The sequence below is a fragment of the Abramis brama genome (genome assembly GCF_963993115.1).
Source record: "Abramis brama genome assembly, chromosome: 20".
NCBI lineage: Eukaryota > Metazoa > Chordata > Actinopteri > Cypriniformes > Leuciscidae > Abramis > Abramis brama.
The window spans coordinates 835,571-907,659 of NC_139982.1; the positions used below are offsets into that span (position 1 = coordinate 835,571).

A 72,089-nucleotide genomic window follows, 5' to 3' on the forward strand; every position below is an offset into this window, starting at 1 on the left:
GTCATCATATACTCTTCCTCGTGTTGTTCCAGACCTGTATTAATTTCTTTCTCCTGCTGAACACAAAGGAAGATATTTAGAAGAATGTCAGTAACCAGACAGTTAATGGGTCCCATTGACTCCCATAGTATATTTTGTTCTACTATGGAAGTCAATAGGGTCCAAAATCTTGTCTGGTTACTGATGTTCTTCTAAATATCTTCCTTTGTGTTCAGCAGGAGAAAGAAATTAATACAGGTCTGGAACAACACGAGGAAGAGTATATGATGACAGAATTTTCATTTTAAAGTGGACTATCCCTTTAATAGCAGATTTAGAGGCCATATTGTTTTGTCATTATATATTATGTATAAAACCAGTTCAGTGCATTTGCTTTACAGTATAACCTCCCTCTGAAGCTGCTGTCACTGCAGTAATCTGCTTTATGGAGAGAGCAGCCGGAGATCTGTGTTCGTGAACTACACCTGTGTCTCAATCAGGGTTAACTTTCATATTAAAAAGCATTGTCCCTGCGCTTCTCCCGTCAGGAGTGTGTGTGTCCTGCTGAACGAGTCGTGTCTGGTTCTCTCCTCTGACCTCTGACCTGTGTGTTTCAGGGCTACTTCAAAGTGCTGGGCAAAGGCAAGCTGCCGAAGCAGCCGGTGATCGTGAAGGCCAAGTTCTTCAGCCGGCGGGCCGAGGAGAAGATCAAGGGTGTCGGAGGAGCGTGTGTGCTGACCGCATAAACACCTTTCTTAAATAAAGCTGATGAAACTCTCTCTCCTGCTTCGTCTCGCATCACTGACCTCCACCTGTGCTGAGCTGAGCTCCTGTGACGACTCTCAGGGTTTCAGACCTCTCCACAGGACACAACTGCACCTCAGACACTTATGCTAACAGCTAAAACTGAACAGTAGTGCTGAGGGCAGATTTTCACCTCTTCCAATTTGCTTCGACTTGAAAAGCTTGGCTCTGATTGGTCAAACTTAAAGCTTGGCTCTGATTGGTCAAACTGAAAGCTTGGCTCTGATTGGTCAAACTGAATGTAGCTGCACTGAAAAAGACGTCTGTGCCAGTCGTATTTTTGACAGTTTAAAAGCACAAGTAATGTTAATTTAATGACTTTAACTAATTTAATGAAGCCTGAGATGTATATCCCTCTGAAGATCGATTCACCAAAACCGTCCATGTTTTAAAAAGTTAACCACTAAAACGCCTAATCTCCACATGAGTCGTGTGGTTTCCTCCGAGTCCTCTAGAGACGAGAGCGCTCTATATAATAAAGGTTTATTACATGTATTCTTCTAAATCTAATTGCACTCACACACACACACATCTGATAGCCAGAAGCTCTGAGGTGCGAGCTCATTATCATAACCAAGTCAAGTCATCTTCATTTATATAGCGCTTTTAACAATGTAGATTGTTTCAAAGCAGCTTCACAGAGATAAGCGGATAATTTAAGGTAACAGATTGTTTTGGCTTTATAGTGGTTCTTTAATAAAGTTATTTTCCAGCTAAAGTTACAGCCGTTCAACGGAACCAATCAGCTTTAGTCCTGTGTTACACGTGTGGTTTGGATTTAAACAACCTTTAAACATCTTTGGAAAATTTAATTGTGATGCATTTCAAATAATATGTTGAAATCCTATGTTGGAGTTTCAGTTGTACAAATGTTATAATCGACGACAGCCTTTTACACGTACAAATGAGTAAAAGTGAACAATATATTACAGGGTTCCCACGGGTCCTTGAAAGTCTGTGAATATGGAAAAAATATTTCAAGACGCTGACATCCGTCAGGTCGTGACGTGGGTCACCCGTTTGAAAGTTCAAGACGTTCGGATAGATGTTTGATCGGTCGTTCGGATGTTTAATTTCGGCACGGAGTACGCGCCATAAGTTTGCAAAGTAAATGAACAAATCACACCTCATACGAGTGTGTGTGTGGGCTTGAATAAAGGGTTTAAACACATTAAGACACATTTGCACACTGTCTTTATTAAATGTAACTGATTACACATCCAGCATTTATTACACACACATGTTAATCCAGTAACAGTGAAACAGTGAAGTGGACAAAGATGGCTGGAGATCTTCATTAAAATAACAGAAAGGCAGGACAGGATTATGAAGTCATGATCTAGAGTATGAAGATCTGATTCCAGATATTACCAACTCCAGTCAGAGATGTAGATGCCAGATCATCCACTTTAGCTCATAGGCTAAAGGCTGAACTAGTTACAACCATCATCTATGACTTCATCTTCTCAGACTCTTGCGGCTTGGTGGTAGTGGTGGTGGGGCTGGTAGGCTCGGGAAAATTACAATTTTAATATTATTCACTTTGTAATCTTTTTCCAGCCGTGTCTGTAGCTCTGTAATTGATAATGTCTGCACTACATTGTTTTGATTAGGTCCAATGTAACCCTGACCTGTGTACCGGTTCTCACCGTTCTTTACACAACAGGTGGCTCTCCAGTAATACTTTGAGACAGTCACTCTATTTTTCAGTGGTGGTTTGGTGTGATCAGGAACTACACCAGTCACCACATAAGCCTTATCCTTACAGTCTTTCAGATCTTCAATAACAGCCGCCTCATGATCCCTCCATTTACCCTGATTGAAACATGAGTCCTGTGGAGCGGCGTTGGTCAGGGTGGAGGTGGCCAGCATGGAGATATGATCGTACGTGTGCTGAACTGGGTAGAGGTGACCTCTGTCATATGAAGGCTTATTAGGGTCCTGATCTTTATAGTCATCACAGCCACGTTTATTAGAGCCTATATAGTCACTATTCATAGCCTGATTATCACCAATATTCTGTATTTTACCTTTAGGTGCCATACATGCCTCTGCATTAGCACCTTTATCCAGCTAAAGGACATGAGAGAGAGAACAATAACTCAGACTTTCAGTCAAAATTCACATTAATTATTATTATTTTAAATAAATATACTGGTCCCACTTTAATTAGTCTTTAACTACTATGTTCGGTAACACTTTATTTTACAGTGTCCTTGTTACATGTGTTACATGTACTTACCATAGTAATAACAGTAAATTATGCATAATTACATGCAACTAACCCTCAACTAAACCCTAATCCTACACTAACTCTATAGTAAAAGTACATGTAGTTAGTTAATATTACTCCGTACTTACATTTATAATTACACTGTAACAATGACACCTTAACATAAAGTGTAACGCTATGTTTTAACATTTTAATAAAGCATTTGATACAGTGCATTTATTGTGTACATACGTGCTTTTATATTTTATACTTGTATTTAAACATGACCTGCATGTAATTACGTCTATAATGACACTGTTAACCTCTTAAACCAGTAAACCTGTGCTAATATTACCTTCATCCTCAACATCAACACTATAAGCCTATGTTGTACTTTATTTTTTAAAGTAAGTACATAGTAGTTTAAAGACACCTAATATAAATGTGGCCAATATACTATAATAATATACAGTTGAATAATTACCTGAGGTTCGATGTACCAAGCATCACACCTCCCAACACATGCGTTCCCCCTGAACACATACGCAGAGTAGATGGGGATCCTCCAGTCTGTGTTGTACAAAGTTGCATAAAGATAGTTTTTCTGATTCTTGTCGCCCCGAACACACTGACAGATCTGCTTGACTGAGGTGAACCATTGTGGTGTGAATCGAGGAGGATCTTCATTTATAAAGAACTCATCGCATTTATTAAAACCCGGCACACACACGCACACACACACACTCACACACCCCACTCAGAGGCCCGGCTCCCATCATCAACGTCGTGCGCAGGGCCGCATTCAGCCAGCCCCACTAGGGGGTGCAGGTAGAATATCAGGGGGGGCAAGTCATTTTTGGGGTGTCAAATCCCCCCAAACCCCCAAAATGCATAGAAATCTATACTAACTATACTATGGGAACAGAGCCATGTTCCCACTGTTACCTACAGCACTTGTGAATTAGCAAGCGGTACACATGTGGATGTCTGGGCTGCAGGAGCCGACCGGGCAGCGGAGAACATTAATGTTCCGTCTGATGAAAGATTTACCGAGAACTCCAGCGTTATACCATACAAGGGAAAAAAACAAAGAGATTTAAATTATACACTGAGGGAAATGCTCTATCATTTTGTGTCTGTCATCATAGTTTTTGCATCACTAATACACTTTTACTGAGAAAAAAAAAGTATACTTCAAATGATTAAATAAAATGTATCAAAGCTTTATATTTATTTATCGATCACGCTCGCTGGCCTTTTTCGCGCATAGAACCGGAATGAATCTGTGGAAACTAAATGACTAAATGAAATCACGGTTAGTTTAAATGCTTCAAAATGCCATTTCAGGTGCAGTTTCTTTGTTTCCTCTTCTTTGCAAATATTCATTTAGTTTAATTTGATAAGAAATTAATTCCTGAGAGTTAATTATCCTAATTTAATTTATTGTGTGTGTGCGCGCGCTTGTTTTCTGTGCGCTCTTGTGTGTTCAACATTGTTTTAAACCAACTTTATAAAGAAATCAGGGATCAGCATCAAAAATCAACACACACACAATGTATCAAAGCTTTATATTTATTTATCGTTCACGCTCGTTGGCCTATTTCGCGCATGTTTTCACTGATTGCTATATTCTATTGGGGGGGGGGGGGGGGGTCGTTTGAAACTAAATGACTCACTGATTATCAGTGTCTTGCTGTCATCTATCTGCTGTTAAATGGTCTTTCATGATTTAAATAATTTCAATAGATTAACACTCTGCATTTGTCACCTATGCATTACACGGTCAGTTTCAATGCTTCAAAATGCCATTTCAGGTGCAGTTTCTGTGTTTCCTCTTCTTTGCAAATATTCATTTTGTTTAATTTGATAAGAAATTAATTCCTGAGAGTTAATTATCCTAATTTAATCTATTGTGTGTGTGTGGACACGCGCGCGCGCTTGTTTTCTGTGCGCTCGTGTGTGTTCAACATTGTTTAAAACCAACTTTAAAGTGAAATCGGTTATCATCGTCAAAAATCAACACACAACTTGATTGAATGTGAAACCATTATATGAGGCCCAACCATCTACCTAAGTCCTTAACAGCAGCCTTTTTAGAAATCCAAAAACAATATGTTTTTATCTGTGTTGTAAATAAAATAAATATTCATGATGTGTATTTTTCTGTTTGCTTAGACATCATCCTGATCTCTGAAGACGAGGAAATCATCCATTCTGTGAGTACTCATTAATATAGTTTGTGCTTATGGGGGTAAATTGTGCGTACGTATTTGTCATTTTGACAAATCAGAAAAGAGCGCTGGTGCGGTCATTAACATCACCCATCTCCTGCTATCAGGGAACGTTCTCGGAACTTCGGATAATGTTCCCTACAAGTTTGGTTAATGTTTTAAAGTAAACATCTGAATGTAATGTTCAAAGAATGTTTTAAGTCTGTTTTGTCGTTTCAAATAATGTTACTATAAACTAAGATATAACATTTTAAAACGGTAACATTTTGAGGATGTTTTTAGAGAATAACTCCAGTGTTAAACTAACTCTCCTGGGAGTTTATTTGACTCCACACTCAAGAGTGTTAAAATGAATGAGATAATTAAGTAATTAAAGGAGAAATCCTTTGGAATATGATGGAAATTAAAATTCCAGATCTTATGCTGTAGATTCAAAGTGCTGACAATAACAATATAAATCAGAGATTAGGCTCTAAAGTGATTCAGGTCAATTATGACCAACGACATCTGATCACCCTTTCTCTTTGTCCAAACCTGTATTCATTTCCTCATTTAATTTTCTAATATTAATATTTTGAAGTATGTGGCTATCCAAACCGTAGCTGGTCCCCATTGAATTCCATAGAAGAAAAATATTCTATGGAAGTCACTGGGGTACATCGACTGTTTGGTCACCCACATTCTTCCAAATAACTTATTTTCAACTGAAGAAAGAAACTTATTCAAGTTTTAAACCACTTGAGAGAGTAAATTATGACAATTAGAATTTTCATGAGAACTATCCATGTCATGTTAATAAAACAACAAAATGCAAAGAGGAAATCACTCACTGCTCTTGACTGATAACTTTAATAGTAGCTTTAATAAGTATCAATGTATAATTTATACAGTGAAGTCTGTTTTGCTTTATGTTTATATTTGTTCATTTAATCACTTTCTGCAATGCTACTGTTAAATACACCTACTGTAGCTAAAAACAAAGAACTGTTTATTTCTCCTTTCAAGTTCAAGTTCAAAATTTATTTAGCCATTTCAACATTACAGTTGATAGGAATTTGTCTTGGAATGCTCACATATACAACTTAATTAACAACAATACACTGACACAACAACACATTCCACACATATACCTCACATATACCCCCCAATAACATCAATACACAGACATAACACATATTGCACATTAATTGTGTCATTCAATCATTTAATGTTATCTCTGAAGCGTGATGTTCTACTGACGATGCTTCTGTACCTCTTCCCCGAGGGCAGTAAAGTGAACAAGTGATGTGCTGGGTGATAGGGGTCAGTAGTGATGTTTTTCACCTTCTTAATAATTCTGGAGTCGTAATGTGAGGCTATGGAAGGCAGATTACAGCCAATGATCTTAGAGGCTCTTCTCACTACTTTCTCTAGCTGTTGCTTACCCTAACTCAGTGTTACTCATTGCGCGGCTCGCCAAGCTTTAATTTGTGGCTCGCATGGCGGTAAAAAATACGGTGAAATGATCATGCAGTCACTACAGATATTTCATAAAAACATTAAAAACAAACAGGGCTTTAACATAACCCATTACAAACTCAAAGTGTCAGCTCTATTACAAATAATTTCGATCGGATTGAAAGGGGTGGTTTATCGAGAGAATATGTAAACACTCGATCGATTGAAAACCGAAACTGAAAGGACGACGTATGACGCGCGGAAGGAGCTGTTCTCCTGATGAATTAAGTGTCATATAAATGAGTGTCCTGTCATTCTATAATTCTCCTTTCAGTCAACATCTGTGAAGTAGAGCAGGACAACGGCTCACCAGTCCTTGTTTCAGATTATCATACAGAGACTGGTTTTGGGCATTTTACCGCGTGATAAATACAAGCAGCACGGCACAACGGTTCATATGTTCATAGTCTCCAAATTATGATCAGAATTGGATATATATTAAGTCTGCTGTTTAAAACAAATAAGGAACCAATGTAGGAGAATGGTTATTAAGCTACAACAGCGGGAAACTTTGTATATTTGTGCAGTGTGCGCATGTCAAAAAATCTATTCCGATTTTAATCTTTTGACTTATAAACGCGCACATCAACCCGATCATGTATCATATCACGATGTTTATCATGTCACGATGATTTTATATGTTGTTACCTAAGGCTTTGTTTTTAAAATGTGGACATTAGTTTGGCTGTAATGCTCAGTCACAAAATAGTAAAACCAACATGAAAAAGAATCGCGATAAAATGTTCAAATATTTTTGTTTTCCTTCTCCTTCAGGGATTCTGCTTGTTAAGATCAGGTTTTCTTCAGTAATGCTCAATCACTAAATTTGCTTTGTACCTTTTAGGAGAACGTTAGGGGAACCAAAATATAACTACCCGCCGAAAAGATTATTATAACTTCCTGGTAATGTTCTCGGGACGTTTGTAGAACAAAACATTTCTAGCTGGCTATAAGCTTACAGTCGAAGTGGCTTTAGAAACACTGTAGATTTTATGACCCAACAAATGATTTTAAGGGAAACAAAGTATTTTATTTTATTATTTTCAATTCTAGCATTCATTGTATTGTAGAGACAATTATTTGACTTCAATTAGTTGAAGGAGCCGTTTACCCAATTGAATTTTAACCCATTCGTGCTAACTCCAAACTTGCGTGTCAAAACTGTTATCTGTGTTATGTTCTGGAACGTGTTCGCGCCACAGTTTATCAACCTCAACCGAGCGCATACGTTTTTATTAGTTTAGCGTTGGCCTAAATTTGCATGTCTCTGTTTTTCAGACCAAGATGTCGGAGGGCGAGCGGCCATTCGAAAACACGCAGGACGACGGCGATGATGACGGTGAAGATGTCCTCAGCATGGAGGAGGAGCTGTGTGTCACGAGCGCTAGCGGAGAAATGAGTGGATCCAACCGCAGCAACATGGTAGTCAGGGCAATCCAAGTAATCGTCATCCATGCAAGAGTCTAAGTCCAAATAATCAGAATCGTAATCCTCCATGCCAGTGTCGAAAACCATTTAATCAGTAAGATAACAATAAACAAAACAAGCCAGAACAACAACGAGAACAGAATAGAAAACAGACCTTAGAGTGACGAGTGACATACAATAATGACTCCGTAACATGAACTAACACAAACAGGGTATATATGCACAGACACTAACAACATAATTGGGAAAAGCAGGGAATAATCACCAGTGATGGGACCAACCAGGATTATGGGAAATGTGGTTCCAGGATGAATGGAAACAGGAAGGAAGGGACCCCTAGTGGACACCCAGTGGAAACACAACAGACACTGTGACATAACCCCCTCCTTACGGAGCGGCTACCAGACGCTCCATAATAGCAAACAAAACTCAACAAAAAGTCCAGGAGGGAGGTGGAACTGTGGGGGATCAGGGGGAGGGACGGAGGGCCAGGACCATGGGAGGGAATGAACACTGGGGGTGACAGTTCATCGGGCAGCCTGGGCGGAGACGACCCTTCAGGCGACCAGGGCGGAACAGATAGTCCATCAGGCGGTCTGGGCGGAGATGACCCTTCAGGCGGCCACGGCGGAGACTCTCCCTCGGGCGGCCATGGCGGAGACGACCCCTCAGGTGGCCATGGCGGAGACGACCCCTCGGGCGGCCACGGCGGAGACGACCCTTCAGGAGGCCACGGCGGAGACTCTCCCTCGGGCGGCCATGGCGGAGACGACCCCTCAGGTGGCCATGGCGGAGACGACCCCTCGGGCGGCCATGGCGGAGACGACCCCTCAGGTGGCCATGGCGGAGACGACCCCTCGGGCGGCCATGGCGGAGACGACCCCTCGGGCGGCCATGGCGGAGACGACCCCTCAGGTGGCCATGGCGGAGACGACCCCTCGGGCGGCCATGGCGGAGACGACCCCTCGGGCGGCCAGGGCGGAGACGACCCTTCGGGTGGCCACGAAACAGGCACCGGCTCAGGAACAGACACCACCAGCTCAGGAACAGAGAACACCGGCTCAAGAACAGACACCACCGGCTCAGACACCACCGGCTCAGGAACAGATACCACCAACTCAGAAACAGACACCACCGGCTCAGGAACTGGAACAGACACCACTGGCTCAGACACCACTGGCTCAGGAACTGGAACAGACACCACTGGCTCAGGAACTGGAACAGACACCACTGGCTCAGGAACTGGAACAGACACCACTGGTTCAGGAACAGACACCACCAGCTCAGGAACAGACACCACCAGCTCAGACACCACCGGCTCAGGAACTGGCACCACCGGCTCAGGAACTGGCACCACCGGCTCAGGAACAGACACCACTGGCTCAGGAACTGGAACAGACACCACTGGCTCAGGAACAGACACCACTGGCTCAGGAACAGACACCACCGGCTCCGGAACTGGAACAGACACCACCGGCTCCGGAACTGGAACAGACACCACTGGCTCAGGAACTGGAACAGACACCACTGGCTCAGGAACTGGAACAGACACCACTGGCTCAGGAACAGACACCACCGGCTCAGACACCACCGGCTCAGGAACTGGCACCACCGGCTCAGGAACAGACACCACTGGCTCAGGAACAGACACCACCGGCTCAGGAACAGACACCACCGGCTCAGACACCACCGGCTCAGGAACAGATACCACCGACCCAGAAGACACAGGCTCGGCGTCGGTCCTCCTCTCCAAAGGCACAGGCCCGGCAGACGTGACGTGAACAGGCTCTGCAGTGGCCATTTTGTCCGAAGACACAGGCTCGGCAGGCGTGATGTGAATACGCTCGGCGGCGGCCCTCCTGTCCGAAGACACAGGCTCGGCAGGCGTGATGTGAATACGCTCGGCGGCGGCCCTCCTGTCCGAAGACACAGGCTCGGCAGGCGTGATGTGAATACGCTCGGCGGCGGCCCTCCTGTCCGAAGACACAGGCTCGGCAGGCGTGACGTGAACATGCTCGGCGGCAGCCATCTTGTCCGAGGACACAGGCTCGGCGGCGGCCATCTTGTCGGAAGACACAGGCTCGGCAGACGTGACGTGAACACTCTCGGCGGCGACCATCTTGTCCGAAGACCCAGGCTCGGTAGGCGTGCTGTGCTTCCTCCACGCATGCAGTACCGCCACTGCATAGAAGAGGAAGACCGCTCTCTTGGCCGTGGCAGGACTGATGGTGGGCGGCTCCGAGATGATCTCAGGGATGACAGCGAGCTGCTCGGAGGGGGCGGCCTCCGGGACCACCGGACTCGGGACCACCGGAACTGGGACCACCGGACTCGGGACCACCGGAACTGGGACCACCGGAACTGGGACCACCGGAACTGGGACCACCGGACTCGGGACCACCGGACTCGGGACCACCGGAACAGGGACCACCGGACAGGTCATTGAGGAGGCCTTTCTCTTCCTCCTCCGTCTCCGGACCACCGGAACTGGGACCACCGGAACGGGAACCACCGGAACAGGGACCACCGGAACTGGGACCACCGGACTCGGGACCACCGGACTCGGGACCACCGGACTCGGGACCACCGGAAATGGGACCACCGGAACTGTCACGGAGGAAGTCTTCCTCCTCCTCCGTCGTCCCTTCTGGCGAGGTGCAGGTTCAGGACGGGACAGGACCCGCGGCGAAGGGTGTTCTGGGCCGCGTATCACTGAACCATGGTCGAAGGAAGACTGAAGTAGAGGCTGGGTCCGGGGCTCACCTCTAGTACTTCCTCCTCTGCGAGCTCCACGGGTCCCCGAAAATCGGGCCAACCGCTCTCCTCTAAAAGACTCTCTGTCGTCGAACGAAAGGCCTTTAGGAACCCTGAGCGAACAAAACAAGCCAGAACAACAACGAGAACAGAATAGAAAACAGACCTTAGAGTGACGAGTGACATACAATAATGACTCCGTAACATGAACTAACACAAACAGGGTATATATGCACAGACACTAACAACATAATTGGGAACAGCAGGGAATAATCACCAGTGATGGGACCAACCAGGATTATGGGAAATGTGATTCCAGGATGAATGGAAACAGGAAGGAAGGGACCCCTAGTGGACACCCAGTGGAAACACAACAGACACTGTGCTTAAGGCTCGACACTATGAGGGACTTTTTCCTCCAGCAGCTGAAGGCCATAAGAGACTCGCTGTTTTCATCTCAGACCAAGGTGCACAAGGATTTAAAAGCCTTCAAGGAGTCCATCTTGACGGAGGAGCTGAATTTCTACAGAGAGAGGCTTGAGGCAAAGGTAACATCTGACCTCCAGCTGCTGGAGGAAAACTGCAATTCTGCTAAACGTGGTGTTGTTGAAATGGTGAAGGCCGTTGAGGAATCTGTGACCAAGAGGATGGACGCGCTGGCTTCGAGGATCACTGTAATAGAAGCGGAGGTCTGCAACATGGTGGCTTCTTTTGAAGCGAGCATGCCGACACGCTGTGCTCATGGCCTTTTGAGCAGAGCTTAAGCACTATCCTCCACCCAGGTGACAGATGTGGGACAAGACACGGAGATCTTCCTGGACCTTCAGAGTGTGACTTCTTCATCTCCGATCAGCCCTGGTCAGTGTGCGGTGTTGACCACAATAGGGTCCTTTGAATCCATCTCTGACCAGACCCCAGAACGAGATGAAGCACTTTACTCCACCCAGGTTTGGGATGTGGGACGCAACATTGAGATCTTCCTGGACCTTCAGAGTGCGGCCTCTCCGTCTCAGATCGGCCCGAGTCAGCTTGCGGTGTTGACCACAGCAACGTCCTTCGAATCCAGCCCTGACCAGACCCTAGAACGAGATGAAGCACCTTCATCCACCCAGGTTCCAGGTGTGGGACGCGACAGCGAGGTCTCCGTGGACCTTCAGAGTTTACCTCTCGCCCAGGCCGGTTCCTCGGGACTTCAGAGACAGCCCCCCGCTATGCACAAGCGCAAGCTGGCCCAGTCTCCAGACGATCTGGAACCCGAACTTGCTGCCAAAATAAGGCCCTACATGAGACTGAGGCACACACGACAGGAGAAACTTACAGGACTCCAGGCTGCATTCTTCAATCTCCAAATGGACAGGCTGAACATTACTGGTATGTTTACATTTTTCTTTCCCTTGTACGCTGAGGCTAAATGTATACATATTTGGGTGTTAACCTGTTTGTTTGAATATTTATTTTTCTTTTTTATCCAGACACCAAGGGCCTCGCAGACAAGGCAGAAGTCATAAAAGGAGCTGGTGAGAGACACGGAGTCTGGAGTCCTGGCTGGAGCCCTCGGGGGACCAAGGATCTTCAGGCGTACATCGGAGAGAGAATCAAGACCACTTTGAAGAGAAGAAAACAAATTGCGCAGGTTGTGAATCTGGAGAAAAAAAAATTAAGCCAAAGTTTCTAGTGTTCGAGCGTCAAAAACGTAACACCCTGACACTTTAGTAGTTTTCACTCATGTTCAAGTTTTCACTTTAGAAGTTTCACTCATGTTCAATTTTGCACAGTTAATTGTTTGTTGTTGTTGTTCTTGTTGTTAAGTTTTTCATTTTAATAGACATATGTTCAACAAGTTTGCTTTTGTCAGTAGTCATCATTTTACCCATTTTGATATTAGTAATTTATTTCTGAGATAAGCTAGGGATTAAATGGTATCAAAGTTGGATGTGTAAATAGTGTGAGTATTTTGAATGTTTTTCTTCTTTGTGTGTATAAACATTGTAAATCCCAATATAGATGTATCTCTGTCTGTATTGTGGTAGCATAATGGTCCTGCACAAAGCAGCACAACCACATCCAGCACCACGGAGAGCGTCCTCGGTCAAACTCAGTGATGTTCAGGACCAGGGACAGTTCCTCTAACACAGGTGTGCACCATTTCTCGTTTCTGAGCCTGAGCTGCCGGCTTTTGAGCCCAATTAGCAGGTGACCTTTGACCTCTGAACACATACACTTTGTGTGGCTGCTTTCAAAGGCCAGGGGTGCCCTCAATCAGCTCCATGGTTCAGTACCCATTGTACATGTTTGTACTATACATCCTAATGTGTAAATATCTAAAATTCTACTTTGTGGATGTATATGGCTCTCTCTAGGTTTGCAATATAGTGTTCCTTTACTGCCAACTGTCTCTGTCCTACCTGAGTGTTTTCCCTAATAGGTGCATTCCCCTTTGCATTCAGTTGAATTCATCAGCTGGTTTTATAACAATATCCCCATTTCTTTGTCATTCTAGCAGAGATTTTTTTTCTCCCCTTGTTATGTTGTCTGGTGTTTTCAGGCCCCAATTTAGGTGCTTGCACGCATAATTGTCAGCTCTGATTGTTTTTGTGATTTGTTTAGTTAGGCTGGATAACGCTGGATGCTCCAGTTAAGGGAATCTGTTGTTTCTGGATTCTTTTCACCCTCAAAGAAAAAGGTCTCCAATTTAATTTTGCTTGCAAAATAGGCTTGCAAGTAGGGATAGGCTTGCAAATCTTTTAGTAACTCTATATTTTTTTTTTTGGAATAAAAAATAGGCCTTTGAGTAAAACATACATAAATATATCTATAACCAGCAATACGGGGGGAGTACTCTGGGTTCGGGCCCAATATCCGAGCTCGGAGCCCTCTCCGCGGACAGCACGCCAAATATGCATAACATTTATTCTATCTAACTTTTTTGTAAGTGTGAACTCGTGAGGTATCATTTCAGGTCCCGAGGATCACCTACGAGCCCGGAAGGTCAAAAGGTCAACCTGCCTGGCGAGTGTGTGTGTGTGTGTGTGTGTGTGTGTGTGTGTGTGTGTGTGTGTGTGTGTGAGTGTGTGAGAGTGTGAGAGTGTGTGAGAGTGTGAGAGTGTGTGAGAGTGAGAGTGTGTGTGTGTGTGTGTGTGTGTGTGTGTGTGTGTGTTTGTGTGTGTGTGTGTGCGCGCGCAGTGAGGGCACAGCCGCTCTTCCTTCGGCAGCCAGGTGTGTGTGTGTGTGTGTGTGTCCGTCTCTATGCTCAGACTGTGTTCACTGAGTCTGTACATGCTCAGGACTTTCCTCAGTTTAGGGTCGCTCACTTCACTCAGGTATTCTGCCAATTCATATCTTCTGTTTAGGGCCAAATAGCATTCCAGTTTACTCTGTTTGTCTGTTGCGTCTGTCCAATGTCTGAGGTATTTGTCTTTTTGTGTTTTAATGATTTGGTTTGGTCTGGCTATGTTTTTATTGTCAGTTTGTGACGTCAGCTCTAAGGCCAGTCGGCCGAGGGCGTTTCTCTCTGGCTTCAGCTCTTGCTGGGTCAGGGCTTTGTGATGGAGGGTCTGTTCATCGCTATTTTTTTTTTTAAGTGGGCATGGAATTTAATGGCTCTTTTTTGAATGGTTATCACAGGGGGGTATAATCCTAAGTTTTGCGCTGAACTCGTAGCAAGATTTTGCTGCAGAGTCTCTATTGGGTGTTTGTCCCATTTAGTGAACTCTTGGTCTGAGAGTCGACCCCAGACTTCACACCCGTACAGCGCGATGGGCTCGATTACTGTTTTCATTATTTTTAGCCAGATTCTGATTGGGATGTCAATTTGGATATTTCTCTTAATAGCGTAAGAAGCTCTCCGTGCCTTGTCTCTCAAGTCGTTAACAGCTTTTTTAAAATTTCCTGTGTTGCTAATATTTATGCCAAGGTAAGTGTAGTCCTGCGTGTGTTCGAGGAGCATGCTGTCCAATGTAAAACTATGATGCTGGTCGTGGCGGCTGGGTCTTTTTCGGAAAATCATTATTTTTGTCTTTTTGGGGTTAACTGCCAGGGCCCATGACTGACAGAAGCTGTGCAGGAGGTCTAGATGCTGCTGTAGACCCTCTCTAGTGGGAGACAGCAGCACCAGATCATCAGCAAACAGAAGGCATTTGACTTCAGTGTCCAGTAGAGTAAGGCCAGGTGCTGCAGACTGATCCAGAGCCATAGCTAGCTCATTTATGTTAATCTTATCTAAGTTAACTTATATTTTAACATGTTTCTCAGGAAAACAGTCTGATGTAAAGGTCTACTACCAAAGCACGACTGAGGTGAATGACCTTCCTTTTGAACACAAATGCCACATGTACGTATGTGGTCGTGAAGGATATCACATTGTTGTTGCAAATAAACAATAAACAATTCTGAATAAGAAACAAATGTCCAATCAATGATTATAATGGTTTATTTCTCGCAGACTGATCTCATGAAATGGCGTATGTATGACACGCCAATTCGTATTTCCATTTTTGGTGTGCTATCAACACGCATAATCGCTTTTCAGCGTGTTTATCAACGCCGTTGACTTAACGTTACATTACTATATAAATATGACCTACCCCAACTCCGTCCCTAAACCTACCCGTCACTGGGGTTAATACCATTTATGAGTCTTCCCCTACCATCCTAGGAAAAAAAAATCGATCCCCAGATGTAGATATACATTTTGCTCCGTTTCGCTCGGACATTTAACGGCGTAGACATACACGCGAAATCACTCTGACATTTAACGGCGTAGACATACACGCGGAAGATGACGGTTCGTTTCGGCGTGAACATACACGCGGATAGCTCAAAATGCGTATAGATAACACGCCACTTGACTTGAAAGTGGCGTGTATGTTTACGCAAAGTCATGATGTCATGTTGAGAAAGGCACACAGTTGCACAGTCAGTCAGGAGAATGTGAGAGTGTGTGCGCCGAGGGGAGGCTCTCTCCTACTTTATATCTCTGCTACTCATAACATAGATAACATAGGGCCATAGCCCAGGCTCTTAGCCAACTGAACCTTTCTCTGCCTTATTAGGAAAGTACATGATTTATTATAGGGAAAGATCATTAATATGACATAAGACAGTGTGCAATAACAATAATAAAAACATAATAATATAACAGCAATAATGACAACATATTCAACGTAAATTATTATATTTATTGAAATAATAAATGGATTATAGTGAAATAGTCCATAGTTATTAGATCAAATATTAAACAAAGCAAAACCAAAACCAACCTTCGTAGAAAGACTGGGTTAGCACATTGCTTATTTTATCAAGCACACATGACCAAAACCTGACCTTGTGTTTAACATACAGATAATCACACCTTACCCTACACCCTATTTAACATGATTGTAATGGTTATTTTTGGTAGATATGAATAAAAGTTGTATCCTACATTTAGTGTGAAAGCACAGGATGCATAGAATGGCACTGAAACTCTGATTAGAAAATCGTTGCACAATATAGCGTCTATATGGAAATCACTATCCACAATACCAATGTAGATCTACCCTTCAGCCCAGGGATTCCCAAACCTTTTTGTCAGTAATGCCCCTTTGAACAACACATTCACATTTCTCTGATGATGGTTAATTGTCACATGACATAAAGAGTGACAGATAAAATATTTTGTTTATCATTTTGATTTTTTCATGCGTTTGATTTTGATTGTTTTTATTTTTAAATAGTTTATTTATTTGATGTTAAATTTTTATGATTCAATAAATTGTTAGCACTTCCCCTTACAAACCCCATTTTGTGAAACCCTGCTCTAGCCTATGGACTCGCCTATAGACTTGGTACATTTAGTTTATCTTTGATCATTGTCCTCATTACTTTTTTCACTGCTTAGTCTTGAGGTGGTTATTACCTGTCAAGTGCTAGCTTGTGTTAACCTAAAGAGGTTAGTTACTTTGTTTCTCTTAACCATCACCCAAGTAGCATCAGTGATGCTATTCTGCTAAAACGATCTAAAAGATTTAAAATTATCATATTGAACATTTAACAATGATCATTCAAAGAAAATACTTAACATTTAAAAATAATATTTGCAAACATAAGTGAGATGGTTTTATACAAACATTGGTAGGATAGTTGATTCTAACATCTACAGATGAAAAAGAGTGCGTGGAAATCAAGTTTTGTTGAACAAAACATTTCCCTGAGCATGTTTATGTTGCACTGCATCACTGAAGACCTTAAAGAAAAGAGAGATCAAAATAACAGTTTAGTTTTGGTCAGAATCAAGCAGATAATCAATGAACAATCACCCTCTGTCTAATTATATCTCTCTAATTATGTGTGTGTGTGTGTGTGTGTGTGTGTGTGTGTAAATACATGATACCTCCTTTAAATCCATTTGCTCCCAGATTGTCTCCTTTTGGTTTCCTGTTATAATGAAACCAAACCATTACAACCTCAGCCAAAGCCAATAATAGATTATTTCATGCATAATATGAAACGCTCAATTTGAGATGTTCTGTGTTTACATAGTTTGGGAAATAGATTTACCTCCCACTTCCATGTCATCTGGATATTTGCACCTGTTTGTTGATGAAGTGACCCTTATTTTCACTGTATATTGCAGAAATCTTCTCCAACAGTTCATTTACTTGAGTCTGATCATTTTTGTCCTTGTTGTTCAGTGTGTGAAGCCTTTTGCCATGCATCTCTACAAGACTTTTGAGCTGTGGACTCTCTCTAACAAATTCTTCAATAGGTTTGTCTTCTAGATCGTCCTTTCCAGAGAAAAGGATCATTGTCTGTGTTAACGAATTGTCCAGACATGCATGAATGCGTTCAATCATTTTGAAGGTTTCCTCAGTAACTCGTCCCACTTTGATTACAATCATAATGACATGCGGCCCTGGACTGGCACGTGACCAAGACTGAGAGATTACATCTTCCACATCTTCTGCGTTTTTAATGCCAGGAGAATCAATCAACATAAAGTTCATCCCAGAATTGCTGGCCAATGTGCTGCTATCAGTTTGGTAATTTTCCTCTGAAATGGTTTTAATGGTTGCAGTTTTTCCCACTCCAGCCATTCCCAGGACTACAACTCTGACTTGTTCAGCTGGATGTTCTTGAGGTTTTGTAGTGTCTCTTCTGTGCCTCTTTATTTGCTCATCTGAACTTCCTGGCACTGAATCAGATGTAATGAGATCTTGTTCCGGTTTTGTATTAATTTTTTGACTTTGCACGTTACTCTCGGCGCAGGTTTGACTTTGCATGTTACTCTCGGCGCAGGTCATAGAATCTTCATTTGTTTTCTGTGTTTTTTTCAGATCTTGCAACAGCTTGTCCATATTCTTCACAGATTCACTATCTTTGTTGTTCCAGGTGTACACTCGATTTCCACATCCCTGTATAATGCTCCGCAATTCTCCTCTTTCCTCCTCAAGAAACTGTTTAAAGGATTTTGACTCAAGGTTGTCGCAGTGTGAAAACAGAATTGAAGTGTGATTCGTAAAGTCATTTCCCAGAACCTGACTTAATCTTGAAACCATGGACATCTCTTTCGGTGTAAAGGAACCGATTGGAATGATCAGGAGAAAGGCATAAGGCCCATAAAGAGATGCAATAGCTGTTTTTATGTCTGCTTCAACCTCATTCTCTGTTATTTTAGTGCAGTGCCATCCTGGAGTGTCCACAATTGTGACTTCCATTCCACTGATTCTCCCAGTTGCAGACTGGTATGACACGGTGACTGACTGAGTGGATGAAAGAGATGTAAAAACCTTTTTGCCAAGTATGGTGTTTCCTGTAGCACTTTTACCAGACCCAGTCGTCCCAAGCAGGACAACCTGCAGTTTATCTTGGGCTGCCATAACCAATATAGACAGTGGGACTTTACAGAAAGCAAAGATATTTTCTGTAGAAAGAAAAAAATAGTAATATGGCATTATATTATATTATATGCAGAAAGTCTTAAAGAAAAAGTTCACTCAAATTATTTCATCATTTACTCCCCCTATGTTGTTAGAAACCCTACTTTCTTTCTTCTACAGTACACAAACCAGAAATTTTGAAGACCACTTTCCAATTTTTTTTCCCATTTCTTATAATTGCATGAAAAAAGCCAGAAGAGTTTCAAATTGCTCCCTTTGGATAACTTGGTTTTCTCGTTTTTGTCTTCAAAGCGGAGAAACCATCCATTTATCACATATTCGACCCTCTTCATGAACATAAAAAAAACAACTCTCTTCATTTTTGTTACATGTCTGTTTGTTTTTGGACTACATTCTGTGTTCATTGTGTTCAGTTTCTAGCCACTCCTTGTTTCCATGTTCACCGGCTTCATTTGTTCATTTGGTTCAGCTGTGTTGTGTTAGTCACTTCTCCGTTCTCTCCCTATTTGTTACTATGGCTGCGTTCGAAACCGCATACTTCCCTACTATTTAGTATGGGAAAAAGAGTAGGCGAGAATTACCTGGGTGACGTACTAATTATCGCGAGATTCGGACTTAAGTGCGTTCGAATATGCCTACTTTCCTACTATACAGGTGCTGGTCATATAATTAGAATATCATCAAAAAGTTGATTTATTTCAGTAATTCCATTCAAAAAGTGAAACTTGTATATTATATAGACTCATTACATGCAAAGTGAGATATTTCAAGCCTTTATTTGTTATAATTTTGATGATTATGGCTTACAGCTTGTGAAAACCACAAAAAATCAAAATCTCAGAAAATTAGAATATTACATGAAATCACACAGTAATTACACAGTGATACCATGGTCATTGAACCAGGTTTTGGTTATTTTGGCAGTGTGGGCAGGTGCAAATCCTGCTGGAAAATGAAGTCAGCATCTCCATAAAGCTTGTCTGCTGAAGGAAGCATGAAGTGCTCTGGAAATGTCCTGGTAGACGGCTGCGTTGAGTGGACAGCACAGTGGACCAACACCAGCCGATGACATGGCTCCCCAAACCAACACAGACTGTGGAAACTTCACACTGGACTTCAAGCATCTTGGATTGTGTGCCTCTCCATTCTTCCTCCAGACTCTGGGACCTTGGTTTCCAAATGAGATGCAAAATTTGCTCTCATCAGAAAAGAGGACTTTGGTCCACTGTGCTTTATTAAATCCAGAGTCAACGCAGCCGTCTACCAGGACATTTCCAGAGCACTTCATGCTTCCTTCATTTTCCAGCAGGATTTGCACCTGCCCACACTGCCAAAAGAACCAAAACCTGGTTCAATGACCATGGTATCACTGTGTAATTACTGTGTGATTTCATGTAATATTCTAATTTTCTGAGATTTTGATTTTGTGGTTTTCACAAGCTGTAAGCCATAATCATCAAAATTATAACAAATAAAGGCTTGAGATATCTCACTTTGCATGTAATGAGTCTATATAATATAAAAGTTACACTTTTTTAACGGAATTACTGAAATAAATCAACTTTTTGATGATATTCTAATTATATGACCAGCACCTGTATAGTAGGCGAAAACAGTACGTGAAGGAAGCAGTACGTTCGAAACATCAGTATTCATGAAAGAGTAGGCGAGAAGTTCCCGGATGGCTTACTGCTTCCGGCCAGATTTTCGAGTGCTCGACCGATGGATACTCTTCTATCCCAGGAGGCCACGCGAGAGGATACGTCATTATAAAACATCGCAGAGATCAGCGACGCGGGTGCTTTCAAATGTGAGTAAACACGGTTCCTTGTGTTAAAATTGCATTTGTTGAACTACTGTAGAGTAAACCGTTGAAGTGTTGAAGGTGTAAAGACGTTACACAGTAAAGTATAGTTGTGATTTTGCTGTAAAAACACGTTTTATTATGTATAACGTTAGCTAACTGGGGAGCTCCAGTAAGGACACGTAAGTTACGTCTCTAACGTGGATTTACATAAACCATATACATCTTAAAGACGCTCATTTTAAATGACCATTTACATCTGACAGGAAAATATTCAATAAGTATTGCAGAAGAGCACATCACAACATGAAATAGACATCTCAGTGATGAATGTGCGCTATTATGTAGAACAAATCTATAAAGTAACTAAACATAAGTTATCTATTTTATTTGTCCATTACTGTTGATAAATTGAGGAACATTTATGTTGGATAAAAAGTTAAAACAACCTCAACATGTAAATGTAGTGTTGAGCTCATCACAGAGGTAATGTGAATCTTGTCTGGATGTTACAGGGACAGATGAACAGATGTGTGTTTATCTGGTGGAGAATGGCTCATGAAGCTGAATGCTGCCATCAAAGGCTTTGAGTGAGTATACTACAGAAATTAATAACAACAACTATTTAAATATTAAGTTGTAGTTTATTTTAATTATTGTAATTTCAAAGAGAGCTATTACAGCACTTTTCTGATTCTTGATTTCTGTGCATTTGCTGCAGATCTTTTGTGGTGGAGAAGGACCTGCAAGGTGATGGCGGCGTTGGTGGAGAAGGACCTGCAAGATGATGGCGGCGTTTGTGGAGAAAAAGCGTTTTTGTCTTCTAAAAATAATGACTGCTTTTGTGTAATGTTTGTGCATTTTGTAGGATCTGAAATGTCAGCAGGCTGGTGTGAGCACTGAGGATGAGGAGCCCAGAGCTGAATCCTGGAGATGGTGCCATGGATGAGACCCTCCATCACTCCTCCTGCTCTTATGAGACCCTCCATCACTCCACCTGCCCTCCATCACTCCTCCTGCCCTCCATCACTCCACCAGCCCTCCATCACTCCACCAGCCCTTACAAGTCCCTCCATCACTCCTCCTGCCCTCCATCACTCCATCTGCCCTTATTGCCTCAGATTGTGAAGCACAACACATCACGCAACAACCTCAGGAATGGCTCACCTCTGGCTGATTCATCAGAATAAAGCTGCAGAATGGGAACCGCTGTGTTGAGACGGCAGAAGGATGTGGGGTTCAGCGCCTGTAGCCTACATACATGATTGTAGTTTGAATAAAGCTTTGTTTCATGTGTTGACTTGTATGTGCATTTGTTTATTGTGTGATGGTGACTTTGATTCATTCTTTTACTAATTTATCAATATTTCTCATTGTTGTCAGTAAATAAAATATAATTATTTAATTAATGCTTTAATTGTTTGAATGAAAATGTAGATATGTTCACTATATACACATCTAGAGTGTATTCAATCATGCATAACTATGTCATATGACATACATTACATTTTGTTTGTTTTATTGAATTATATCATTTTCAGTAAAAAGTAATATAATTAAGTATGGTCAGCATTTATCATTGTTATTATTGTATGCTTTGGGGTGGGATAGCAATGCAATTCATTCTGGGGTAATATTAATTTTTAATATTAATGATAGCCTACTTAAATTTTTCGAGTCTAAAATCAACAGTTTTCTCCAATCTTCGCACAGCTGCCCTTTGTGCAATCATTACAAACGCTGAGGAAACCCGTTCTAGGTAGGGCTGTCGAGTTACTGATGTTATGAGGTGTATTTATTTATTTCTCAATCATGGGTTTGCATACATAATGTGAGATTTTTTACACAGGAAAAGAAGAACCTACAAGGTTTAATATCTTAATATATATACGTATATTCTTAAATAATTCATTATAATACATTTTTTTGTTATTTATAGGCCTAGGCCTGAGGGATGAAACGACAGTTAAATTCAACAAGAAAAAGAGGAAAACATAAAGCAGTTAGCCACTTTTGCTTGTGGATGAAAATGTTTGGATAAAAAATAAACAACATATTCAAGAGATGACAATTTTGGGATTTCGTAATAAAAATAAATAATATCGTTAAGGATAAAACGGTGGGTCACATTAGTAGGGTAAAATATTTATAAGAACTTAAATCAACCCTAAATGTATTCATAAAATAAATGGGCAGCAGTTTCTTCAAAAACACCACAAAATGAGCAAGTTTAAGCAATATCAAGATATTTACAGATAGATGAATTAAACGTGTCGTTCAAATCTTTTAAGTTGTTGCGCGTGTGATAACGCGTCGTAGGTTACATGATAACGTCAACATGGCAGATGTCCGGTTCTCATTCATACTCAACGAGATCTGGCTATAAAGTACTCTTTTAGCGCTAGTACTTATTGAAATTAACCCTTTAGGCGCCAGAGGTTTTTTCCTAAAACGTTCGATTTTGACATCTTAATTTCAAAAGGCTATATCTTAAAAGTGATAAAAGATAGAGACTTTCTGTAAATTAAAGAAATATTAAGGATGACCCAAAGTTTATGTAGGGATTACATTTTCCCATCTAATTTTCATATTATGACGTCATATGGTGGCGGCCATCTTGGATTATAGAATTTTCATGAAAAATCACGTTTAAATGATAAAATGCAGCACTTCTTTACCCCCAAAATGCCCCTCACCTTCTGTATGCTATATTGCACAATACTGAATGCTTAGGTAAATAGTAAGTAGTAAACAAACTGTCTAAATCATTACTAATAAATGGTAGAAACAAACCGAATACATGTAGCGGTTGGCCTTTTGCTGTAGAGATTTTCCATTTACTACATACTCTGATTCCATGTATGGGGCACATATATATTATTCATATGACACGCAAACACAAGTAGACAAGACCTGTTTAGTTCAAAAGCTCACTCGCCACGGCAAGGCACAGATGATGACGAGACAAGACGAGAGACAATGTTAGTATTTTTTTTTCTTTTTGTGGTTTTTGTTGATGTTTTTTTTTTTTTTTTTTTTTAGCTGACAAAGGCACACATCACAAGGACATGAACACACAAAAAAGAACACATATTGTACACTACTAAATGGTCAGGGAAATAGATAGTAAATCAACAGTGTAAATCATTACTAATAAATGGCAGACAAAAAAAAAAAAGAATTTATGTAGCAGGGCTTTTGCTGTAGAGATAATGACTCCCTATCCATCCAGGTGACATTTCTTGTAGTGTTTCATGGTGTGGTCTTGCGATAGACTATGCATAATAGCCCCTCTGCCCCGTGTCACACCGCCTCTTCTCCTGCTACGAGCAGCGTGGGCGCGGCCAGATCTGCCTCGCGCGCGCGCCGAGTGTGCACAGCTCGGACTACTGTCATTGTCATTGCGACTCCCCACCCTGCCTCCACGTTGCCCCCTAACTGTCCTATGAATACTTCGACCTCCTCTAACATACCCAGTGGCATTAGACAAAGCCTCCACCACAATACTGTCGCCGCGATTGCGGAGACGCACACGGTCACCATGGCTAGCGCGGTAAAAATCTCCCGCCTCGTTCCCCACAACACTAACACGCCTGCTAACTTCGCGATGAACACTCCGACCCCGGGAAACATTGTTCCCACCACTGACATTGGGCAAAGGAGCATATATATTGGGCAAAGGATTCACCGTTTGTGCTTGGTGTAGGGCTATACTTTCACTTTCAGAATCACCGTCATTTTCTGAAGGCAGATAACGTTATTCCCCTTCAGAATCAGGGTCCGCGAATAGAAGACCCAACACTTCATTGTGGGTAAGCTTTATTGATGCCATTAGATAATAATAATAATAATAATCTAATGCAAATACTCGCTGACGTTGACAATATTGCTCTGATAAAATGGCTCACTCGCACACAAGCTCCGCTTTTGTTCGCACTGATTCAATGCGCTCTAGCTCGAAGATTTTCTATAGAAGCATGACGTTTCTTTGAGTCTGGGATGAAGTATGACATGTCTGCCAACTAATGGAGGGGAGGTCGAACGAAATTTGACACCCTATTTGACAAAATCGGCCATTTTATTCAGTGCCGCATCTTGTCGAGTAAACTAACCGTGGCGCCTAGAGGGTTAAGTACCTACTTATTGAGTATGGGGTTTCGAACGCAGCCTATGTTTACTGTCGTTGAGTTCATTTGCCCCAGCTGTGTCTTGTTTCCCTGATCTGTTCTCTGTGTATTTAAGCCCTCGGTTTCTCCCTGTACCTTGTCTTGCATTAAAGGACAAGTTCGGTATTCTACACTTAAAGCCCAGTTTTCAGATCGTTTCTGATGAAATAGAACGGTTAAGATTAAAATTTGGACACATGTTGCTGGCCCGAGAATTTTCGGTTTCTGTGGTAGCACCCCCCCACCTCCACAATGGCTGCAAATGTGCACTGGAACAATCCTTCCTAAAACGCATTAAACTTTCGTTTACAAAGACGTGAAACTCACAGAGTGGTCAGAGGTGTTCACTGATATACTCACACAAAAATCGCTGCAAAAGATGCTTTCCAACAGGTTTTATCGTAGTTTTTGGAGTTTTCAAGAGCAGTTGTGTGAACACAGGGACATGGTGCTCCGTCACCTCAGCCTGTTGGGGCTTCTGGTCAACTGCGACAAGAGCAAACTCTCCTGCGCAGAGGATCTCTTATCTCGGTATGGAGCTGGACTCGGTCAACCAGACAGCGTGCATCTCACAGAGGAGCGCATCCAGTCAGTGTTTAACTGCTTGAATTCATTCAAACGCAGGACAGCGGCCCCACTGAAACTTTTTCAGAGGCTTCTGGGGCATATGGCATCCGCAGCCACAGTAACACCGCTCGGGTTGCTTCATATGAGGCCACTTCAACACTGGCTTCATGGCCGAGTCTCGAGGTGGGCGTGGCATTGTGGCTTGTACTGGGATACCATTACCTTGCACTGTCACCAAACCTTCAGCCCGAGGTCGGACCCTTCATTTCTACGGGCAGGTGTTCCCCTAGAACAAGTATCCAGGCATGCTGTGGTATTCACGGATGCCTCTGCCATCGGCTAGGGGGGGTCACGTACAACGGGCATGCAGCTGCATTGGCATATAAACTGCCTCGAGTTGTTAGCAGAACGTCTTGCACTTAGCTTAGCCGCTTCAAGGTGCCGCTTCGTGGAAAGCATGTACTGGTCTGTACAGACAGCACTGCGTTCACATCTGAGGTCGCTTAGTGCCATTCTCATCCCTGGCATGTTCAATTGTGCAACCGACGAGTTCTTACGTCAGTTTACGTTTCCTGGAGAGTAGCGACTCCATCTCACGCCGGTCCAGCTGATTTGGAGGCGCTTCGGGGCCGCACAGGTAGATCTGTTTGCCTCTCTGGACACGTCGCATTTCCAGCTGTTCTTCTCCCTGACCGACGGAACCCTCGGCACAGATGCACTGGCACACAGCTGGCCCCGGGGCCTACACAAGTATGCGTTTCCCCCAGTGAACAGCTTTCCTTCCTGCAAGATGGGTTGGAGCGAAGGCTGTCTCCCTCCACAATCAAAGTGTATGTCACCTCTATTGCCCCGCATCACAATGCAGTTAAAGGTAAGTCATTGGGAAAGCATGATCTGATTGTCAGGTTCCTGAGGGGGCAAAGAGTCTGCCTTGTCCCCCCTCTATACCCTCTTGGGACCTGTCTCTGGTGCTCAGCGCACAGCAGAGACCTCCCTTCGAACCGCTGCAGTCAGCAGAGCTGAAGATTCTGTCACTAAAGACAGTGCTCCTGACTGAGCTGGCTTCTATCAAGAGAGTAGGGGACATGCAAGCGTTTTTGGTCTACGAATCGTGCCTAGAATTCGGACCGGCTGACTCTCACGTTGTCCTGAGACCTCGGCCCGGATATGTGCCCAAGGTTCCTACCACACCCTTTAAAGACAAAGTAGTGAACCTGCAAGCGCTGCCCTCGGAGGAGGCAGACCCAGTCCTGGCTTTTCTCTGTCCCGTCTGCTCCTTGCAGTTATACATGGACAGAACGCAAAGCTTTAGGACCTTAGACCAGCTCTTCGTCTTTTGTGGAGGCAAGCAGAAGGGAAACGCTATCTCCAAGCAGAGGTTAGCCCACTGGATAGTGGATGCTATTGTCTTGGCGCATCAATCCCAAGACATGCCTTGCCCGTTTGGGTTGCTAGCACACTCAACTAGAAGTGTTGCTTCCTCCTGGGCGTTGGCTCAAGGCGCCTCGCTGACAGATATATGTAGAACTGCGGGCTGGATGACACCCAACATGTTTGCTAGATTCTATAGCCTTCGTGTAGAGCCGGTATCCTCCCGTATACTCGCCAGTAGTGGCCAGTAGCGCGGGGAACCCACTCAAGTGTTGGCTTGCTTATGCCATTCTCACCTGATCGGCCAGGTACGTGCGTCTATTTGCTCCAGTGTGTTCCTGGAAACGGCTAACCCTTTTTAGTTCCTCCGTCACCCCTATGGCAGTCAGACGTTGCGGAGCAGCTGACGCCAGACCTAACACTTGTATGCATTGAGGAACCTGTGCTAGGCTCTGTGTCCATATGTAGTGGTCCTATATGTATATTTTCCACAGTACGGCTACCCTATCGGCTAGCCAGTGTCTTTCCCCTGGAAGAGCCCGCTCTGCAGTCTCTGCCTCTGCGCTTCACCCCTAGGATTAGGCTGGAACCACCCCAGAGACTTCCATATGTTGTACTACCCTGCTTGGCTAGTCCATATGTGTATTATCCCCATTACCTCCCTCCGGGCAGTTCATCAACTGCGCTCAATCCATGCGGTGAACTTTGGTTTTCTTCATCCAGCTAGTCTGAGTTTTATTTACAATGGGGTCGAAAGGCAGTTCAACTCACCTGATCTGGCTAAGGCCTCTGTCAATTCTTTAGTCTAATCAGAGTGTATCAAGTGATTTGTAAAAGTTTACACATAGACGTGAGTTGGGTAATGTGACTTGGCATTATGCAGGAGACACTGGACTATGGGCTACTGCGAATGTGACTGTTTATTTATTTATTTTCTCTCTCTTTTGAGTTTGCCACAGTGTCTCAAATGCAGACGATATTTTGAACATGTTTACTAATTACAAGTCATACTTGGTTAGTCTTCTTACTTATTATATAATTGCAATGTTATTAGTTACTGAAGTTACTATTACTAATGTTGCTAATGTTGTTACTACTACTAATGAAAGACTATATTTAAAGCGGGTTATCTGTTGTAATATTTGTTGTACTGTGCTTTCCTGCAATTAAATTTTATATTCTGCATGTCTCCATTCTCTCTTTGTTAATCTCTATTTATGAGCAGTAATTGTATGGGTAATAGCATAGAAAAATGGAAGGTATTTGATTGTTGTTAACATCAACAAATCCTGTGATTCTTGTCAATGCATATTATGCCAAATTTTGATGATCCAGTTTTTTTATAAACAAGTTATTTGAGATCCTCTCCTTATAAAATAGTAATCTACTTATTTTGCCAGAGAATTTAATTGTGTTAGGATCATGCGGATCTACAGATCTATATGTAGTGAGGTCGTGTGACGTTTTCAACACGTCACTATCATTTGATGCGTGGTCAATGAGCTGTCACCCATTGGAGAATATAAACGTGTTGTTCATGCCTCTTGGAGTCAGTAGTATGTTCCTGCACAACCGGCGGCTGCAGTTTCAGGACCGCAGTTCTAGGATCCAGGTGGTTTAGTTTGTACATAGTATCAAGATCCACCTATCTTAAGTCTTGTTCGAAAAATAAAATAAACTATTTTTGGGACCTTATGTGAATTATTTTAACAAATAAGATTATGGAATAGAAAAGCTCCTGCAGCAGGTGGATTAGAGAAACAAGTAGCATCAAGCTAACGTTACATTTAGAGACCTGCGCGGGACACAATGTTCAGTCCCGCTCCCGCAGTGTTCAGTCCCGCTCCCGCAAATATTTGTCATTTTTTAGTCCCGCTCCCGCCCGCATCTGTGATATTATATCCCGCTCCCGCCTGCAAATGCCCGCAAGACGCCAGGCAGGATGGATGTTCACTTTCTGTCTCACGAAAGGTCTTGGAAAAAATATGCGATTTGTGTCCTTTGTATGTTAACACCTTTTGGCATTTATCGCAGCAGGCAAAAGGTAGTTGATTCCCCTCTCCATCATGCACAACCAAAAATGACTGCCAAATGTCTGATTTGAGGTTTTGTGATTTTTTTTTTGTAGTAAATGTGCCTTTCTTTAGAGAAGTACTTACATCTGAAGCGCTTAGGCCTATATCTGAAGCACTAGAGGTGCTCTGTTCCTCGTCCATGCTGTCTATTTTGAACTTGAAGCTTTCGAATTTGAACATGGAGCAGCGGGAAGGAATTGTCTCTAAACAAGTGTGTGTGAGATTAGGCCCCGCCCTACCCCAAACGACAACATCCACAAGTTTAGGCACAACATTTTTATTGCTGCCAAACAGAATCTCCCTCACAACTACAAATTATGTACGCTACTTTAATCATTTATATATTTTACTTTACACTCATATTTAATTTGCGGGAGTGCAGCGTATCATCCCCCCCGCCCACACCCGCAAGCAGGCCAGCTGACAGTCTTGCCTGGGCCCGGGACTAGATAATCTTAGATGGGTTTAAATTACATTTTTAACCCAACATTTGGCTTTGTCCATATTTGACCCAAAATTGGGTTAAAACAACCCAGCATTTTTTAGAGTGTAGGCTAAATATTAAAATTAATATTTAATATTAATTTAATATTAATTTAATATTAATTAATTCATATTTAATATTAATAGCGCCGGCGCTCCCGTTTGCGTGTGTCTGTTTAAGAGCCTATAGAAACTGAAACCAAATGGCTAGCTCAATAATTCTTTTTGCATACAAAACCAGAGATGTAACATGTTCAAATCAAGCCTCCAACATGCTCCTGTTGCGTTGTTTTCACCCTCTAATGAGTCTGTACAAATTGCGTAATATGCGTTTACAAAAAAAAAAACACAAAAATGCATTGCGCGTCTTTGCACACATGTTCTGTAGATCTGCGATTGATAGTTACATCTTCCGATGCTCAATGACGTATCACATTCTGTGCACTATGACCCCGGGAGTTGTCACATGTTGTGACGTCACAAGCTGCGTCATTTGACCATGCGTTTGACTCCCATTTGCTGTACCGGTGTGTTTCTTTCTTTTTATTACTGTCTTTTTATCATTGCTTCATTTTATCATTTATTTCTCCTTTACACACTCACAAATACACGTTTACAAATGCAAGCACATTCACACGTACACATGCGCGCGCACGTAACGTTATGTCTAGTCTAAACGAAAGTACACGGACGCGGAGGTTTTGGCAATACTAATTGCGTCCGATGACGATGAACTCTCCGTCTGCTCATCGGATCCAGATTCCGTTTCAAGGACGAAACCGACTTTCTTGAAGGAATAGACCCATTCCAGGAAAAAAAGCCAGGTGTGCAGCCAAAGAAAGAAATGACGTGCAATGCATTTTTTGTTTGTTTTTTGTTTGTTTGTTTTTGTTTGGTATTTGTAAACGCATAATGGGTGATTCTTAGACTATGGGCACTTTTATGTACTTTGGTCATATTTTTAAAAATACATACAATTTTGGACAAAATCCTCTTTCTTTTTCAAACTAACAATAAAACCTCCTTAAAAACTTTTTACTACCTTTCTATTATGATTTTTTCATACTTTTCAACTTCTTTATAGGTGTCAAAATCACTGTTTTATCCTTGTCGCACACCCAGACTTTTTAACTTCAACAATGAAAATACAGTTTAAAAGTATGACTTATCTGGTAACTATTAATATACCTAAATTGAGCACTAGTAAAATAATTAAAATGCATTATAGTATTTAATGTGAGACCACCATCAATGTTACTTTTTATACAAAATATAGCTGTCGCACAGTATTGGTGTCATTTCCACCACAACACTGTAATGTCCCTTTAAAAAGTTTGTGTGAAAGATTGTTTAGGTGGTTTCTATGGAAATGTTCAGAGACATCAGAGCACATGTTGGACATGGGGGCAATTTTAAATTTTAATCAAGAACAAAATAAGAAAAATCAAGGTAAATTTTGCTTGATCAGTTAATATATTTATTCTACGTCATTTCCAAACATGCTGTACCTTCAAGGGTGTTTTTAAAAAGTTAAAAATTTTAAGTTAAATAAGAGTATTTTACATACATGAAATGTTAACTATTAATTCAAAGCTAATCAGTGAAGCTATCTTCCATTTTTTCACAAAAAACTACAGAAATGTCATTTCCACCACAGTCATTTCCAGCACACTGCCCTCTGTGGTGGAAATGACAGCATGTGGTGGAAATGACATTTATGATTACAAAGTACAGGGTGGGCCATTTATATGGATACACCGTAATAACATGGGAATGGTTGGTGATATTAAAGTCCTGTTTGTGGCACAGTATATGTGAGGGGGCAAACTCCTCAAGATGGGTGGTGACCATGGTGGCCATTTAGAAGTCGGACAAACAGGACTTTAATATCACCAACCATTCCCATGTTATTACGGTGTATCCATATAAATGGCCCACCCTGTACAATTGATATGGATTGCAAGAGTAGATTGACTTTGTGAATTGAGTTTACTGAGTGTGATGAGTTTAAGAGTTTTTCAAATAAATATTTCTCTAAATATTACTGTTTCTCTACATTCACGTTAATTCATTGTCATTTCCACCACCACCCTGTCATTTCCATCACCACACACATTTTTTAAAAACATTTAAAAAGTTCTCATCACACATTAAAAATGTATCCACAATTTACGAGATTATTCTCTACTTAATATAAAAATTCAAGTTATTTATTTTCTAATAAGCTCTTGCCCAAACCAATATTAAATTTCAGAGTGTGACAGGTGTACAGTTCACCATTTGGTCCTTAGGGCAGTCAATTTATCTCATTGACAAATGTATAGTTATTGTACTGTACATTGTGGAAAAACTGATAAAACTAGTTACAAAAATGATCTTAGACTATTCTTGAGTGGCATAAGTTATTCTGTTTTTAAATAACAGCTGTATATAGAGATGTGGTGGAAATGACATTTGTTCATTGCAGGTCGGAAAAAAATGTAAAATATTAACCATTTCTCTTGTAATCTAAGTTTGTCCTCTTACAGACCTTAAAACTAGACAAATTATTTAAACTTATGAGACTGTGTTACGTGACTTTTGAACAAGTTTTTTTTATTCAACTTCACAAGCCTAAAAGTGCCCGTAGTTGAAGAAATGCCCTATTACGCAATTTGTACAGACTCATTAAATGAGTGTATCTTAAAAACTAATTTATGTAAACAGTTCAAATCAATTCTGTATAGTTTTAAATTGTTTTATGCACGTTTTTCACATTGACAAGTTTGAGGTTGACATTTATCAAATTTCTGTATTGAATAAAATATGTAGGAAAAAATATTAAAAATTGTTTATATTTTTGTTTATTGCACTTTTGAGATATTTATCTAGTTACTATTGATTTATTACAAACATAGTCTTCAAATTGGGAAAGTAAGGATTATTTTGATGTATGGCATATGAAAATGCTCAAAAGAATGACAGCACAGCATGTAAAAATACAAAGATATACCCTGGCAGAACTGTTCTATGGTAGGTCATAAAGGGTTAAAGTGAATGGTTCAAAAAGGAGTCATTCGTTTGCGTACCGGACGTGTCATAATTAGCCTACGGCACGCATTGTGTGATTATCTCGACAGTTTAGGACATTGCACAAGATTTCTGTCAACACAGAAAACATTTCATCACTGGATAGGTTTTTCGTTTACTGAAATTGTGGTTTATGTCAGCTGAATGTGCGGAACGCTTTTTAGAGAAGATAAGGCAACGTTTTTTAGCACAATTCACACCCCTCGGTACTTCAGGAGAAAAAAATCTCCAAATGCTCAACGTGAAACTACGGTCTTCCGACCTTTTACTATCATGTCAATTGATTTTGATTAAAATGCGCGAGTGAGAGAGAGCAAGACAGCGATCGACGTGTTGTTTAAAGACGTGAGAGTGCGCGCGCAGCCAGGGCGCTTTCTCTGCTCGTAAGCAGTTCTACATCACTCACCTATCAAATAAGGCTTTGGCGGGACAAAAAAATTGCCTTTTTAATTGTTTAGGGTATCTCTAAGGCCTCTATTTTCTTCTTTTCTTTTCTTTTCTTTTCTTTTCTTTTCTTTTCTTTTCTTTTCTTTTCTTTTCTGAGCACCGGACTTGTGCTGAACGGACATTTTGAGCATAAGGTTAGCCTACCGAAATTCTAATCAAATGACAACATCAAATTTTGATCAGTGGCCAAACCATTTTTGTGTTGGGGATGGGGGGGTTCTTGACCACTATTTCAAGGACAATTAGGAAGAAAACAAATAAAAAGCTTTTATGTAACTCAAATATAAAATATTATTCCACAAATATGCCTATTTTATTTATTTTTTAACAATTATTCCATAATTTAATGAGGGCCCAGTTCTGGGCCCCCCCTCTACCCTGGGCCCGGGACAACAGACCCGTTTTAGTTATTTAATTTTTAATGAGATTATACCTGAAAAGGTTTTGGATTTTTTATCATATGTTAACTTAAAAAAATATATTGTATAATATGACTTGCTGGTTATCTTTGTTCTGTTTTTATTGTATTTATATGATATTTGTGTTTTTGTAATTGAATTTTTGCCATGAAGACAGCTCTGATTGCTGACATGGCATTAAATAAAAAAGATGATGATGATGTGATAATTAATCATTATTTCTCCAAATATGTGCACCATTGGACTAAGAGCCCTGGCGGATGCTGTATTGCATGTATGTGAACACAATTAAACTGCAGAAGACATGAATTAATGTTTTATGAGTGATGATTTCTATTCAAAATAAAGAACGTTACACCAGTTTTATCGTAAACAGTGGTCAAATATGGAAGCTGGAGTCTTAAATCATTCTAATGATGCTGAGTTTGTCCAGATCAAGAGTGTGATGTTTTAATGAGTAATGAATGTTGAACAACAATAATCTGGGGCCGTCTGTGATCTTTACCGCGAAGATCATAGACGGGGGTCTGATTAGTGTTCAGGGTGAACACTAAATTAGTGTTAAATTAGGGGTTAAATTAGTGTTTTTTGGTGATCCAGTTCAGTAGGTGGGGATGTCACAAACTAGGGTGCTGAAACTGGGTTAGGGTACAAAAATCTCAAAAGCTTACAATGACTTCAGTCAATATTAGGTAGTTATCATGTTTTCACTTTAGAATACTGATCCAAATAATTAGTAGTTCCTTTAGAATGATGTAGTAATACTTGAGTCATTACTAGTGGGTTACCATTACCTTTTATTATAAATTATGCATTATTCATGTTAATTATGAACCTGTAGATAGTAGTTATCTGGGAGGTATGAAAAAATTAGTAGTTACTGATCCGCCAGACCCGGAGATCGGCTGAATGGATTCGAAAATGGCTCTATGCCTCTATATATTAATGCTCATGGGTAGCCTAAATGGGTTCTATTCAGACCTTAACATCAAGTATTTTACTGTTATGTGTCAACAAGATTCAACAAGACATTTTCACCTGGCTGTACCCAATGTTTAGATCTGTTGTGGTATTTATGCAAATTAGCACATACGTAATTAGATTATGCACCGTTTGTCCATGTTAACAAACAATAATAAAAAAAAACTTGCAATACATTTTTTGTTTGTCTTGATACAAGTAATCAACTCAGTAATTTTCATGGTGATATCTAGAGGTTAAAATGTTTACCCTATTCACGTGAGAAGAAGAATGAATAGGCGTATGAATAGGCTATATTTGGTTCTTTTTCAAAACTTTCCCCTAATGGGATTCTTCAGGACTTTTTTTCCCCTTGCTCAGGGCATATTGAGGATACAAAATCAGTTGAGTTTGCTTCTGTTGTAATTTGTTCAAGGTTGACCCCCATTTTGGCTTAAAATGACTGGACTAATATGTCTGTAAAACTTAATCAGTATTTTTGTCTTAGGGCCTGTTTACACCTGGCCACTTCATGCGTTTTCTGTGATCAGATAGTCACTGAATGTTTCTTGACGTTGAAACCATCATGATGGCAGCCTCCATTTTAGAAAAATCTAGATTTGGGCTAATGTCTACGTGGTGTTGTCTTTCATGGTAGCACCACATACTTTATAGACAGTGTAGAGATGCGGACCTTGATGTAATGTTGTTACATTACGTCTATTTTCTTACTTCACAATGTATGTGTTTTTTTGGGGGTTTTTTTAGGCCAATTTAATATTCCACTTGAAGGTTTGTCAGACCCTTTTCTTTTTTAAACACTTTCTCTTAAGAACTGTAATTTTAATAAAGCAGTTAAACTGAATCCATTAAGTTATTTATTTTTCTTAATTATTTCTTAAAGTTGAATATTTCGACTCATTTTAAACAAACCAGAATTGTACTTCATATATTGATAATACCACTGTAATAGGTGTTATAGTGTCGCCAGTCTTTGATTTAAATTTCTTAACTCCATAAGCTCTTATTTTACTAGATGTAGCCTATTAAACAATATTGAAATACATTGTTTACTTGTTTTTGTTACCGTTTTTTTTTTTTTTTTTTTTTACAAATTGTCTCATTTGCAACCACAATTAAAGAATGACCTGGCTATTGTTGAAACACCATCAATCATAACATTAAATGCAAGCCTTCTAATATAGAAATCAAACCTAGCCCGACTCTAAATATAACCTTAACCATAGGCCTACCATTTTAATAAAATTAAAAGTTACTGTACAGTTTCAAAATTAAAGTACTTTCAAAACTGGAAAAACAAACAGTGTGGCTTTCAACAGCATACACTCTTTCAGTGAAGAAAAAGATCAGCATCACAGTTCTACCATATATTTGAGAGAAAAGAAGCAGCACTTTGATCTAACAGTAGTGGCTTTTTCATGAACTCTAATTGTTTTATGCATAATGATGCATTAAATAGGTAATTTCAAAGCATACTCTGTCTGTTTTGATCTACTAAAATTGTTCTTTATTTATTATCATTATTTAAAAAAAAAATCACAAACACTTACCTTCAGAAAGCAAGTCTTCCTCTGAATCATGTCCTCTTATTTCCCTTCCTATATAGTCATCAGAAAACTCATTTGCATAAAAAGGGTTGAGCTTATTTCTAGTAAATTATGTAAGACAGGAGGAGTCAAACAGAGTTATATATAATGATGGCTAACATCCAGCAATAAAGACATCTGATCTTCTGAAGTATCTGGAAGAGCAAATTCAGCCAGCAAAGAATCATTTACAGCACTACAGGACCCACAATGAGTAAGTACTAAAAGATAACTTATTGTCAGTTTTAAAAGAAGGTTTCAAGATTTCTGTTCATTTAAAAATGACAAAAAAATAATTTATCTGATAATGAAAAATAAATGCATTGCTTATATTTAATAATCAATTACAATGACAATAATAATTTGTATAAATAATAAAGGTTATTTAAAAAAAGTAATTGTTGTTGTTTCTCCACCAATTGCAATATATTATACATATTTAATAATGAATATAATTGTAATTGCAGTCACACACACACATAAACAAAGTAATCCCTAAATGCATTTCGGTGAATCGTGTGCTCAAAGCTACTGTGGTCTGTTCTGTTCATGAATTAAGAGCATTCAGTGAAATATTCCACACAGCAACCCTTATATTTTAGGAAGTGGGGTTCCTTTCTAATGTGATCATCACATTGAGGGAAATCCATGTTTTATAACATGACTACAAACAATTGTGTTTCTCTTTAAATGACAAATATATGTTCAATAATGTCAACAGGTGACCTACGCATTGTTATGGTTGGTAAAACGGGAGTTGGCAAGAGTGCTACAGGAAACACCATTCTTGGAACCCAGGCATTCGTGTCAGAACCAAGAGCTACATCAATCACTAAAAACTGCTCACCTGGATCACAGACGATAAATGGCAAGTCGGTTGTTGTTGTGGACACTCCTGGTCTGTATGACACACACATGAGTAATGAAGAAGTCATAACTGAGGTTCTGAAGTGCATCACTCTTGCAGCCCCAGGTCCTCATGTCTTTCTTCTCGTGCTTTCTATTGGGCGCTTCACTGCTGAGGAGAAAAATACTGTTAAACTGATTCAGCAAGTCTTTGGCAGAGATGCACAGCGACACATGATGGTCTTGTTCTCCAGGGCAGATAATCTTGATGGGAGACCAATTAAAGATTATATTGCCGAATCTCCAGAACTGAATGAGGTGATTAAGTCGTGCAGCGAGAGGTACCACGCATTCAACAACAGAGAGAAGTCCAATCGAACACAAGTTGATCAGCTCATGAAGAAGATTGAGGTCATGATGAGACACAACAAAAACAGCTATTATAACTACCACATGTTCACAATGGCCAATGACCTCAAAAATACAATGAAAAGTGTGAAAGAAAAAGATGAAATCATTGCTAAACTAAAGGAAGAATTAAGAGCTAAGCAAAAAGAAGTAGACAAGTCCCTTTGTGTTATATTGTAGGCTTGAGTATGTGAATTTCTCACAATGTCTCAATTCTCACCAGTAGAGAACAAGGAAATGCAGAGTCAGAACTTAAAGTCAGAATATTAACATTAAATCAGTTAAACAATCATAGTAGAAGTATAGTCAAATCATTTATGTTTTTCATAATCTTTTCTTTTTTATAATAAAGCACTGTGCAAATGTTTTAGGTTTGTGAAAACTGCTGTAAAATGAAGACTTGAATGAAAAAAATGTCATGAATAGTTTTTTTATTTACTATTAACTCTTTCCCTGCCAGTGTTTTTTTTTTTTTTTTACTTGCCAGCCACTGCCAGCATTTTCACTACAGTTTCCTGGCCCCAGAATATTTCTTTGTATGAGTATCTGCACAAACAATATATCAAAATACTGATCAGAGACTCTTTTTAAAAAAACACAAACAAAACATTTTAAACAAAAGCTGAGAAAATTGCATTTTTATCACAAATTACATCAGGATCAGATTCAGAACGATAATCAAAACATAGACTGCGTCAATCACGTTCATCAACTGCCCCACAGCTTCACCTCTTCATAGGCTCCACATTTCATTCGGTAACACTGAAAAGCTTAGATTTATATGCTGATTATTGTGTTATGATCGTGTTAGCTTGCATATACCTGAACTCTGCTTCTTTGCCTGTCTTTTGATCCGAAGTTTCTGTACTCTCTCAGATAACATAACAGTGAAGCCATAGACAGACGGAAAATGGCGGGGAAGCATTGTGCCATAAATGATGGACAACCTTGTCAATGGCGGGGAAAGAGTTTACATCTATTAACTTGATCAAATCAATAGTTGATTAGAGAAGAAAATCTTCTTGATTCATTGGGAATTTGGTGGTGGTGACATGTCTACAGAATATATGTATTATTGTCCTCTTGTTAGCTGTTCACAATTAAGCATTGTTCTGTTCTGTTTGATTTGCTATGTTAATTTGGCTATTTGTGGGCCTACTTTCCCATTTATGTTTGTCAGTAGTGTGGTTGGAAATATATGCAGTCTGAATAAAACTCCAAATCCAAGAATCACACAGTTCTTTGTGGCTCAATACATAGGCCTTTCATTATTATCTTAGTTTCACTCTTTTCCTGTAATTACTAATACACATTTCCTGAAACCTAAAATACTGTACATAAATACCAAAGTTATTTGGTAGCTGATGCCAAAGTTGATGCCAAAGTTGGATCAAGTTCATATTCTTTTGACTGAATCAAATTTAGATTACATTTGTTTGAGTGAAACATGGCTTCAAGGTAATATCCCTACAAACATGGTAGATGTCCCTGGCTATGTCTGTTTTAGAAAAGACAGATCATCTGGTAAGGGTGGTGGGGTGTTGATCTATATTAGAGAAACTTTTAAATGTATAAGAGTTGATCTAAATAAATAAATTTAATGTTTAGCCTTAAAAGTGATACTTTCTCCTCTAATGCAATTTAATATTGTTGTTTTATATAATCCTCCATCACACACTCTTTCCTTTTATGATGATATGAAGGAACTATTGGAAATGTTTGATAATTCTATTGAAACAATATTTTATGGTGATTTTAATATAAATTGGGCAGATAAAAGTGGAAGACAAAAGTTAAAAATAATGATGTCCAAATTTAATTATGATCAGTTGATAAAAAAGCCAACAAGAGTGACCAGAAATGTAAGCTCAGCGTTAAGTTCTGCCAGGAAGACTCAATCAGCGCGTCATGAATTAACTCACTTCTAACCAATCATGTGTTAACACTATCAGTATAAAAGAACTGTACTTACATCTGTCTGAGTTCGCAGATACTGACGGCGCCAATTAGTTCGCAGATGCTGTCGCTTCAATTCAGTTCGCAGAACGACACCGGCGTTCATTCACTTGCGTTCGATTCCAGTCATAACAACACAAGTCATATCGTTGATTTGATCTCAGCCATTTTCGCGGTGCGCGAATGCACCACGCTTGCAGAGGAAACAAGAATGTGGCGGCTTTAAATCTCACGAGACGATCTCCTAACAGGGCTTTCAAGTTCAAGTTCCATTTTCAAGGCTTTCACGTTGGTACATTCCCGCGGCCACTGTTTACATCCCTATTAGGCTTCTATTATTAAATTCCATTCAGGTAAGTATATTAATTTGCTACTCTACTGCTCCCTTCATCAGCTGTAAAGTTCAATTGTGGACTCTGGTGACGCGGTAGTTTTCTTAAAAAAAAACAAAACAAAAAAAAAACAAACAAAAAAAAAAATTTGAAGTGATATATGTAAATATATGTCCATATCAGAAGCAAGTTGATTGTTGGATGTTATACGTATGCCATAGTAGACATGGTTATGAAGGGTACATGTAGGGTACATATATGTAGCAGGAGTTTTAAATACAAAAGAAGTAAATTATACATTTACAGTGCTAATAGTTCTCTATATCTATTCAATTTGACTTGTGGCATATAGGCCTACAATGATATGATTTTTCATATCAGGATCTTTTAATTCTTGCATTTAAGTTCTTCACTAACAGTAATGTGGTACAACCGCCATAACACAAATTTCTTGGCGACTACTTTAATCCACCGATATGAGTCATAGAAATATCGACATTTTAAGGATTTGATATTAAATGTACAAAAGCAGACTAAGGATGCTCAGGTCAAAGGTCACAGACTTTGCCAAAACTTGCCTAATACAGTAGAACTAACCGTTATAAGTGTAGACTATTTAATTCAAACCAATCGCCAGACGAATCTCAGTCAAGAAGACTCGAATGACATCATATTTACTTTGTATGATTTAAATGTTCACCTATTTTTCTATTCAAGGGTCTCACTTGGTTGCCATGGCAGTGATCTCTCGGTCGTGAATAACTTCATTCATTCAACTTGAGAGTAATGTCAGGTGTACGCTGCGCAGCTGAGAAAGATTCTATGCTCAAGTCAACAACAAAATATCAAGTGTGATTGAGGTATCTTATCGGTATGCTGTCACCTTACTACAGGTAAGTATTGTACTAAGATTTAATAAGATTTAAAAAAAAAAAAAAAAAAATTCTAAAAATTCACCATAAGTATCTCTTAAGGCAGGTCATTTATTTCTCGTCTCTGGCCATAGTCGAAGGGTGCATATCCGTTCAGATTTGGACATTGAATAGCAAAGCTCAGATAAATTACCAAGCCTGCTCAGACTCCGTTCATTCGCACTTCACCGAAATGATCTTATAGCGGCTGCTAACATCTCTGGGTTCGAAGTGGTGGCAAAACTTATGTAGTATGTGCTAACGAAGCTCAGTTGCATCACTAAGGCAGATCTTGTTAGACGATCATGCTATTCCTGAGACGTTCAGCTGGCAATCAGTAGTCTCCAATTTTATGATTAAGGTCACGCAAGCACATTCCTGACCACTGCAATGCCATAGCTACGCACTGTAGTCTTCAGGTGGCTCTGCCTTTCAGCAACCCTTATCCATCACCCTGCCCTCCACTAACAGTGATCAAATAAATTAGTCACTCTGCTCAATCCAGCTAGACAGTTTATCACTGAAGATGTGTCTCCCTACACCTTAAAAGCTTATATTTCTGCAGAATTTATTATATGTTTTGCTTTTCTTTCAGATTCCTTATTTCTTATCCGGATCACGGCCTGTTGTTCCTTCCTTATCTACAATTAGTAAATCGATGTGTGGTGGGTCTCAGTGTCCCCATGGTGTGTGTGAGGGGTTTGGCTTGGAATGTCCTAAATATATTTTCATATCCTATGCTGGAATTGTTATTGAGGGTGAGTAAAGCGCATGGTTTTGTCGTCCCTTTGGATGCAGTCGAGCTGCTGCTCCCGGGACAGGGCTGTAGTTCGATACCTCTCACAGACATTTCAAAACTTCTAGCTTATAGTCAAACCAAGCCAGCCAAAGATGGTGAGACTCAAGAAGCATCCATGTAGACCCCATTTCCGGATGGTTAGTTGATGTGTCATGTAGCTTATGCGTAGTATCTTCTAGTATTGAATAGCTCATTCTCTTTGTTATGCTATAAATCATATTTCGGGAGCTGAATATATAACTTTGTGTTTGTGATGCCACTAATCCAAAGGATGCCGCACAGTCCCTCTCAGCATTGTTGTAGTCCTTAAAAAGCGATCTCTTTAAATTAAATCTTCATGCTTGAACTTTGTGCATTGTAACTTTGCAGATGTTGATTATGCTTTAACAGTAACATTACAGAAAAGTGAAATCCATTTAACCCCCCTTTATTACCTCCCATCCATATTGGTTTCTTTTCCTATTTTCATATTCAGATCGTATCCCTGTTTAACTGTGTTCATGGCTCTTCAGATTTTCTTCAGATCTAACACTCCGATCTTGCCCTAGGTCCTTTTTCTGATTCACCTTCTCCCTAATTTCTTTACTCTTCTTAAGCACTCCAACCGACTCAAGTTTCTGGTATCTATCAACAATTTTTAAAATTAGCAATACTTTTTGTCCCTTCTCATCTAATTACATTCCTAAAAATCTGCTCTAGATTCTCAGATCACTTTCCCTATTTTCCTACCTACGAAGCATCTCTCTCTAAAGCCTAGTTCAGGACTCATCTAGTTCTGTCCTCAAAAGCTGCAGTTATCTCCCCTTCAGTATAACGGTCATTCATTTAGGATTGGGGCAGCCACTACAGCAGCTGAACGTGCATTCTACTTCAGCTTTCAAGAACCTGGGCAGATGGTCTTCCTCTGCATTCAAGTCTTATATAAGACCCGATTCTAAAACTATTCTTCAAGCCCAGCAAGCTCTACAATAACCATAAGGTAAATAACAATGCAACTACTGGTGGTGGTGTCATAATCTTATTTCCTTCATCCTATTATTATTCTAGCCAGCACTCCTCAATGACTATCTAGTCAACTATTATGTGTGGCCTAGCGGCTCTGTTCAATGTGGCCTCGTCTCTATGTGGCTGTAGCAGCCGTTGTGCCTTTGTTACATGTTCGTCAATTGATAAATAAAAAAAAAAAAAAAAAGGCTATTTTATGCGATATTCATGTTCTATGTGGTCTACTGTGACCGTGTAGCCTAATGTGGCTGTCCCGTGGTCTTGTGGCCATCAAATATGGCAGGTTCTGTGTGCCTAGCGGCCTTGTCTCGCGAAACTTGTCTTTTGTGTGGCTTTAGCGGCTGTCGTGGCTCCTAAGCGGTCTCGTCTCTGTGGTCTCCCATGGCCATGTGGCCTATCGTGGCCTTGTCCTGCAAGGCCCATCGAGGTCTAGTAACCTCTAGAGGTTGTGGTTTCATGTGGCTTTATGGCTGTGTTTGTTTAGCCTGTTTATATGTGGCCTTTTAGTGGCTTTGTGGCTTATTGCGGCCTTGTCCTATGTGTGGCTATTTGTGGCCTGTGGTCCATCGCGGCCTTCGTTTTGTGTGGTCTATCATGGCCGTGTGGCCTATCGTGGCCTTGTCCTGTGCGTGGCCCATCGGGGTCTGTGGTCCATCGAGGCCTTGGTTTCGTGTGGCTTAGTTGCCTTGTCTTATAGGCTTGTCTCTGTGTGGCATTAGCGGCCGTTGTGGCCCCTAAGCGGTCTCGTCTATGTGGTCTCCCATGGCCGTGTGGTCTACCGTGGCCTTGTCCTATATGTGGCTATTATGGCCTTGTGGCTCATAGAGGCCTTGGTTTTATGTGGTCCAATGGCCGTCCGGTCTATCGTGGCCTGTCTCGTTTGTGGTCTTTTGTGTTTAATGGCCATCATGGCCAGCTATATGTGGTCTATCATGGCCATGTAGCCTGCATGGCTTGTCTGCACATGCCATTTGAGGTATGTTGGTCCATCGCCGCCTTGTATGTGTGTCCTTGTGTTATGTGTGGTCCATCGTGGCCTTGTGGTCAAGCATGACCTCGTGTTTATGTGTGGTCCATCGTGGCCTTGTGGTCAAGCATGACCTCGTGTTTATGTGCGGTCCATCGTGGCCTTGTGGTCAAGCTTGACCTTGTGTTTATGTGGTCTATCACGACCTGGCGCCTCAATGGCTTTATGTGCAGCCTATCAGGGTTAAGTGGTCCATAGCTGTTTCGTCTCTATGTGGTCATCATGACCTTGTGCTTTATAGCTATCATTCAAAAAAAAAAAAAAAAAATCCTTTTTCACAATATTCACTTTTCTCTCATTCCAGGAACTGCTGGATCCACGACTGGCGGGTATTATTCTTACAGTTCTTCGGGGGTGGGCTCCGTCCCGGCGGCGGTATTCCTCCACCTATCTTTGGGGGGGTTCCTCTGCCACGGGGAGGTATTCCTCCGTCCAGGTGGAGGCGTTCCTCCACCTATCTTTGGGGGTCGGCTGCGCCCCTGCCTTCATCTTCAGGCGGGATTTGCAGATTCCGTTACCCTCGCATTGCTTGCTAAGGACGGGGCCTACGCCAAAGACTATGCTTGCTGAGCTATTAATAAAGTTACTCTTGTTATATCATTTTATCTCCCGAGTCTTTCTGGTAGAACTAGTAAGACTTTGATGGATCTTATTTTTACTAATAGGGAAGAGCATATTATAAAAAATGATAATCTACTGACAGGTTTATCAGATCATAATATGATATTAACAGTAAGGAAATTAACTAAACAACGACTAAAGCAATTCAAAAACCAGAGACCAGATAGAATTAAGTTTGGGATACCAAAATCTAAAGTAGGTCAATTTGAAATAGAGATCAACAATGCTGATTGGGATAATATATTACAGATAAATGAGGGGAACTTGTGTTGCACTTCCTTAACTGAAACTGTAACTAATTTGGTAAACAAATATTATATTCCTTTGAAATGCTCAAGGAAAAATGTATCATTACCACGGTTAAACAGTGATATTCGTAATCTTATGAAAAAAAGAGACCAAGCTTTAAAAACTGCATTATCTTCCAAATTAAATACAGATAATTTAATCTATAAAGGTCTCAGAAACAAAGTAGTACAAGAATTACGGAAGTCAAAAATATCACATTATACTCAAATAATAGAGAGTGCCAAAGGTCAAAGTACAACCCTATGGAAACAATGAAATAATTTAACAAATAAACTCAAAAGCAGCAAACAATCAAAGAGCTACAAATAGATGGAAAAGTAATTGATGATAAAGGTTCTCTAGCATATGAGTTTAACACCTATTTTATAAGTTCAGTAGATGAATTGGCTAAAAATTTTAAACCAATATCATTAAATAATAAGGTGGAGGATGAGCTACCAAATTCATTTTTTATTAAGGAGATTGAAGAAAATAGAATAACTGAAATTACCGAATTCAACAGCAAAAGATGTTTACAATTTAGATATCAATTTGATAAAAAAATATAGCTCCGTGATGATAGCTCCGTTAACTCATTTGACAAATGTATCAATTAGAGACTGTGTTTTCCCTAACACATGGAAAAAGGCTGTAGTTACACCGCTTTTTAAATCAGGGGATCCAAGCCTGATTTCAAATTATCCACCAATATCAATCTTGCCAGTTATGTCAAAGGTTTTGGAGAAGGTTGTAGCTGAACAATTAATAAACCATCTAGAGAGTAATAACTTCCTACATAAACATCAATTTGGTTTTAGAGCTCAGCATTCCACAGAAACAGCTATATGTTATTTCTTGGAAAAAGCTAGACATTCTTTGGATCAGGGACATGTGATGGGAGCAGTATTCATTGACCTAAAAAAGGCATTTGACACTGTTAACCACACTATTCTTTTATCTAAATTAAGTGCATTTAATTTTAGTAAACATTCAATTGAGTGGTTTACCTCTTATTTAAATCTAAGAGATCAGTGTGTTAAAATTGAGGATACAAAATCATTGTTTATGAGAAACAAAATGGGCTTACCACAAGGCTCAATCTTAGGCCCCTTGCTCTTTAGTCTGTTTATAAATGATCTACCATGTTGTTGTCCAGATGTTGAATGTCAGCTTTATGCTGATGACACAGTAATTTATACATCGGCTAAGTCATCTGCCAAGGTTGCTGCAGTTTTAAATGAACAAATGGAAAGAATATCTACATGGCTCCAGGAAAATCATCTTACTCTGAATGTTAATAAAACTGTCTTTATGTGCTTTTCTAATAGAAAGCAAAAAGAAAACATAATAATTCGAGTAAGCAAAGAAATAGTAGATGAGTTAAACTTTTTAGGCATTGTTTTAGACTCACAACTTAAATTTGATAAACATATAAAAAAGCTCTCAAAAATGGTAAGGATTAACCTAAACTGTTTCAGACTTATTAGAAAATATATCTCAATTGAGGCAGCACATCTTTTTATGCATGCAATGATCTTGTCCCGCATTTCATACTGTATTACATTTTGGACTCAAACAAGTGATTCCTTTATTAAATTTTTTTAAATGTTATATAATCGAGCTCTGAAAATAATGGATAAAAAGCCAAATCGATGGCATCACTGCAACGTAAAAAAAAAAAAAAAAATGCTACGTTTTACAAATTTTAAAAATCTGTCATATATAAAATTGATTTTTAAAGTTCGGCAGGTGGGAATTGCAGGATTCATTTTTGTAGAACTACACAAGGGCAAAGAGCCTTTTCTGTTGAGGGCTCCAAACTCTGGAACCTGTTGCCAAATGAGTTTAAGGCAATACTTGTTATAAAGTCCTTTACATTTAAGGTAAAGCGGTGGTTTAAATTAAACCAGAACTGCTCGCATATTTAAATGTAATAATTTTTGTATGTAAAAGTGTAATGTAATGTAAAAGTTTTTTTATGCTAGAGTTGAAAGCTCCATTCTAATATATTTAATTTAGGTAGGTATTTGAATGTCTATAAGTGACATATTGTGGTAGTTTTATTCTATGAGTAGTAGTTTTATTTTTTGTTTTTATTTTTAATTTTTAATCCCTTTCTAGGGACCTGAGATGCAAATTAGCTTTTGCTATACTCTCTATGTGCAATACATATTTTCCAGTTTTGACTGGGATCATGATTTTTTTTTACTGTACCTATACAAATAAACTTATATATATATATAAAAAAATAAATAAATACAAAAGCAAAACTATAAACTCAGATGTATATGAAGCTCCATAACTAACCTCAAAAGACAAGATAAACACTATACTGAAAATATTTTGGATTTCTTTTAATTCAAACCTTGCCTTCAAAGTTCAAATATTCTGTTGGTCTAAATTAAAATGTGACACATTTCCAAAAGTTAAATAGATTTATGTAAGGGTTAATGCCCAACGAGGTGTCCATTATCAGGTATTAATGGACGACGGCGAGGCAAGAACCGTCCGACGTGCAGCGACGCGCTTGCCTCCTCCGAAGTCCATTAATTCCTGACAATGGACACCTCGTTGGGCATTAACCCGCTTATACCATGGTCACTTGCCAAATAACACATTTTTAAAACATTAGTTTATATTTTAATTAGTTTTACAATCGAAATCTAAAGTTACAAGTTACAAACAATAACTTGGTTTCCTTGGTTACGCCTGACGGTTTATTTAGGTGTACATTATCACTTTTTAACGGACACCCTGCAGCCAATCAGAATCGAGTATTCACCCAGACCATGGTATCATTTAGGGTAACAGAGATTGTTTTGGCTTTATAGTGGTTCTTCAATAGAGTTATTTTCCAGCTAAGGTTAGTTATGATTGATTCGCTTCCGTCGCAACGATCATTTGTTATTAAATTAGGGGTCGCTAAGACGACACCATTCTCTCTACACAGACTTTAAACGCGAACCTGTGAGAAACGTTGATGGCGTTCACATGCGCATTAAGAATTGGTTCTGTAGTTATGTGCGTTTGAATATATGTGCGCAGGTTTGTAATTACCTACAAACCAAGCCTAAACAAAGTACTGGTACCTTATAAATATTGATAAAGAATTTTATTTTATTTTGTCGCTTTGGGGTAGGAACGCTAAACGAATTTCCCGACAACGCCATATCTGTATAGTGGTAGAGGGATCCTCCATAGGGAGAGACTAGATGGCACTTCAGCACTGCGTTGTCATCGGGTCCAGGTGAAGGTCCTTCATCAGATCGGGATACGGCCTGGATCCGGCAGGCTGCAGGAAAACCTCGGGATAAACAAAGACACTAAAATTAGCGTAGATGCCATTCTTCTCATGATGTAACGAGTACATCAGGATTTATGGGAAGTGTTCCCGGTTCCGGCTGACCTAATCTATGCAGCCTAACATTAAATTATAGAAGTCTATAATGTATTATGTGAATGCTAGGTCAAAGAGATGTGTTTTTAGTCTAGCTTTGAACTGACAGAGTGTGTCTGCTTCCCGGACAATGGTAGGAAGACTGTTCCAGAGATTTGGTGCTAAATAGGAAAAGGATCTGCCGCCAGCAGTCGATTTTGATATTCTAGGTATTATCAACTGGCCGGAATTTTGAGATTGCAATAGACGTGACGGACTATAATGCGTTAAGAGCTCGCTCAAGCACTGCGGAGCTAAACCATTTAGTGCTTTGTAAGTAATCAGCAATATTTTAAAATTGATGCGATGTTTAATAGGGAGCCAGTGCAGTTTTGACAGAACCGGGCTAATATGGTCATACTTCCTGGTTCTGGTAAGAACTCGAGCTGCTGCGTTTTGAACTAGCTGTAGTTTGTTTATTAAGCGTGCAGGGCAACCACCCAGTAGAGCATTACAATAATCTAGCCTTGAGGTCATGAACGCATGGACTAATTGTTCCGCATTTGTCAATGAGAGCATATGGCGTAATTTAGATATATTTTTAAGATGGAAAAATGCGGTTTTACAGATACTAGACACGTGACTTTCAAATAAAAGATTGGTATCAAAGAGCACACACACACACACACACACACACACACACACACACACCCAGGTTCCTAACCGACGACAAAGACTTAACAGAGCAGCCATCGAGTGTTAGACAGTATTCTAGGTTATTACGTGAGGAAGTTTTTTGTCCAATAATTAGAATCTCTGTTTTTTCAGAATTTAGAAGTAGGAAGTTACGAGTCATCCAATTTTTTATATCCGCTATGCATTCCGTTAATTTTGTGAATTGATAAGTTTCGTTAGGTTTTAAAGAAATATACAGATGGTACTCAACCAGAATAATACTTTTACCACCGCCGTTCCCGCGGCGGTAAATTGCGGGTGTGTATTTGCAGCCTCTTACCGCTAAGAGGCGCTACAATCACAGACTTTGCAAAGTGTCAGTTTATTCTCTCTATTGCGTAATCTGCCGCCACACCGCGGCTCATTGAGAGCGATTGAAAGCTTGTAGCAACTCAATTTAAATGAAACATTGAACGAATTCTTAATCACAGTACTGAAATTACTGAAATTAAATTGAATAAATTGAATAATGAAAAAAAATCAACATAAAACATTGCAATAGAAAAATATTAGGCCACATCAATGAGGCTTTGTAAGAGCACAAGACATTAGTTCAACAGTATTCAGATGATAGCTCTGTGGTCAATGCAACAACATGAGCCTTTCGGAGCTTCAAGTGATCTGAGATCGAATCTCAGTGTAGCCGACAGTGTTCATGTTTTTCCGTTCTTGATGCTTAAATATGTAGCCTATCTATTCTGTTTATTAAAGTCAAGCATCCTGTTTAATTATCAATTGTACATTACAACATAAATTTGCTACAGTTGAGCCGCTACAAAGACGACACGTCTGATGAAGGAAGACTGTCAGCCAATCGCACCAGAAAATGAAGATGATGAAGCTCGTCTTTAATCTGCTAAATTATTTATTTTTTTGTGTGAATCATTCATGAAATTGAGATGACTGACAGTGATACCCGGCCATAGCAACAGAAGACATTTTTCAAAACAGATCGAACAAATCAGAAAAAAATAAACAATGAAAATTTAAAAGAAAAAGAAAATTAAGTTTGAAACCCCATCGCACATTTCAATGTATAAATAAAGTGTCGGGACAGTTTATTTAAAACAGGGTTGCATCGATAGAGTTTATTCCCTTTGCGATGCAAAATAAGAAACACAGAATCTTATTCTTGCAACATTTTAAATTTCTATTGTCAAAGAAATTGCAGCTAAGTTAAAAAATTAAAACGGTACAAAACGAAAATAGTTCAAAGCAACATAAATTAAGAACAGGCGTTTTTCTTTGCCTCTCTCTTGCGCTGGATCTTTTTTTAGTAAGTTTCTTTTGTCTCCCTCACTGCGCGCGCCGGGTCTCTCTCGAAATTAAACATTTCAGGGTAAAAAAACACCATACAGCTGATAAAACTGTATATGTCGCTGTGTGTCATCTACACAAATCACGAAAGAAAAAACTGTAACACATAGTCTTGTTGCTTCAAAAATACAGCATGCTGCTGAATTCACCTTAAAACGAGATTGATCGCGAATTAAAGAGCTCTGTATCTGCTAAATTCAAATTGTGTGTGGAAAACCTTTAAATACAATAAATAAAACTACAAAATTTATAATTTAATAATATATAGGGCCTACATATAGACTTTTGGAGATTTATCTTTAAAAGAATTTTGCCTTTGCCTGGTCATCAGGCTGCTATCCGACACTCTCCATATGAAAGACGGAACATTAACACCTCTTGTCCTGCACCCCCACGATAAAGCAACTATTGCCTACTGCGTTCTCTAAACCCCCCACAGGCTATCTGAGTTTGAGACTGCAAAACAAAGAGTTTGCAATTCACACTTAAATAGCTATTCTAGGCAAGGCAAGGCAAGTTTATTTATATAGCACATTTCATACACAATGGCAATTCAAAGTGCTTTACATAGAAGAAATTAAAATAATAACAAGAAATAAGAATAATTAAAACAGTTAAGAAGAATAAAAAATAAAATACAGTACAGTACAAACAGTCGGACGAATATTGGCACAGTGCTCATTCATTAAATGCATAGCTAAACAGAAGTGTTTTGAGTCTGGAATTGAAAGCGACTACAGTAGGAGCACATCTGATCTCTTCTGGAAGCTGGTTCCAGCTGTGGCTGGCATAATAGCTAAAAGCGGACTCGCCATGCTTAGAGTGAACCCTTGGTATTTCTAGCTGATATGATCCTAGTGATCTGAGTGATCTGTTGGGTTTATATTCAGTGAGCATATCTGCAATGTATTGAGGTCCAAGGCCATTGAATGATTTATATACCAGTAATAATACTTTAAAATCAATCCTAAATTTAACTGGGAGCCAGTGTAAAGACCTGAGGACTGGTGTGATATGTTCATATGTTCTGCTCAGAATCCTGGCGGCAGCGTTCTGTATGAGCTTACACTGTCTTATGGTCTTTTTAGGAAGGCCAGTGAGGAGTCCATTACAATAATCCACCCTGCTGGTGATGAAAGCATGAACAAGTTTCTCTAAGTCTTGTCTGGAAACAAAGCATCTAATTCTTGCAATATTTTTCAGATGATAGTATGCCGATTTAGTTATTGCTTTGACATGACTACTGAAACTAAGGTCTGACTCTAGTGTCACACCAAGATTCCTGACTTGATGTTTAGTTGTTTGACCCCTAGAGTGAAGGTATGCGTTCACCTTGAGAACTTCATCTTTGTTTCCAAACGCAATGACTTCAGTTTTGTCTTTGTTTAACTGAAGAAAGTTTTGACACATCCAACTGTTGACTTCGTCAATGCATTGGCACAGGGAGTCAATGGGGCTGTAATCGTTAGGCGATAGGGCTAAGTAAATCTGTGTGTCGTCTGCATAGCTGTGGTAAGCAATTTGGTTCTTTCTCATTATTTGGCTCATTGGGAGCATATACCTATATATATATATATATATATATATATATATATATATATATATATATATATATATATATATATATATATATATACACTGCAAAAAATGCTTTCTTAGTTAGTATTTTTGTTTTGTTTCCAGTCCAAATATCTAAAAATTCTTAAATCAAGAAGCATTTACTAGAGAAGTAAAATGACATAAGAAATTCTATTTTGTTTTAAGGTAAAAAGTAAGTACTTTAAGTAATTTTTGCTTAAAACAAGCAAAATTATCTGCCAATGGGGTAAGCAAAAAAATATTGTTTTTTTTTCGAATTCAGATTTTTTTTCTTGTTTTCCATTCTTATTCAGATTTTTTTGCTTACCCCATTGGCAGATAATTTTGCTTGTTTTAAGCCAAAATTACTTAAAGTACTTTCTTTTACCTTAAAACAAAATAGAATTTATGTCATTTTACTTCTCTAGTAAATGCTTCTTGATTTAAGAATTTTTTGATATTTGGACTGGAAACAAAACAAAAATACTAAGTAAGAAAAGCATTTTTTGCAGTGTATATATATATATATCGATGAGATCGGTCTATAGTTGCTTAATATGGTCTTATCCAGATTGTTCTTTTTCAGGAGGGGCTTGACAACTGCAGTTTTCAGGGAGTTTGGAAAACTCCCAGAGAGAAGTGAGGCATTTACCACTTCTAGGAGATCTGCTTCTAAACTGTTTAACACACTTTTGAAAAATGATGTGGGAAGTGTGTCAAGAGCGCATGTTGATGTTTTAAGGTGCTGTACAGTTTCTTCCAAAATTTTGCCATCAGTTTCTTTGAAATCAGACATAGTAACTACTTTCTCAGGTGGTCTGATCTGTCTGACCCCAGCGCAACTCAAGGATGTGCTGATCACCTTTCTGATATTATTGATTTTCTCAGAGAAGAAAGAAGCAAACTCACTGCACTTGCTGTCTGAGAGCATTTCACTGGGAATCTGGCTTGGGGGGTTTGTCAGTCTCTCTACAGTAGCAAAAAGAGTGCGTGTGTTGTTTAAATTACTGTTTATAATATTTGAGAAGAAAGTCTGTCTAGCTTTGCCTAGTTCCATATTAAAAGCATGAAGGCTGTCTTTGTAGATGTTATAATGGACTACAAGTTTAGTCTTCCTCCACATGCGCTCTGCTTTTCTGCATTGTCTTTTCATATTTTGCACTGCTGTTGAGTTTCTCCAAGGTGCTTTTTGTCTGCCACTCTTCTTCCTGACTTTAACAGGAGCAATATCATCAATTACAGTTTTAACTTTTGAGTTAAAGGAATCAAGGAGAAAATCAACAGAGTCTGCAGATATGCTTGGTGTTAAGGATATAGCCTTCATAAATAGTACACTAGTGTTCTCATTTAAGCATCTCTTCTTGACAGACACAGATCTAGCTTCAGTGGCAGGAGAGATCAATATATCAAAGAAAATACAGAAATGATCAGACAGTGCTACATCCTTAATAACAATCGATGAAATGTTTAGACCCTTACTGATAAGTAAATCTAGAGTGTGTCCACGATTGTGTGTGGGTCCATGTACATGCTGAGTCAGATCAAAAGTTTTTAAAACAGTATTGATTTCTTTTGCCATATTGGTTTCTGCATTATCTATGTGGATGTTAAAATCTCCAGCAATGGCAAAACAGTCAAACTCTGAGGTAATTGTTGATAATAGTTCTGTAAAGTCCTCAGCAAAGGCTGGAGAGTATTTTGGAGGCCTGTAAATAATGATAAGTAAAATGCGTGGAGCACCTTTTAACACAATACCCAGATATTGGAAAGAAGGGTAATTACCAAATGATATTTGCTTACATTGATATATATCTTTAAAAAGAGCAGCTAGACCCCCTCCTCTCTTAACAGCTCTGCAGACACTCATGAAAGTAAAGTTAGGAGGGGCTGCTTCATTGAGGACTGTTGCACTGCAGCTGTCTTCTAGCCAGGTTTCATTTAGAAGCATAAAATCCAGATTGTTTGTGGTTATTAAGTCGTTGACAAGAAGTGATTTATTTTTAAGTGAGCGGATGTTAAAGAGTGCTAACTTAACAGTCTTACTTTTCCCCACAGCAATATTAGTTTTCTAGACATTAGCAATAGGCTATTAAAGTGTTGATAATGAAGGAATTAAATAATTTAGGCTATATAGTAATATTTCTGTCATAAATGTTTATTACTAAATATTTAATTATATCAATAATTGAAGAATTAAAACGCTCAAATGTTAAACTCAATATTAAATTCCACAGGGATCTTTGAATCCTTACAAGCAGGGTGCGATTTGTGAATTAAAGTTTTTTCAAATAAATCTCGAACCACAGTGCTTCGATCTGCTGTTAAACTAAATAAAATTTATAGAATAATTATATGAACTTAAATGAAACAATATCGCAACATTGACAAATACATTTATTATAATACATTTACATTTATTTTATATGATGTGTTTTTACAATCTAACATTCTCACACTTCAAGTGTGTCAAGTCAAGTCATCTTCATTTATATAGCGCTTTTAATAATGACCCCTTTAAACTTTTTTGGTAAGTATCCTAATGACAAAGATGAATTAATGATATTAAGAAGAGGATCTATGACCTCTGGAAGCATCTCTTTCAGTAGCTTAGTCGGTATAGGGTCTAACAGACATGTTGTCGATTTAGATGATTTAACGAGTTTGCAAAATTCTTCCTCTCCTATAGCAATAAATGAATCAAATTTTTATTATTTTTTATTCTTTTATTCTACAATGCACTGCCTGATGCGATACTGTAGTACAGAGATGCGCGGGTCAATGTATAAACAACCCGCACCCGACCGACGTTCTCTTACGAGAGGTTCTCTTGTATTGCGTAAGCTTGCTTACGCTGCGGGAAAAGTCTTCTTTTCTCGAGATACTGAAGCCAAAAATTATCCTTAATTTCATTTTTTGTCAACGCAGTGCAGCTGCGGGCAGCTGAGCTAGAGCGGCATACTGCGCGCTCATTGGCTGCCGCGCGGCAACTGCTTAAGCCTACCAGTGAGCCTGGCGTGACGTTACGCCCAATGAGGGCGCGCGCGTGCGTCACAGCCCGCCAGAATGGGCGGCGTCAGAGCGTATATAAGGAAGGCTCGTAGGCTATATTCTCTGATTTCTGTCTTTTCAGCGAAGCACTCGCATCGCTGAACTCTGAGAGGAAGCCGTCGCCGTTGTCCTGCAAGGAACAGCTAACGAGCCAGCTTAGGACAGCCTGAGGAAGCCGGACGAATTCTCGCCGCCTTCAGCCTGCCGTGCCAGCTCAGCTATCCGGCGATATCCTTTTCACTGCAAAAGCTCTTTGTGTGTGTGTTTTGCTTCCGCAGCACTAAGCTAAAAGAGCAGAGGCGTTGTTGCAAATGCCTCGCACCACGTGCGGCTTATGCCGCTCCACGCTCAGCGACAGAGACCGCCATCTTAGCTGCGCTCTCTGCCTGGGCCGGGACCACGCAGCCGTCGCGCTTTCCTCGGGCGGCTGCGCCTTCTGTGAAGAGCTGCCGATGTCGACCCTGCGGGCTCGACTCGCCCTCTTTACAGAGCCTGCTCCAACTGTCGTTGGGCCGCGAAAGAAGAAACGCCGCTCTCAACGACCACCGGAGCCCGAGATTCGAGCCAGGGCCTCGCCGGAGCCTCTCCCGCGAGCCTCGCTCTCTCCTTCTCCGCCCCCGCTTCCCGACGCGCAGCCGACGGCTCTCGCCCTCAATGCCGTTGCCTCAGGGGATGAAGCGGATGACGACGCGCTACTGGACACGTGCTTTCTAAATCGTGGAACGCTCCAGTTTCGGCCAGACTCCGCTCTCCGACCTCATCAACTCTCTCTCACGTGGACGGAGCCACGGGGAAAGGGTATGACCGGATCCCACCGGTCGAACAGGCGGTTGCAGCGCATCTTTGCCCCCCATCCGCGAGATGGCGCTCAAAGACTGCCCTCCCGTCGGAAGGCCTGCAGGACTACTTCGGCGTTTGCCAGCCGCGCTTTCTCCGCCGCTGGGCAGGCCGCCTCAGCCCTGCACACAATGGCGGTTCTTCAGGTTCTCCAAGCCGACCTCCTCAGCCAGCTCGACGAGGGAGAACTGGATAAGTCTGCTTTAACTGACCTGCGCAGTGCGACGGATCTCTCCCTTCGCGCTACGAAGACAGCGGCCCAAGCTATCGGACGTTCCATGGCTTCGCTGACCGTCTTAGAGCGCCACCTCTGGCTAACGCTAGCCGACATGGGGGAACAAGAGCGGTCCATGTTTCTCAACGCCCCGCTCTCACCCACCGGTCTCTTCGGCCCCGCGGTGAGTGGCCTCGTGGACCGCTTCTCTGAAGTACAGAAGGCGTCACAGGCCATGAACCTCTTTCTGCCCCGCCGCTCGAGCTCCGCTGCAGGCCGCTCTAACACTCAGCCTCCTGCACGCAGCTCCACGCAGCGCCCGTCTCGACCTCCAGCTTCGCAGCGGCGCCAGCGCGGTCGACCTAGGTCCCGCTCCACCAGCCAGCACAGGCCGCCACCCCAGCGGGGTCCCCGGCCTAGAGTTTCGCTGAAACCCGAGCCTGCGAAGTCCTCCTAGCACTCGTCGAGAGGAAAAGACGGTTGAGTCCCGCCACGGCCGGACCGCCGTCAAAGCTAACTTGTATCCCTCTGCCAGTCCCCTTGATAAAGGCTACTGCAGTAGTGTCCACCGCAGCCAACGAGCCAGTTTCTCAACTCTCTCGCCTGCACACAAACGCCGTTTTTACGGCGACCCAGATAAATCATATAAAGAATGTAAAATCTGGTCATTCGGCTCACGCCGTCAGTGTTATGAGTGTAGTAAACATGCCCACGTCCCAGTGTTCATTGCTACACACAAGCACAATATCCCCTGTGTACCCCACAGAGTGCACTCACATAAAGCGCGCTGCGGCCGCTCGAGTGTTAGTTGTAGGTCACGTGCCCACGCCCCAGTGCTCACACCTACGCAGTGCTCTCTCTGTCTCACGCATTCGGGGACCAGAGCACTCCGCCACCGGCTGTGTGTTAATAGAGAGCCCTGTGCCCGCTACACAGCACGCACACTCTCATGTAAACACTCACGAGCCCACCCCGCTTCCGCGCCGCGAGCCATCGCACGCAACGCTCTCTCACAGCATCACTCAGCCGGCTGCCGCTATCAGCGAGCCCCCGTCTCCCCTCACTGCCACTGCGCGACTCGCGCACATACCGCCACAGGCTCCCTGCCCCGCGCTGTGCGGCGGGCGGGACCCGGAGGCGATTCGACCCCTAGCTATGAGTGCGAATGCATGGAAAGCTATTCCGGGAGTGTCGAAGTGGGTACTAAACACAGTGATATTTCTGCTTCACGCAGAAATAGCGAATTTGCTGCACAAAGGGGCGATAGAACGAGTTTCACCCTCCGGTTACCGAGGCAGGCTTTTACAGCCGCTATTTCCTCGTACCCAAGAAGGGCGGAGCGCTCAGACCTATATTAGATCTGAGATATTTGAACAAAGCGCTCGTGAAACGACCGTTCAAAATGCTCACGACCAGTCAAATCCTCGCGCAGATTCGCCCGAGGGACTGGTTCATCTCTCTCGATCTGAAAGACGCGTATTTTCAGATTCAGATTATACCCCGTCACAGGCCATTCTTGAGATTCGCCTTCGACGGTCAGGTATATCAGTACACCGTCCTGCCGTTCGGCCTGTCCCTGGCACCCCGTACATTTACGAAGTGCATGGATGCGGCTCTCGCACCCCTGAGATCGAAGGGAATGCGAATCCTGAACTATCTGGACGATTGGCTCATTATAGCGCACTCAACAGAGGAACTAGTTTCTCACAAGAAAGCGCTTCTCGGTCATTTGGAAAGCCTGGGTCTTTCCGTGAACTGGGACAAGAGCTCTCTAACCCCCAACCAGTCTATCACTTTTCTGGGTATAGATCTGGATTCGGTGGCGATGACGGCCAGATTGTCAACACAGCGCGCACGCTGTGTTCGACACCTCGCCGCTTCCATTCAAGTGGGAAAAGTTTTTCCCCTGAAAACCTTTCAGAGGCTTTTGGGCCATATGGCGTCAGCCGCAGCGGTCCTGCAGCTGGGTTTACTTCGAATGCGCCCGCTTCAATGCTGGCTAAAGTCGGAAGTGTCCCGCAAAGCATGGATTTTGGGCCGTGCACCAGTCAGAGTGACTCAGCGCTGCGTTTCAGCCCTGCAGCCCTGGCTTGCGGCCGAATGGTATCAGCGGGGAGTGACGATGGGGGTCATCGCACACCGCAAAGTGGTCTCGACAGACGCGTCCAACATGGGTTGGGGAGCGACTCACGAGGGCAGTCCGATTTGCGGCCCATGGTCGAATACGGAGAAAAGCCTTCACATAAACTGTCTAGAGATGCTGGCGGTCGAGAAAGCGCTGAAGCACTTTCTACCGCTTCTACGGGGACACCATGTGCTAGTTCGCTCCGACAACATGTCAGTGGTCACTTACGTGAACCGCCAGGGCGGAATCAGATCCAGAACCCTGCGCGCTCTCACAGAGCGCCTCCTATCCTGGGCTCAGGGCCCGCTGCGCTTCCTAAGGGCAGCTCATGTACCCGGTCGTCTGAACGACGGCCCGGACAGACTGTCCAGGGACAACGTTCCCCCAGGGGAATGGTCTTTACACCGCCAGACGGTCCAAACGCTTTGGCGTCGTTTCGGCGAAGCGGAGATCGACCTCTTCGCAGTGAGCGAGAACGCTCAGTGCCAGAGGTTTTTCTCAAAACACGAGGACGCGCTGGCCCAGACCTGGCCCAGCGTTCCGCTGTATGCGTTCCCCCCGATCTCGATGCTGCCTCAAGTGCTAGCGAGGATCAGGGAGGCGGACTGCGCAGTGCTCCTCATAGCTCCGCGCTGGGAAAACCAACCGTGGTTCCCCGAGCTAATGAGACTGGCAGACACAGCCCCATGGCCGATTCCGGTGAGGAGAGATCTTCTCTCTCAAGCCCGAGGATCGATTCTGCATCCCCATCCAGAGCACTGGTCTCTGCATGCGTGGGAAATCAACGGATATTCGTTGATCTGCCAGAAGGGGTAATTAACACGATCACGCAGTCCAGAGCCCCCTCGACGAGGCGGCTCTATGCGTCTAAATGGTCGGTGTTTAGCAAATGGTGTGTGGAAAAGGGTTCTAATGCTCAGTCCTGTGGAGTCCCACAGGTATTAAACTTTCTCCAAGAGATGTTGGACGCGGGCAGGTCCCCCTCCACGCTCAAGGTTTACGTCGCGGCCATAGCAGCGTTCGCCGATTCGGCGCGCGGCCGCTCACTGGGCAGGAACGAACTCATTACCCGCTTTCTGCGCGGGGCCAGGAGGATGAACCCTCCTCGGCCCCCGTCAGTCCCTATTTGGGATCTGTCTCTGGTCCTAGAGTCCCTAAAAGTGTATCCCTTCGAGCCTTTGGACTCTGTGGAGTTGAAATACTTGACGCTTAAAACCGTTTTTCTGCTAGCTCTGGCTTCAGTCAAACGAGTGGGTGATTTGCATGCGCTGTCCGTCAGCGCGTCGTGCCTCGAGTTTGGACCTAACGACTCGTTAGCCATTCTCAAACCAAAGCACGGTTATGTCCCCAAAGTGTTAGGTACTCCCTTTAGGGCGCAAGTCATTACCCTATCGGCCTTGCCGTCATCCGGCAGTGAGGAGGGTGTTAACCGCCTTTGCCCGGTCAGGGCGTTAAGGTGTTATGTCACGCGCTCTGCAGCCTTCAGGCTCTCAGAGCAGCTTTTCGTCTCGTTTGGAGGGCGCGCTAAGGGTCGCGCCGCCTCGAAACAGACGCTATCCAGATGGATAGTGGATGCTGTTGCAGCAGCATATGCGTCAAAAGACCTGCAATGTCCGTTGGGCATACGGGCTCATTCCACCAGAGGCATGGCCTCATCGTGGGCATGGTCCAGCGGGATTTCATTTGTATGGCGGCGGGCTGGGCGTCCCCCTCTACATTTGTTAGGTTTTATAACCTGGAAGTTCCCGCCCTGCAGGCTAAACTTCTGTCAGTCTAGTCGTGTTCATGTCCTGCTCATGTGCGCAGGCTGTATTATCGATTAGCTTGTCTGTTGAGCTGCACGCTCAGGGTATCAGTATGCATAGACCGGCCGTGCCGTTCTTGTGTTCCCTAGGTGTGCTTATGAACATGTGTTGGCCCGCACCGCTGGCCACCTGTCATTTCACCTCTATGCTTTTCATAAAGAGTCATATGTGATCGTTAGGCTCGCACGGCGTGGACAAGGGGTTCCCGCAGCGTAAGCAAGCTTACGCAATACGAGAGAACCTCTCGTAAGAGAACGATACTTGGTTACTCACGTAACCTCGGTTCTCTCTAGAGAGGGAACGAGTATTGCGTTCCCTGCCGTGCTTAAAGCCTATAGCTCGTGTCGCTTCATTCGACAGAAAACAGAGAATATAGCCTACGAGCCTTCCTTATATACGCTCTGACGCCGCCCATTCTGGCGGGCTATGACGCGCGAGGGCGCACGCGCCCTCATTGGGCGTAACGTCACGCCAGGCTCACTGGTAGGCTTAAGCAGTTGCCGCGCGGCAGCCAATGAGCGTGCAGTATGCCGCTCTAGCTCAGCTGCCCGCAGCTGCACTGCGTTGACAAAAAATGAAATTAAGGATAATTTTTGGCTTCAGTATCTCGAGAAAAGAAGACTTTTCCCGCAGTGTAAGCAAGCTTACGCAATACTCGTTCCCTCTCTAGAGAGAACCGAGGTTACGTGAGTAACCAAGTATCGTTTTCAACTAACCCGCCCGCAACTCGGACCGCAAAAAAAGAAAAAGAAAATATTGTACCCGACCCGCTTCCTGACCCGCATTTTTTAAAAGTAGTAAATGCTCATCGTAGCGTCATTGAAAAAAAAAAAGAATATATTCTAATTTTGTCAAGAATTATAAAAAATCGTCAATAAGCTCATAATTTGTACTAAAATAGTCTAAATGTTTAGTTTTAACAACAATTTTAAAAAGCTGGCTATGTCTATTTTGATGTTTCTGCGCAAGTTCAGCAGACAGTGACTACGTTTACATGCAGCCAATAACCAGTTCAAAACCGGAATATTAGCAATAACCTGGTCGCACACGGCCATGTAAACACCGGCAAAAACCCGGATATGCTCATATCTCAGAATTAGAGACACGCATCCAAACCTTAATTGAGGATAGTAAGAGTGCTAGAGATTTAAATACTATTTTGGATGCGCCTAGCATAGTGAACTCTTTACATGAGTCGGTTCCGGCTGAAGTAGAGCCTGTGCAGCCGGGCAAATGGGTGACAGTGAGGGATCGCTCTAGTCGCGGATCTAAAAACCACTCTTCTGTTCCGATTACCATAACAAATCGATATGCCCCGCTCAGTGAAACACCCACTGAGAATGATTGTGCCCTAGTTATTGGCGATTCGATCACACGGAACGTGAAAATAGAGACACCAGCGAACATAGTCACATGTTTGCCGGGAGCCAGAGCGCCTGACATCAAAGCAAATTTAAAAGTGCTGGCTAATGCTAATCGTAAATTCTCTAAGATCATTATTCACGTCGGCACTAATGATGTTCGACTCCGCCAGTAGGAGATCACCAAAATTAATATTAAAGAGGTGAACTTGCAAGTACGATGTCAAGGACTGTAATCTGCTCTGGCCCCCTTCCTGTTCGCAGGAGTGATGAGATAGTCAGTAGATTGTCCTCACTCAATGGCTGGCTGTCGAGGTAGTGTCCGCAAAATAATATAGAATTCATAGACAATTGGAAAAGTTTTTGGGGCAAACCTGACCTGTTGAAAAGAGATGGTATTCATCCCTCCTGGGATGGTGCTGCTCTTCTCTCTAGTATAATGGCTCATAGTCTAATGGCGCTTTTCCACTAAACAGTACCAGCTCGCCTCGACTCGACTCGCCTTTGTTTGGTTTTCCACTGTGTAAAAGTTGTACCTGTACTGTAGCTGGTACTGGTAATGGAAAAGCGCCATTAGAGATAAAAAATGACAAATTGGGCACCAGGTCAGGAAGCAGACAGACTGGCTTAACCGACTGTCTGCTAGCGGCCTCGCGTCACCAAGGTCAGATAAATCCCATCACATAGAGCAGTGGTTCTCAACCTTTTTTGGGCCAGCGCCCCCTATCCAATATCCAAATCCCTGAACGCCCCCCACCCGTAAACTAATGAGCGCCCAGGTACGAGTGAGAGTTAACAGATGAAATAAATGCAAAATTGTCTTTTATTAATACAGTTGAACTATACTACACAGTGATTCATTCTGTGGTGAGTGGACCTCAGGCCTTCTAGGTTACATCCACAAGTGCACCGATGACGTCACTGTCTCCAAGAGCATCATCTCACGACCCAACCAGAAACCGTGGATTACTGCGGAGGTGCGTGCACATCTGAGGTCCCGAGACTCCGCCTTCAGAGCGGGGGACATGGTTGCCCTTAGAAGAGCAAGGGCCAAACTGTCTCGGGCCATCAGAGAGGCAAAGCGCGCAGACGCCCAAAGAATCCACAATCACTTCAGAGACAGCGGTGACACACGGCGCATGTGGCAAGGCATACAAGCCATCACCAACTACAGGACGCCATCATCTGCCTGTGACGGTGACCGCTCCCTTCCGGATACGCTAAATAGCTTCTATGCACGGTTCAACATGAGGAACGACGTGACGGCGAGGAAGTCCACCCCTCCTCCGAACGACCATGTGCTGTGTCTCACCACGGCTGATGTGAGGAAAACTCTACGCAGAGTCAACTCACGTAAAGCTGCTGGACCAGACAACATCCCAGGCAGAGTGCTCAGAGAATGTGCAGAACAGCTGGCAGATGTTCTCACCGACATTTTTAACATCTCTCTGAGCAGCACCGTCGTTCCCACATGCTTCAAGTCTACCACCATCGTCCCTGTGCCGAAGAAGTCTTCTGTGTCCTGTCTAAATGACTACCGCCCGGTCGCACTCACACCCATCATCATGAAATGCTTCGAGCGGCTCGTCAAGAAACACATCAAGACCCTGCTGCCCCCCTTAATGGACCCATTGCAGTTTGCGTATCGTCAAAATCGTTCGACGGACGACGCCATCTCCACCACACTTCACCTGGCACTGACACACCTTGATAAGAAGGACACTTACGTCAGAATGTTGTACATAGATTTCAGTTCCGCATTCAATACAATCATCCCCCAGCACCTGATCGGGAAGCTGAGCCTGTTGGGCCTGAACACCTCCCTCTGTAACTGGATCCTGGACTTTCTGTTTGAAAGACCTCAGGCAGTGCGGATCGGGAACTATACCTCCAGCAGCACCACACTGAGCACTGGGGCCCCCCAGGGGTGTGTGCTCAGTCCCCTGCTGTTCACGCTGCTGACTCATGATTGTGTAGCGACACACAGCTCCAATCATATCATCAAGTTTGCTGATGATACGACCGTGGTGGGTCTTATCAGCAAGAACGACGAGTCAGCATACAGAGAGGAAGTGCAGAGGCTAACGGACTGGTGTAAAGACAACAACCTGTCTCTGAACGTCGATAAGACAAAAGAGGTGGTTGTTGACTTCAGGAGGACACGGAGAGATCACTCTCCGCTCAGCATCGACGGCTCTTCTGTGGAGATCGTCAAGAGCACAAAATTCCTGGGTGTCCACCTAGAAGAGAACCTCACCTGGTCCCTTAACATCAGCTCTCTGCACAAGAAAGCCCAACAACGTCTTTTCTTCCTGAGAAGGCTGAGAAAAGCCCAGCTTCCACCACCAATCCTCACCACCTTCTATAGAGGAACCATTGAGAGTATCCTGAGCAGCTGCATCACTGTCTGGTTTGGTAATTGTACCACATCTGACCGCAAGACCCTACAGCGGATAGTGAGGACAGCTGAGAAGATCATCGAGGTCTCTCTCCCCTCTATCGAAGACATATACATCACACGCTGCATCCGTAAAGCCACCAGCATTGTGGCTGACCGAACACACCCCTCACACTCACTCTTCACCCTACTGCCATCTGGAAAAAGGTACCGAAGCATTCGGGCACTCACATCCAGACTATGTAACAGTTTTTACCCACAAGCCATCCGTCTCCTCAACACAAAGGGACTGGACCAATATACACACACACACACAATAAACACACAAATCATTCAGACGAACTGAATAATTGTTCTATATCTTATTTTATTTAATTTTTTTTATTTTTTTAAATTACTGCTGCTATCTTAAGAATGTCAGTTGTTTTTTACTGTTGATTACTGTTGCTCTTCCCACTACCTCAACTCATACCTCATCACAAAAAAGTACTGTAACGTGTTACGTTGTTGTGTTTTCTGTAGCTCTTTTTGATTGCACATTTGCACATGCACTTTGCTGTCTGTTTCGTTTGTGTTGTTAAATTTATGTTGTATGTAGCATCTTGGTCCTGGAGGAACGTTGTTTCGTTTCTCTGTGTACTGAACTGTATATGTTTGAAATGACAATAAAGTCTACTTGAACTTGAACTAGGGGGTTTCGGGGGCATGCCCCCCTGTAAGAATTTTGTGCATTTTAATGTTAAATTCAATAAATCTGGTGCACTTTGAGAGTTCAAAATTAAAAGCGCCAAACCATATTCAGTGTGCAAATTAAACAAAGAAAAAATTCAAACCTCTTTTAGTTATAACCAGCATTGTCATTTTCTCCTTACTGTCTTGAGTTAACAATAATGATTGACCAGTAAATTACTTGGTGAACAAGAAAACATTATGACATTAGGGATTGGAATTAGTTAATGCCTAAAAATGTAAAAGTTTTACCTTATAAATAGAATATAGTTTAATTAATTTTAAAATTCGTCGCCAGAGTGAATGGGAACATGAATTATTGAAAATATTCAATGTGTTTATTTATGTGTCAATTTAAGTGTTTCTTAAGTAAATCATTTTTAATGGCTTGTCAACTTTCCATTCCTCCTCTGCTCTGCGTGATAGTCAGCGGCACCACCGGATGTTGTCAGCGGGAAACGCATTTTTGAGCATGTGAATGCTGATTCGTGTCAGCGCTGGATTCTAGTCAGTGCTTGAGCGCTGGTCTATGACTGGAAAAATAATAGAGTCATTGCAAAAGTAACGATGGGCTACATGTCGCATTAAACTGGAAGATTTTAGAATGTTAGACATTCTAAACTTTTGTTTTGAATAGAAATAATATTAAGTCGTCAAAATACAACTCGTCAAAACTCCGCGAATCACCTATTTTTTACAGTCTATGATCACAACAAGCGCGCGGTGAGAACACTCACAGCAAACACATACCCGAACTGAATTGACTGCACTTCATATTTTTGACATTATTGATACTGCTTTCAATCGTAATGCAATAGAAATGAACACCAAAAAACTTGCGGTCAGGAGAAGAGCGCCTGTGGACGAATTTTTTTTTTTATTTTTATTTTTTTTTGAGCGCTGCTGACGTATTCTTTCACGCACACCATAGATGCGCGTGCACACACAATATGATATCACACTCTGCGCATATGTTTTACAACATAATTTAACCCTCTGGAGTCTGAGGGGTTTTTGGGGTCCTTGAGATGTTCTGACATGCCCTGACATTTGTGCTTTTTTCAGTTGCTTATAAACATATTAATGGCAAAGGTGTAAATTCACTCTATTTAGCACAAACAGGGCTACCATAATATGTGAACAACTTGCATGTACATGTTTGTATTTTTGATAGAATAATGTTTATGCATGGTTTTTTAAAAAACAAAAAACTAAAGTTTCTGAAATAAGGCCATAAAACACATTCTAAATATATGTAAATAAGACTTTTGACTAATGGATGTCGTTGCCTAGAATTTTTTCTTCAAAAATATGTGAAAATCATCCTGCCTAATCATTCACATAACACAATACATTGATTTAAATCTTGTAAAACACTTTTTGTTTGGAAAGGCCATATGCGGGTGGGCGTGATTCACACCTATGGAGTCAATGGGGCCCGCATAATGAGGCTGCATACGTAATGAGCCTTTCATTCAGGTGTGTGACTGAGCCACAAGAATGCAAGGACAATATATAACTGGTTTGTTGTTTTTTCCACAAATTTTGCTTGCAAATTGTACAATATCCAAGGTAAACATTTCTAGTAATTGTGCAGTTAATTGTTCTCATACTGTATTTTCAGATTTGGAATATATTCTCTTCCCAAATGTGTCACTAATAAAGCATAATAAAATTATTTAAAGATAAGGCTTATAATGACCTTTTAAGATTTTGTTTACATCTATCCTTATATATATATATATATATATATATATATATATATATATATATATATATATTTTTTTTTTTTTTTTTAAGGTTATACAATTACAACAACATTTAAAATTGTAACAATATTTCCAGTGTAATCTTTCTTTGTATTCGCGATTCATATTAAAACAGTATTTTTGCCAGCTGTAGTAGCTCCACAACAGCACGCATCTTTGCGTTCATTCATTCATAGTAACGCGATTCATATTAAAACAGTATTTTTGCCAGCTGTAGGCTAGTAGCTCCACAACAGCACGCATCTTTGCGTTCATTCATTCATAGTAACGCGATTCATATTAAAACAGTATTTTTGCCAGCTGTAGTAGCTCCACAACAGCACGCATCTGTGCGTTCATTCATTCATAGTAACGCGATTCATATTAAAACAGTATTTTTGCCAGCTGTAGTAGCTCCACAACAGCACGCATCTTTGCGTTCATTCATTCCGATTAGAACAAAGCAAACAGAACTGACCTAATTCCTCAGCGGGATCCGTTTGCTCCTCGAAATGATACTTCCAGAACTTCTGAGGTAAATTTTTGCAGGATTATTATCAAGATAGTATTATTCCTCACAGCATCCTAAAGTACATAAGTCTGAAAGTGAACTCGCGGTGTGTGTTATCCAGCTGATGGGCGTTTTACAGGTTTGTTTGGATCGGCTCACATTTGCGTTTGAATAGCGCGTGCTCTCCGTGGGCGGAGCACATTAAAACTTAATTAGCTGAGATGAGAACGACTGACACCTCTCTCTTTTCTTACATATTACATCAACTGAGAATATTTGTTTTTTATATAAATTACTTCGTTTAAAAGATGAGAATTCAAGCTTCATGCCTGTATGTCTGAATGTCTGTTTGACTGAGTATTCGCTGAGTTTTGGTTCATTTTCGGACGCGTTTCAGAATGGACTACACTGACAGAGAGGAGGCAGAACTCGCTTCGTGTTTATTTTTCTTTATTTGGCAAAAAGCACAACACTTTGTTTTTATTGTGAGTATACACAAAAATAATACACATTTAACAGAATCGATTGATGTATGAAACTTGTTTTGTAAAATCAAAGTCAAAAGAGTATTTTGGGTCTCAATTCAACTCATAAGGAAAAAAGCGAGCAGATCACGCCGGCGTGATCTCCAACCTCTGAGGGTTAACAAAAACATAGTCCTAACACTTTTTAAATAGCCCACTTAAAGTGTTTATTACAACTAAATTACTAAATGCTTAAAATGAATAAAAGTAAATTAACAAAAATTTGCGTTACATATTTAAACTCGTGAACGCCCCCCATTAACACGTGAACGCCCCCCTTTCAAAAATCTTGCTTCCAACGCCCCCCGTTGTTCTCTGAACGCCCCCGTTGAGAACCACTACGTTAAACCGAGGTCCTGACTCTCTGTGGTCATTAAAAATCCCATGGCATTTCTCGTAAAGAGTAGGGGTGTAACCCCGGTGTCCTGGCCACATTCCACCATTGGCCCTTACCAATCATGGCCTCCTAATAATCCCCACATTGAATTGGCTCTATCACTCTCTCTCCTCTCTCCACCTATAGCTGGTGTGTGGTGAGCGCACTGGCGCCGTTGTACTGTGGCTGCCGTCGCATCATCCAACTAAGTGGATGCTGCACACTGGTGAGGAGAGATCCCCTGATATGATTGTAAAGTGCTTTGGGTGTACAGTATACATATGAAAGCGCTATATAAATGCCAGATTCTATTCTATTCTATTCTATTCTATTCTATTCTATTCTATTCTATTCTATCTTGTCTGTATCATCTGTGAACCCTGACACTAATGCCTGGCTCACACTACAGGAGTTTTAAAATCCTAACCGATTTTGAAATCTGGTTGCAGCACACACTTAAGGAGAATCTTTGCAGATTTTCTTCCCTCAAATCTTAAACATGCTCACACTACAAGATTTGAAAATCGTGGTGCACCACACACTACAAAATGTTATTAAGATTATCGTGCCAGAGGAAGCGCCTCACGTGATCTCACGCAGCAGATCTGAAGTGGAAAAGCATGGAAACATATGGGATATGCATAAAGCTCATGCTCAAAGTTTAAATTAAATATTAAATAATCTATTTGTGAATGCATCCGCATTTTTACATTTCCGTTGAATGAACAGTTGAATGACTGAGTGACAGCCTGTCTAGAATGCGCAGACTTTCAATGCCTTCAACTTTCAAACTGGTGAAATATCAGCAGAAAGCCTCTCGTAAAGTGAGATTCAAGGAATTAACTGTTATATAACAATGGTCTAACAAGCTCATTGTCAGGTTTATGTTGTGTTTATATTATGTGGACCCGACTCTTATTTTGACTTTGTATCTTCATTTTAATCCACTTCGTTTTAACACGCTTTTTAGTTTCGGTTTCATTACTGAACATGTACTCGTCTTTGTGCCTGCTGACCAGAGCGTAACACTTATTTATTTAGCAATAAATAAATGGAGATAAAAACGCATATCGAGTTGAGTCACTCAAAATTACCTCAAGGGAAATTTCTTCACCACGACAGCCCTACTTGTTTCTTGGCTATTTTTACAGCACTGACGTAATCACAGTCTTGCTCATCCCGATTTAAAATCTTAAATATCAAACATGTTTGATATGATCGGGGCGAGCCCGATTTGTGTGAGAGCAGATCGGGAGGTGCAAGATTCGATCTGTGAACGCCTCACATTACCAGATAATCTGCGCCGAACATCGGAACCGATCGAGGTCATCGACAAGATTTTTTCTCCGATTCTCGGGAGGGGTAAATCAGGCATAAATCGGCCTAAAACTCCTGTAGTGTGAGCCAGGCATAAGACATGGGCCAGATGTCAAATGGAGTATTTGGCCCAGATGTCAAATATAGATATGTGGGCCATATATTGTAAAATCCCAATGTTTTCCTATACAGAAAGGTAATATATTCACATATATGTGAAACACTGTTAAATATATTGAAATACATTTTGAAAATATATTTTTTAAATGCATAACATAAAGCTCATGTTGCGTATTTAATTATGTGTGTTTATATGTAAAATTATATTCATGCCTCATATATGACAGGTGATTATATGATGTATGATATTATATCTTATATTGCAGAATAGTATATCCAGTTATTATATATATATTTATGACTGACTTCAAACAATGTTTTGCATTTACTGCTTTCATATTCTCATTCAGTTTACAGTTTGATGTAGCCATATCCACTTAAAGGGCACCTATTATGCAAAATTCACTTTTACATGGTGTTTGAACATAAATGTGTGTTGGCAGCATACCTGTCAACCCTCCCGTTTTTCCCGGGATTCTCCCGTATTTTACATTGATATCCCGCTATCATCCCGTTTAAATATGTTCCCGTATTTCTCCCGTATTTTTAATCTTTCTATAATTAAAAAAAAAAAAAAAAATCCCAATGGGCGCAAACCAGTTAAGCGAAAATCCCGCCCTGCAGCTAATTTCATTGGTTAAGGTTACAATGACGGGTAGGTTTAGGGATCAGTGTTTGGTGTAGGCAATCAGTACTGTGATTCACATGACCAATAAAATCTTTAGAATCGGCTGCAGGGCGGGATTTCCACTGAAGTAGTTTGGGGGGAAAAATCGCGCGAAGAAGAACAGCAGCATCCGAGGATGGACGAACATGAGAGAGATGGCATTAACACACGCAATTATGTCAAAATGTCCGTTTTGTCGAGTATCCTCATAAGAGCAGTCTGAGCAGTCTTAAATTAGTTTTAAAAAAGTCGTAAATGAAAGCAAAGAGTTGTGAGAGAATGAGACGCGTGTGAGATCCGTCAGCGGCTGTTTTTAAAGAGACAGTAGCCAATAAAGCTTTCTGTCAGTAAAGTTAATCAAAGAACAAAGGTAACAGAGAAAAGCACTCACTGCTCTTGACTAAAGATCTTTTTTTTTACTTTAATAAGGATTAATCTATGTACAATTTAAATTGTATGCAGTGCAAACTGTTTGATAACTTCAATTTCTGTATATTTTTCCTACCTGTTAGACCAGGGGTGGGGAACGTTGATCCTGGAGGGCCATTGTCCTGCAGAGTTTAGCTCCAACCCTAATCAAACACACCTGAAGCTAATCAATGTCTTCAGGATTACTGAAGTTGCAGGCAGCCAAATGTTTTTTTCAGGGTTGGAGCTAAACTCTGCAGGACAATGGCCCTCCAGGATCAACGTTCCCCACCCCTGTGTTAGACAAATATTTAAAATATACTGTTTTATGTTTTTCTACCTTAATTTGGAGATTAATTGTGAAATTATTACATGATAAAATATGTTAAAAAGTAAGTTTTTTTTAATGGCAATTAATCGTGATTAATTAATGTAGTTAATTGTTGCAATTGATAAAAATAAATAAAGAAACATGAATAAGTCTTATTTATGTTTATTTTAATTGAATAGTATGTATTTATTTATGTTAATATCTGCGCAATTAATATCTATTTAGCCTGCCTCTGCCATCCTCCCTCCCAACCCCCTGCCCCCCCCCCCCCCCCCCCCCCCCGTTCAGATTTCCCGTATTTTGGTATCCAAATGTTGACAGGTATGGTTGGCAGTGTGTGACCAAAACCACCCTAGAATGATAAAAATCCACCCAGTGTTTTTTTTTACAATCTCAATAAATCATAAGCACTGTCTCAGAATGAACTCTTCTCAGATTCGGCGCAATGTGACATAGAATTGCGCAGGCCCCGCCCACGACTGTTGATTGACACTTCAGTTTGAGCATAGCCCCGCCCTGAGTGAGCTGGACACAGAGTCCGCCATTGTTCGACGCTGGAGCCGCTGTAGACAAGAATGTCTCCTAAGCGATTGAGGTGTGGTGTTGTTGGATATAAGAATGAACATAGCAGTCTTCGTTTACTCCCGTTGTTACTCGAGGATGGATCTGTACTGTTTGTGATCCAGCTTACAGTCTCCGGAGCGACAGGCCTAACGTGACTGGACACGGCAGAAGTGAAAGTGAGAGCGCGCACTTTATGATAGCTCATCGAGTCATTTTACGGATATAAGGTTTACCAGTTTATTTAGCACCGACTGAGAAGGTGTGTATATATTTGTTTACTGTTAGTTGTAACGAGTGTTTTGTGTACTTCGCTGTGTATGTTGATGATAATGAAAGGGAGAGAGAGAGAGAGTTTATGGATAAGACTTTAATGCGCACTTCTTATACTGTGTTTATTCAGCTCTTACAGAGATTCTCTGGAGTAAAACTGTTGCTTCATCTTTTGTGTGATGTACAATAAACTTCACTGAACTCATCAGTATATTTTGGTCATCATTCGGACAGGGTTTGCTACAGCAGGCTTGTATTAATAGTGGATAAAACAGATGACAAATAAGTTATAACCATAATTAAACTACACTATAACTGTTCTATCTCATACAGCATATATTCTCTGGCTCTGTGGGCATTATTGTCCGACTCCGAGTCGAAATGAACACCGCAGCTGAGAGTTTCTGTTCTGATATTATCAGATGAGATTGTCCTGACTGAAGCGCGAGCTCGTGAGGCTCCGCCCCCTGGGCCGTGCAGCAGCAGTTAATTTGCATTTAAAGGGCACACAGTGCGTTTTTCTGAGCCCCAAAAAATGACAATTTAAACATGCTGTAAAAAATGATCTGTTGGGTATTTTGAGCTAAAACTTCACATACATACTCTGGGGACATCAGAGACTTATTTTACATCTTGTGAAAAGAGTCATAATAGGTGCCCTTTAAACAATACATGATTAAGTTTCAGGACATTTTATTTGACTTTATGTACTACTCAGTAAACAAATTTGGCCCAGATTTGGCATGCGTCTGGCAAAGCATTCATCAGGAACTGGCATACTAGCCTGACTACGTCAGACTTCGTACTTCCGCTCAATTTCATTTCGCTTCTGTACTCAGTCTGAGACAGCGTCAGAGCTTTCTGTTTTACACTGGTCTGAAAACAGCCGGCCAATCAACGAACAGAGGGCGGGCTGAGAGCCGTGACCTAGACGCTGATTGTACCGTGGATGCGCAGATTTACTTCACATAATCTGCAAAAGTCGTTCACAGCCATGTTCACTCCGGTATTTCGCTCGATGGTTTTGTTTTCGCATCATACATGTGTTTACAGTGGAAGTTAGATGCGGCTGAGCATGCGCATAACACACGCCATAACCAAACGTTATGTGATTGGCTTACGGGTAACCAATGATTTTAAACTTCAGACAAGCGCCCCCTAGCAAGAGAGAAAACACTTCTCTATTATGCCATTCCAGACTCTGTCTACGAAGCAAAGTGAAGTAGCAAGTCAAGTCAAGTCAAGTCATCTTCATTTATATAGCGCTTTTAACAATGTAGATTGTTTCAAAGCAGCTTTACAGAGATAAGCGTATAATTTAAGGTAACAGAGATTGTTTCGGCTTTACAGCAGAGTTAAGTTATTTCCATCTAAAGTTAGTTTTGATTGATTTGCTTCCGTCGTAATGATCATTTGTTATTAAATTAGGGGCCGCTAAGACGACACCATTCTCTCTACACAGACTTTAAACGCGAACCTGTGAGAAACACTGATGGCGTTCACATGCGCATTTAGAATGGGTTCTATAGTTATGTGCGTTTGAAAATATGCAGGTTTGGAATTCCCTACAAGCCAAGCCTAAACAAAGTACTTGTCTTTCCTTATAAATTGTGATAAAGAATTTTATTTTATTTAGTTGCTTTGGGGTAGGAACGCGAAACGAATTTTCCCGACAACGCCTTATCTGTAGAGTGGTAGTGGGATCCTCCATAGGGAGAGACTAGTTGGCACTTCAGCACTGCGTTGTCATCGGTCCAGGCGAAGGTCCTTCGTCAGATCTGGATACG

The 72,089-nt window shown here is 41.3% G+C and overlaps 3 protein-coding genes and 1 long non-coding RNA gene across 4 annotated transcripts in view; 2 read left to right on the forward strand and 2 right to left on the reverse strand.

The window, feature by feature from the left end:
* LOC311070547 (large ribosomal subunit protein uL15-like) overlaps positions 1–758 on the forward strand; it is a 1,340-nt gene extending 582 nt beyond the window's left edge. The window contains exon 2 of the mRNA XM_084094459.1: positions 597–758. Within this exon, the coding sequence (XP_083950585.1) occupies positions 597–725 (129 nt within the window). The 3' untranslated portion in view covers positions 726–758. The remainder of the gene's footprint in view (positions 1–596) is intronic.
* Positions 1–822, reverse strand: part of LOC311070548 — a 36,724-nt gene extending 35,902 nt beyond the window's left edge. The window contains exon 1 of the long non-coding RNA XR_014603688.1: positions 786–822. This is a non-coding gene — a long non-coding RNA (uncharacterized lncRNA). The remainder of the gene's footprint in view (positions 1–785) is intronic.
* A 14,110-nt stretch (positions 823–14,932) lies between these two features.
* On the reverse strand, positions 14,933–35,731 carry LOC311070956 (GTPase IMAP family member 8-like). The gene is made up of 4 exons (XM_084095132.1): positions 35,715–35,731; positions 17,443–18,805; positions 17,276–17,319; positions 14,933–17,128 (listed from the first exon to the last, which is right to left on the reverse strand). Exon 2 carries the CDS (start codon positions 18,759–18,761, stop codon positions 17,457–17,459), a length of 1,305 nt encoding a protein of 434 aa, XP_083951258.1. The 5' UTR covers positions 18,762–18,805; positions 35,715–35,731; the 3' UTR covers positions 14,933–17,128; positions 17,276–17,319; positions 17,443–17,456.
* A 151-nt stretch (positions 35,732–35,882) lies between these two features.
* On the forward strand, positions 35,883–38,786 carry LOC311070957 (GTPase IMAP family member 7-like). The gene is made up of 2 exons (XM_084095133.1): positions 35,883–35,964; positions 36,472–38,786. Exons 1-2 carry the CDS (start codon positions 35,961–35,963, stop codon positions 37,182–37,184), a joined length of 717 nt encoding a protein of 238 aa, XP_083951259.1. The 5' UTR covers positions 35,883–35,960; the 3' UTR covers positions 37,185–38,786.
* The last annotated feature ends 33,303 nt before the right edge of the window (positions 38,787–72,089 follow it).

Excerpts from the sequence above, each read along its gene's own strand:
- LOC311070956 (XM_084095132.1), bottom strand. The coding sequence starts at position 18,761 with ATGGCAGCCCAAGATAAACTGCAGGTTGTCCTGCTTGGGACGACTGGG.